Source organism: Carassius auratus, chromosome 21 (assembly GCF_003368295.1).
Source record: "Carassius auratus strain Wakin chromosome 21, ASM336829v1, whole genome shotgun sequence".
NCBI classification, from domain to species: Eukaryota; Metazoa; Chordata; class Actinopteri; order Cypriniformes; family Cyprinidae; genus Carassius; species Carassius auratus.
In genome coordinates this window covers 23512060-23565406 of record NC_039263.1, presented here as the reverse complement: position 1 = coordinate 23565406, position 53347 = coordinate 23512060, and the positions used below count along the sequence as shown (strand labels likewise).

The 53347-nt window shown below is 37.5% G+C and overlaps 3 protein-coding genes across 3 annotated transcripts; 2 read left to right on the top strand and 1 right to left on the bottom strand.

Moving 5' to 3' along the window:
- The first annotated feature begins 6984 nt into the window (after window positions 1–6984).
- LOC113039020 (myomegalin-like) lies at window positions 6985–33309 on the top strand. Its single transcript, XM_026196886.1, is given in 46 exon segments — window positions 6985–7078; window positions 7081–7558; window positions 7560–7830; window positions 7832–8032; window positions 8161–8295; window positions 8512–8631; window positions 9195–9287; window positions 9428–9646; window positions 9801–9971; window positions 10045–10155; window positions 10383–10520; window positions 10634–10813; window positions 10895–11089; window positions 11365–11556; window positions 11718–11850; window positions 12025–12164; window positions 12250–12366; window positions 12587–12733; window positions 12815–12927; window positions 13012–13151; window positions 14847–14978; window positions 15066–15175; window positions 15254–15385; window positions 15916–15981; window positions 16115–16296; window positions 16373–16802; window positions 17531–19103; window positions 19895–19999; window positions 20557–20953; window positions 21054–21274; window positions 21418–21478; window positions 21691–21831; window positions 22633–22823; window positions 25092–25367; window positions 25465–25590; window positions 25699–25812; window positions 25897–26023; window positions 27205–27326; window positions 27402–27590; window positions 28212–28271; window positions 28813–29003; window positions 29093–29224; window positions 31659–31797; window positions 31877–31923; window positions 32205–32250; window positions 32540–33309. Coding segments are annotated over 46 exon segments (8799 nt in total). The 5' UTR covers window positions 6985–6999; the 3' UTR covers window positions 32656–33309.
- Window positions 33310–35560: 2251 nt separating this feature from the next.
- Window positions 35561–40406, top strand: LOC113039019 (dolichol kinase-like). Its single transcript, XM_026196885.1, has 2 exons — window positions 35561–35946; window positions 37731–40406. The coding sequence occupies exon 2, from the start codon at window positions 37856–37858 to the stop codon at window positions 39413–39415; it is 1560 nt and encodes a 519-aa protein (XP_026052670.1). The 5' UTR covers window positions 35561–35946; window positions 37731–37855; the 3' UTR covers window positions 39416–40406.
- Window positions 40407–42145: 1739 nt separating this feature from the next.
- LOC113039018 (phytanoyl-CoA dioxygenase domain-containing protein 1-like) lies at window positions 42146–49602 on the bottom strand. The gene is given in 12 exon segments (XM_026196884.1): window positions 42146–42405; window positions 42478–42604; window positions 43807–43923; window positions 44033–44161; window positions 44238–44259; window positions 44368–44430; window positions 47060–47077; window positions 47079–47116; window positions 47231–47278; window positions 47357–47432; window positions 47679–47837; window positions 49492–49602. Coding segments are annotated over 12 exon segments (876 nt in total). The 5' UTR covers window positions 49525–49602; the 3' UTR covers window positions 42146–42359.
- Window positions 49603–53347: the final 3745 nt, after the last annotated feature.

Genomic DNA, 53347 nt, shown 5'->3' with positions numbered 1-53347 from the left:
GCGGCAACTTCAGCATGGACGACATGACAGTACAAACACCCTCATGTCTCATAATGTAATCTGATAACGGAAAACACAAATGAGAGGATGTAGATCTGTGTACTTTAGCACATTTAGGACTTAAGCCTCTGTTGAATCATCGAGAATAAGATGAAAAACATTATTTTGTTCTTCCTCCAGCCTTTTACTTTAACTCTGTAATGAAGACACACAGTCTGACACCCTTGTTTTATTTCTTTCTGATGTCTGTCCTTGCGTATTAAACCACATGGTCTTAATCAGATTTTCATCAAAGCCTCAAAGGTCATATGAAAAGAAGTGAGACATTTCTGGAGTGAACCAAAAAGTGTTCATTTGTTCATCTGTTGTCTTGTCGTCTGCAGCGCCTCTGTTTCCAGGGCAGAGGATGTCTCCAGCCAAAGCTCTGACTATGAAAGATTATGAGAACGTAAGTACTACAATATTACAATTTAGATTTCTTATAATGAGAGAAAAAGATGTCTAAATGCTGTTTCGGTAGACATCTCACTAGGCCATGATCTAGATCCCTCAGTTTTCCACTGGTCATCTGAAAGTTTTAGATCCACCATTTTTCCCAGTTTTCCTGACATTTTTGTGTTCTGCACACGATTCAAAATACTCTGCTCTCCACCCAAATTTAAAAGCTGCTGTCGGTTAATGAAGATTTGCTGAAAGAACTCGCAGCTCAATTGGATTTGATTTAGAGCTGAAACAACGAATCGATTTAATCGATTAAAATCGATTATTAAAATAGTTGTCAACTATATTTAGTAATCGATTCGTCGCTAAATAAACTTTATTTGCCATAAGCGGCTCATTTCGTGCATATTTCAAATCTGCGGTGACCAAAGTGTGGCAGTAATGAGCCACCGGAGGTTTTACTCAGCCAGTACAGCAGGTGAAGTAGCGAATAGCCAATAGCTGGCCTCGTTTTATGTCACGTGCTTCCCGAACAGCGTCTCTGCAGCATTCAGCGGGAAGTGGGAGTACTTTACTTTGAGCCTTCAAAATGAAGAGTAACCTGTAAACTCTGCACTACTGAACTGTTTAAGGGGCCGTTCACATATCGTGTCTTTTGCGTGCTCAAGTTCGTTATTTCCAATATAGGCGCGCAGTATGCACTCTCATAATGGAAGCGACGCGGTCGCGACACGCACGCGGTGCGATGCGCCCGTTTTTCCAGGCGCGTCCACACCGCATCCATTTATCCTTTGCTGAAATTTCCGGGTCTTCATGGAGAGGGCACGTCATGGAGAGAGCACGTCATGGTTGCTTAGCAAAGGCAGACGCCTCAGCGGCGCTTCTGCCCGAGCGCTTTGGAAAGAAGGAGAAAGCGCGCGACTAGCGTTTTCCACGCGTTTTTAGGTGCGATATGTGAACGGCCCCTAAGAATTTTATTTGTGCAGATTCTCCAGTACAAGGTTGTTTGCAAATGTTTAATCGTAAAAGCTGATAACATTGCTTTTTAACAGTTAACATTTAAAGCTTTAAAACATGTTATGTGATCAGTTTGTCGTTTACCAGTTCATAATTCAGATTTGCAGCCTAATTATGACTGAATGAGAGAGGTAAATGTTTGAGTATATTTAAAATGCACTTCTTTTCTAAGTATTCACTGCTCTTTTTCACACAGCAGGTTTTTTGTGTGTCCCAATTTTTTTTTTCTGGACAACCTTCTGATGGATTTTACTTTAAATTGTGAGTTCCATTCAGGTTTCATGCCATTGGCACTTTTTTTCGAAGGATTGTTTACAATTTCACAGCATAAGCTATAAAGCTTTTTCCCAGTAAATAATAAAATACAATGCACTGCAATTTTATTCTGTTTTATCCTTATACTTCTTGAAAATATGTTCTCAAAGATTCCTTAAGCTTTGTCTGGGATGTTAAACTACTTTAGGAGCTCTAAGGACTGCCATGGTGAAAACAATATTTGAAATCTCCTTGTGAATTTTGCTAGAGTATGGGTCAGTGTTTTGATTGCAGAAGAGTTCGACAAAGGATTACTAACATAATAAAAACAACTCCAGGTATATTTTTGATGAGGGATATGACAATGCAAAATGGTTAAAATTTCTTAAAAATCTATGCTGAATGATAAAGACCCTTTATTAATAATTTACTGGGGAAAAAATTGAAAAAACTAAAATATAAGTACATAAACCGATTAATCGATTAATCGTAAAAATAATCGACAGATTAATCGATTATCAAAATAATCGTTAGTTGCAGCCCTAATTTGATTTGATTTGGTCAATGGTAAAGAATACGCCTTGACTTCCCGTTGCATGTCATACAGACGTATTCTAAACAAAAACTGACAGTGTGAATGTAGCCAATGCGTTGAAATATTCTGAAATATGAACAATATATTAAACATGTTTTTTTTTCATAGCAGACAGGGCAGATATGCAAAGACAAAGCAACACATGTAGATTTCCTTTCAGCATTTCTGTTGATTTATCAAAATCAGAACCTTTCTAAATGCTTTTTTTTATGGTTTGGAACTAAACCCTTTTTGATTATGTGCTAATAAAGAACTAAGTTTGAGTAAACTTGCTTAATGCTAGATTAAAGGGATACCCCCCCCCCCCCCCCCCCCAAAAAAACAAAAAAAAAAAACAAGCAAACACTCATCTCCAGGCCATCATCCAAGACATGGATGAGTTTGTTTCTGCATTGAAAGAGATTTGGAGAAATGTAGCATTATGTCCCTTGCTCACCAATGGATCCTGTGCAGTGAATGGGTGCCGTCAGAATGGGAGTCTAAACGGCTGGTAATCCACACCACTCCAGTCCATCCATTAACACATTTTGAAATCAAAAGCTTTGTGTTTGTAGGAAAGAAATCCATCATTAAGCCATCACTTCTGGTCAAAATAATACTCTTTAATCCATAACACTTCATTCAGTAAAAATAAAAATCAATTCCCTGTTGTTCTCCAACATTACCAATAGAACTGTTTTGGAGCATTTTTGCTTGTAAATGGTTCTTGATCTGTTCATAATTCTCTACTGATTCAGACAAGACAATTGTCACCGGAGGAAGTGTGATGATAGACTCGGTTTGAAGTTAAAAACATCTTGATGGATTTGTTTCTTATAAACATGCATGCAGTATGTCATATTATTTTGTTTATCGGCTGTTTAAACTCATTCTGACAGCACCTGTTCACTGCAAAGGATTCTTTTTTTCCAAGTAAGTGATATAATGCTAAATTTCTTAACATCTGTTTTGATGAAGAAACCAACTAATCTGATTTTGAGTACATTTTCAGTACATTTTTTTTAACTTCATTTTTAACAGGTCGGTATGCAACTAATATGGTTTCTTTGGCAGAAACGATATTCTGGGATGGAATAAATCTGCCTGTCCATTTAAGGAAAAGTGCTTATTTCTTTGTACTAAGATAAAGATCTGTGTGCATTCCTGTGTGTGTCCGAATGAGAGAAAGTGTGTTTGTGCTGTAGAAACACAGAGATCTTTCAAAGCGGGGTACAGCTGCCCATCACTGTGGTACTTGTGCTTATTCCACACTCTCTCGTTCTATTTGTATATCTTTCTTCCCTTCCCCCTCTTTCTGCCCAGATGTTGACTTGAAAAACGCTCGGAGTACAATGACGCACAGTTCACTGCCCTGCCAGTCTGTCTCTCTCTCTCTCACACACACACACACTCTCTCATGTCAGCCCTCATTACTGACCCACACACAGCCTGTTATAGTCGCTCTGTTTCTCTTTTAGTTCTCGTCTCCTCCCTCCCCATCTCTCTTTTAGTTATAAGGAGAACAGCTTTCCTTATGTTTATTCATGAATGAGTTTGAATATTATAATAAAGAAGCCAAAATGAAGAAGGTTTTCTCCAGTTCGTTCTGGTTTTGTGAACTAGATCAGTTGTAAGATCTGACTCAAAAGAATCACGTTCATGAATGTCACAGGAAAACTACAATTCTTTTGTGAATAACAGAATAAATTCCAATTTGTTCTTTAAAATATTCCACACATATTGCTTACATAGAAGCTTTGTGTACATATTCTTCTTGTTTGTATTGTCTGTGTAAATAAGGAGTATTTTGGGAATAATTCCAATGGTTCCCCTGCAGCAAATCACCGCTCTGAAGAAGGAAAACTTCAACCTGAAGCTCAGGATCTATTTTCTGGAAGAACGTGTGCAGCAGAAATGTGACGACTCCACCGAGGACATTTACAAAACGGTGATTGACACGCACTGTCACATGCATACAAGTACACACATGGCACAGTTCACCTCTTTATATTAAAGCAAACAGTTGTTTTGTGCTTGTTGATCTCAGTTTTTCATTATTTTAAGTATCTTGTCTGTTTGTGTAGAACATTGAGCTGAAGGTGGAGGTGGAGTCAATGAAACGAGATCTGGCTGAGAAACAAGAACTGCTTGTGTCCGCATCGTAAGTGCTGCCCACTTGTTTACTTCCTATTTTTACTAATCATTGGTACAACATGATAGAGCATGAAGTGATAAATCCTGTTTCTTCCTCTGATTGTTTGCTGAAAAATTGCTACTTTTTGTTTTTATCTGTTTTTTTTTTTTGACAGTTTTAAAGTGTAGCTCCACCCTTTGTCAAATTCATTGATCCAGAATTTAATTCCACATAGCCATTAAACATCAAATTATTCTGATTGACTGTCAATTCATTTCCTAGTTGAAACCTTTTGCTTTAAGGTAAAAATTCACTATATACCAAAAAAAAAATCATTTGATTTCAGTCTATTTTACTGATATGGCGCATAATATAAAAAAAATAACTCCCATCTGGTTATTACTCTTTGTGCTTTCAGGTGAAATATTTACAATTGAACACATGTAGGAGGCAGTAGATATAAGACATGGATCTAAATGATGTGTGTTTGTGTGTGTAGGAAAGCTTTAGAGAGTTTAGCGAGTCGAGGTGTTGATGATGGCAGAGAGAAAATGCATAGAGAAATGGATCACTCCCGAGACAGCTTTCAGCCGCTCGGATTCAGACCTCGAGGAAGGTAAAACAAACCCTAGAACAGTTATAAAAAATGCTTTGGAAAGTGTCCTCCAATTTAGTCATTGGCTTTCTTAAGTCTCTTGCACAGCTGCCCCAAGAGGACTGGAAAGCATGGCCACCATTGCTGAAAAAGGAGAAGCTGAAAAATCTTGGATTGGAGAAAGAGCTGCAAGCTGCCAAACAGTCAGGACCCCAGCGGTTTCAGGCTCCGCCCCCGAAACGGGTCAGAGAGCTCCAGCAGGCCTCCAGGAGAAGGAGAGGTGATTCAGAAAGAAATTAAATTACTGAAACATCTCCTTACATTAAAAAAGAGTAACTATTAACATATCCCTGATACGATTTCCAAAGTGTTATTGAGCAGCTGCGGGTGTCACTCAAGAAATCAAGACGCCATGATTGGAGAGCTTCAGAACAATGACCCGAAACAGCCAATGACAGAGCAGATGGCACAGCTGAAATCTCTTATTGGCCAAAAAAGACAGTCAACTACAGGTAAGTCTTTTAAAACTGATTTATGGCCTGCTCAAAATTCCTAAGGCTGCATAAAAGCCAGATTAAATTATACCAGTTCTGAGTCACTTCAGGCTCTAGTATGAAAATATAAAGTTGACATTGCTGTGTAAATGCCATTTATTTAATCTCATTACACAGATGGACCGTAATGTCCAGTTCAGAAGTGCTTCTGTGCTACTTTTGCATTGTAAATTTGGTGTTTGTTTTGTAAATCGCAACAGCTTTCATACATCAAGGTAAATGCTATCTGTAACGCACATGAAAAAACTCAGAGTAATGTTTTGTTTATATTTACAGGCTCTTAGGGAAGAGCTAGACCGTGGGAGAGAAAATGCAGAAAGAGACAAAGAGGTAAGCAGACAGCTAGTCCCATTGTGTTGCCAGAGTATTCCTCTTTCTGAGTACTTTTATAGAGTAAAATTAGCATGTAGGCTAGCCAGCATGATGATATCGGCCTGTGTGATTCATTGGGCGGCTGTTTCATACATGACAGAAATTGTTGTAAAGTGAGAAAGGAGCTTGAAGCAATTGAAATTTGATTCATCCATTCCACCAGCATCACAATTTCAGGGTTTTCTTTATGCACTCGTAAGCATAATAGTTTAAATTAAATATTCATTTATCTGATGCACTCTAAAGTCCTATGTCATAATTAAAAATGACAGGACAGCCAAAGAGTGTGAGAACCCTGTCGAAGGGCATGTGCTAAGCTGGATTAGCAGATCAACAGCAGTCTGTGACTGTAGCAAATGCAAATCAAACATGAAAAGGTTGGACAGTTGTGTGCATTTGTTTGGTTTCAACTTTCAAACTTTTGACGGTAGGATATTTTGGGTGTTCGACATGCAATACTTTATGAGGTTTGTAAATGATTTTTAGTCATTGCTAAGTGGTGGTTATATGTTCTTGCCGATGTCAAGAGTCCAACTCTAAAATTTCAGATATTCTGCCTCTGTAGATATTGACTGAGGTCCCTCCTTCAGTGCTAATCTGTGAGATTTTCAAGTGAACAAAGATTTGCAATCTAAGATGTCATTCATGTCCATAAACACAATAACATTGTGGCACTAGCTATGCATCAAAGATTAATACTTGGTGTTTGGGGGTTTGTTTGGATTATCAGAAATATACTGTTTCATGCATAAGTGTGACCTGCAACATCCTCAATCACTGTAGGAACATCAACGGCCCAAATACAACTCTTCTCATCGGACTCCTGCTGAGCTGAGTGGATTACTGCGTGTATGTGTGTGTGTTACAGCCGTTGTGCACATCACCCAAAGGATTTCCTGTGTGTGTTAGAGGATTAAAGGGTTTAAATCTGCGTGTGGGCAGAGCATAGTCAGCTCCGATTCAGTGCAGAGCAAGACGGAAGGAAAAGCATTGAGGCAGATGCATAGCAAGATAGTATGCGTACAGATCAGAAATTTTTTGTGTTAGTCTGGTGAACATGCGTGACCCATGCCGTGTGTGTGGCGTGTGTGTGCAGGGAGGTCAGTGTCGCTGGTTGTTCAGCGCATGTGGCCGTCTGAGTTGGCAGTCATCCTTTCGCATGTGTTGGGCTTGGAGTTGCAACGAGACGGCCACAGCGAGTTTCTCTGCGGAAAATGCGTGTTTTTACTCGAGCGCATTGTGCAATGCGACGTCGCCATTGGACAGCTGCAGGAAACGCATGCCGCTCAGCTGCAGCGGATGCAGAACGACAGAGATGGACTGAAAGCGCAAATCACAAACAAGTACAGACAACATAACCAACACAAAATAAGTGGAAACGTACCTCTTAAACAGGAAGTTCAGACTGGAACAAGCTTAAATACTTCAAAGCAGCTGCAATGCATTCGACGAGCTCAACCTGTTCAACCAAAGCAGCAACAAACACGGATTGCCAGTGTCCAAGACAAACTAGGAAGAAGTCAAGGGCTTGTTTCTGTGAATTCAGATGGTGAAGGCCAACAGGAGAAGTTTAAAGGTCGATTGAGGAGGTGTGTGAGTCTTGAGCCGCTTAGTAAAAACAGATCGTTCTCAACGTTCAAAATTACATTCTTCTTCACATAAAAATTTAAAAACCACTGGCGTGCCAGTAACCCGACCTCGTTCTCTTAGTCGCGACTATTTGGACGTCGTAAATAAGAAGAGCGCTTTGATTTCACGCTCAACTTCCCTCCAATCAGTGGCCCTGGAGCAGTATGACCACGCCCACATCAGTGCATCACCCCTCAGACAGACACGCCCACTGAGAGGCTCCACCCCCACAACCGTAGAAACGACCTCGCTGGTGTGGTGATATACTGCAGCTCTTGAAGAGTGTGCAAGGAGTGCGGCCTGTCCCACGATGCAACAGTAGCAAGATTCCAGTATTAAAATATCCGAGTTATATACATGGAAACACCCACAGCGGTGTGTCTTGGAAATTGAAGCTGGAGAGAAGTCTGAGAGAGATGGAAGAGGATTTTAATGATGAATACATACCTGTTAAACAGGAGGTACATCACTTCTACACAGATTTTGATGACTCTCTGACTTCTCTAATTTTAGCTAGGATGTTAGGGCACTGCTTACCAGTTTTTAGCGGCAAATTAAATACATGTTTTTTTTTGTGTTTTTTTTGCAGATGTTTGTTGAAAGGCAGAATGAACTGAGCAGATTGGAGCAGAAAACCAGGCAGCTGACCGAAGAACTGAACACGGCCAAAAGCAGCAGCCAGACCCTCAAACACACGCTAGAAGAAACGGAGAGAGAAAATAAGGTAAATCCTCTGCAGACAAACCCTCTCTGCATATAAGCAGACTATGCCAGGGTTTGTATTGGCTAAAATAACAGAAATGATATAAGCCTCTTTAACAATGCCGGTAGTAATTTTAGAAATTGGTTCCGTGCATACATGAATTCTAAGCAGAAATTGTCATTGAATTAACAGCAAAGTATTGTGCTGAAGTCTCATTGGGTTCCTCTGTGTTTTTAGGCTCTTTCTGATGAGCTGCAGGAGAGAGAGATCGAACTGTCTGCAGAGAAGAAGAACTCTCTGAAACGAGACAAAACCATCCAGGGTCTCAGTCTGGTTCTCAAAGAGAAGGAGAAAGAGGTGTGACGCAGTCAAACATTAAAACTGTTTGATGTATTTTTTATTTTTATTCTATCAACAAAATTTCAGCATTATAGAAGAAAAAAAGTAGGGCAACTCAGAGCAAAATAAAACAAGTACTTGAATAAAAATGTATGGTAACACTTTAGAATAAGTGTCCCATTCTCACTTAAAACTAGTTGCTTATTAGAATGCCTATTATTAACATATTGGCTGTTTATTAGTGCTTATAAAGTACATATAATGCATGACATCTATAATCCTTCCCTATACCCTACCTTATAAACTAATAATAAGCGTCAAATTGGGAGTTAATTGAGTTATGTCATAATTAATGCTTAAAATAAAGTGTGACTAAATTTAAGTCTGCAGCAAATGTTATAAATTTGGGTTTGAATTTAAGCAATCTTTCTTTGTTAATGTCGTATTTACTTGACAATGGTTTTATAATGTATTTGAAAACAATCTCATATGAATTGAGTTTTCACTAAAAACTAGAATGCTTTTGACAACAAAAACTACTAAAATGTGGTTTTACCTATATATATCCTTCTTTATTTCAGATCGAGGGTCTATCTGGTGATCTTGAAGAGAAAGATCAGGCTCTTGCTAAGGCTCGAGAGGCCCTTCATAAAGCCAAACTACAGAAGTATCAGGTATGTGTGATTGTGCACTTTTCAGTGGTGAGTTAGAACAGATTGACAACTGTAGCTACTAAGTTGCTCCTCGTCACTAATATAGTAGATGGGTGAAGGATTTGTGTAATGAGTGTGTTATGTTCTTCCGTTTGTTCCAGGGGGCTGAAGACCAGCAGTCTTTACTCCTGGAGCAGCAGGCTGAATTATCACGGCTCCAGGCGGAGGCTCACTCCTCGCTGCTGGAAGCCCAGAGGCTGCAGCGTGTGCTGGGCAGCAGAGATTCAGAGCTGTGCCTTCTTCAGCAGGTCAAACTAGAACTAGAACAAGAGCTGGAGCAGCTACAGCAACAGAAGAAGAAGGGAGACAAGACAATTAATGTGAGGAGCACAGACATTGTATTGTAAAAACGAAATACTTATGTCATTACAAAGAAATACTACATATGATTTTAATTAAAATATTCAGATTAACCACAATTTTTAATGATATTACATTCTTTTTTATGTTTTTGCTTTCGTCTGTTTATTGCAGGATCTTCAGAACCAGTTGAAGAAGCTAAACGGAGCTCTTGCTGACAGAGAGAACGCTCTAGAACAACAGCGTCTAGAACAGCAAGAGCAAAACCGCGCAGCTGAACAAAAACTACAGAACACCATAGAACGACTCACAGCTAGTCTGAATCATAAAGACCAGCAGCTGCAGGTACACACACACACAACACACACAGAGCTTACACACAACACCTCTGCTTTTTTTACTCATTCCTGTTTTTCAGGACTATATGAACATGGTTAAAGATCTGGAGAAGAACAGAACTCAGGAGGAAGGTGATCCCATGGTGGATAAACTGAGAGCACGACTCAAGGAGAAAGAGAAAGCACTTGAGGTTTGTGGCTCTTCCTTTATTGTTTTCTGTATTTAAACACAAGTTTTGAAGGTACAGTACCATAAACCACCTGCTTAACTCAGATAATGATTCCAGGTGGATGGTTGTATGTTAATGATTTGTGTTTCTCTGTTTGTGTCAGCAGAATATTAAGCACAGTTGCCAGCCTTGATTATCATAAATATCGACCACTTGAGATTTTTGTGTGCTTTATTCTCTGTGAGCAGAAAGCCTTGGATGAGAAGTTTGCAGCCGTGGAGGAGAAAGAAAATGAGATCCATTTGCTGCAGCTGAGCTTGAGAGAGAAAGAAAGAGACGTGGAGCGTCTCAACAACCTGCTCTCACACAACGAGGAGACTATCAATGTAAGACTGTGTTTTTGTGTGATTAGAGAGAGATTTTAAATTGGTGAATGTTTAATTTCTTCACATAAAAGTGCTGATCTAGAATCAGATGCTAATGGTTTCTCTCTGTGTAGAGTTTTGATGCACTAATAAAGGAAAGAGATCTGGAGCTGCAGCAGCTGTTGAACTCGCTGAAGAATCTTCAGAGGTGTAAAGACGAGACTGAGCAGAACCTCCAGAGAGCTCTGAGAGAGAAAGACGCCATTATACAGCACTTACAGCAAGCGCTGGACAACAAAACGAGAGACATGGAGGTACAACACGCACACTCAAGTTTTGGTGCAGACACAGACAGAATTTGCTAAGTGTGAAGGCATTTTCTCCTCACTTTCCAGGAGATGGCTGGTAGGGTTCTGAGCCAATCAGAGTCCCAGGGTCGTGACCTCGCAGAGCAGATGAGTCAGAGGTTAAAGGTCACAGAGGCGATGCTGTCCGAGGCAGTGAAGGACAGAGAGAGGCTAGTGACCGAGAACCAAGCCGCTGTACAAAACCTGCTGGCCACAATCAGCAGCAAAGACCAGCTTCTGAAGGTACTAGATGACCGGGTTATTTCACTATCATTGAGATACTATCATAGTTTTGTTCAAAAATATTTTAAGTAATTTCAGATTTAATTGAATAACTTTTTTTTTTGTATTTCAATTTTCACATCAATTTTTATATTTTAATCATATTGCTATTTTTTTAATTTCAAGTAATTTTTTTTTTTTTTTATGGTTTTGATGCACTTGTACACTTGTGCTTGATATGTGTACTTATAAGCATCGTTTCCAATGCCTCAGAAATATCTGTTTTGTGTTTGCAGGAGAGTGCGGAGCGTCACGTACAGGCTCTGAATAATCGTGCAGGAGAACTGCAGGATCTTGTTAAGGAGTTGGCAGACACACAGCTGCAGCTCAGAAACGCACAGAGACTGAACGCTACAGCAACACAGGACGGCCATCTAGAGACCGCTGAACTCCGTGCAATGTTGGCGGAAAAGGATGCCCTCATTAATGTGAGACTTTGACCTGTAATCTTTTGATCACAAGGCTGTTTTCACACTCAAATCGATTGCTCAGTCCAGAAACGGAATTGCTTTAGTGTGCAAAAAACCTTCTTAAGACGTAATTTTGTGGTAATTAAATGCCAAGTGATGTTGTTCTGTTGCTTTTATAGAAACTGTTAGACCGTGGACAGGCGAAAGATCGCATCCTGTTGGAAATGAAGACGAGTGAAGCTCTTCCTCCTCAGGTGCTGGAGCTCAGACAGACCATTGAGGTGCTGCAGAAGAAACTTGAGGAAAGAGAAGGTGAGAGTGTGTTTGTCCTGTAAGAATATAACGGTTTTACAGTAAAGGTGCACATATAGGCAGATAATGGGGATATTTCTTGAAAAACATGGGTATTGTTAGAAATATGCCATGCTTCACTTAAATTCAACTTAAATGATATCTAGACATAACATTTGTTGTTTGTTTTTGAAGCTGAACTAAGCAGGCAAAACAGTGAGGACACTCTGGATATAACAACGGTCAGTAAGAAATCTGTGCTGATTTTGAAGAAAGAGCTCATAGAGAAAACAGAAGCTCTGAACGCCGCACTGAAGAGAGAAAACCAGCTCAAGGTCTTTAATTTGAGATCTTAATGGATTTGTTTTTTTGTGTGTTTCAACGTTTGAAGTTTTTAAAATAATTGTGTGTTTGTGACAGATTTCTCTAGCAGAGCTTCAGTCAAAGGTCTCAGACCTAGAGATGCAATTAGAGGGAAAGATAGCCAATATCGAGTCCCTGACATCAACACTCAACACTAAAGAAGAAATCATTACTGTGAGTAGAAATCACACTCACATATACCACCATTCAAACATTTTTTTTTTTTTAATCGAAAGTAATTAATACTTTTATTCAGCAAAGATGTATTAAATTTATCAAAAGTGACAATAAAACATTAAACGGTAAAAAATGAATCTTTCAAGGCACACCTAGCATGAGCCCATGAGGTTGGGTTACAGTATATGCTTCAGTCTGATTTTGTGGTCCATTGCAGGAGCTGCACCAGCGTTTGTCTCAAAGAGGGGACAGCCGACTTCCTCTGACCCGGGATCAAGCGTCCCAGCCGGGTGAGAGTGAATGCAGCATTACATCTCTCCCTCAGAGAGAAAGAACCATCATTGGGGGAGATCGCCAACAACAGGTAAATGTGAACACATGCATGCATTCTTTAAGCTGATCCATGCCAGCATCTGTAATGTTGAATGCCTTTCTTCTTTTGTAGGAGGTTGCATCTCTATCTGATCAGCTGACTGAGCAGACAGAGTTAAACCGAGCTCTGAGAGCTGAGCAACATCTCTATTCTGACCTCATCAGAGCCGTCAAAGATCGTGACAGGTGTGTGACAACTAAGAGTTTGTAATGTGCTGTTAAACACTTGATACCTATATTTAAATGATGTTTTTTTTTTGTTGGTTTCAGTGTTGAGAGGCTGCAGGCTCTGCAGCTGGAGCTCACAGCTATATCACTCCTCAGACAGCAGCTGGAAAGTGGAGTCCAGATGAACACAGAGCTGAGAGATCAGCTACAGAAAGAGATCCAGAGAGCCAAACAGAGAGAAGGTGCAGAAAACCAGTCAGATGTCATGCTCTAATCTCCCAATATACCAAAAGAACCTTTTAGTTTGTTCAGCCAACAGTGATGCAGGGCTATAGTCAGTTCAAGGTCAGAGCTAAGGGCTTAATATTTTGCCCATCAGGTTGTTGATTTTCTGGATGGATCTTATTAATATCAGGACACACAGTTAGAGCTCATCCAGCTTTTACATCATTATCCTTGTTCATCCGCACATAACCATGCTTTTTTATTTATATGAAAGCTTGCATTTATCTTTTTTCTGACTTGCATGTATGTTTGTTCTGTTTTGTTTTGTGTTGTTCTGGCATTCCTGTCTGTCTTGTTCAACTCATTTTTTCTGTTGTCTGTGATTATTTATTTATTTATTTATTTATTTATTTATAGATAATATATTCTTTGTAATAAAGTGTTTTAAATGTGTGTGTCTCATCAGCACTGAAACACTATTAATACACTAACCTCATCCCTCCCTGCCATGTACACGTCTTCACTTATTCAGCTTGTTTCTTTCTTTCTGTGCATACCAATGAAAACCTTTCCAGTCCATTAATCTTCACATTCCTCACAAGACTATACTCACTGTTTTTATTTATTTTTTAAGTTCAGTGCCTCAGATACACTGAATGATGAAAATAAAACTCATTCTGTCCATTTCTGCTCCATTTACCTTTAATCGTTTTGTGTCCATCTGCTTTGTGGGATTGTGGCTGTGGTGATGCCTTTTCCAGCCCAAACAAGATAAAATAAAAATCTGCAATAATAGTCTTATTTCTGTGCTATATGTGTATATACTATATATATATATATAGAGAGAGAGAGAGAGAGAGGTAGAGAGATTTTAAATTAGCTTCTAATTAGTTAATTATCTAATTAGTTCTAGTTTAACTAAGTACTTCAACCTAAACATTTGTCAACATTCATAATTTTATAAAATGTTAACATTTTATTACAATTTAAATAATAACATTTATTAATTATTTTAGTTTATATATATATATGTGTGTGTGTGTGTATATATATATATATGTGTGTGTATATATATATATATATATATATATATATATATATATATATATGTGTGTATATATATATATATGTGTGTGTGTGTGTGTGTGTGTGTGTGTGTATATATATAATATATATATATTTTTTTTATATATGTATATATTTTCATAGTTAGATTTTTTTCTTATTTTTACTTCTATATATTACACTGAAGCTGATCTAGAGAAACTTATTTATTTGATAATTGATCTATTTTTATTCCCCCTTCATAACTTTTGAATTTGATTCAAATTGAATGTGATGCTATTTGCAGATCATCTTTCTGTGCACACTCACAAAACACAAAACAAAAAAATGCACCTGATTAACTTTCCTATTAACTTTCTACCAATGTCTTGCTGTGGCTCTTGCTTTCACCACTCAGCTTACAATAAATATCGGCATAAAATAAATATGCCTGGAAATAGCATTGTGTATATTATTCTATGGTGCAACTTTGGTTTATGTCATATTGATTATGCACCCATCCATTTCTTATCATTATAATTTGTGTTTTCTAAGCTGTTCTTTAAAGACTAAAAAAGGAAATATGCAGAGAACAAAGTTAAAGTTGTGCATATTTATTGAATATGTTTGGAGTGTTACTAACTGCATGAGTATACATGTGTTTGCAGGTTCAAACCCTTCAGAGTTAGAGAGTCTGCGGGATGCACTAGAGGAAGCCCAACGCTGGAACGCCTCTCTGCAAGCCAGACTGGGTCAGATCCAGAACCGGGGAGGAGGGGTTGGACAAGCCAATGATACTAGTATGTTCACATGTCAAACCTATCATTTGTCCATTCTTAAATTAAATTATTTAAGTTCATTTGAATTAATTCACCTGATGATTTTAGTGGACACACTGAGTTGGATTGGCGATCAGACGTCCTATATGAGTATATGTGTTGGCGAAGGGCCAGAGGAGGAGCTCCAGCACTTGACCATTGAACAGCTCAGAAAAAAAGTGAGTGCCTAATCGCCAAATTTTATGTCATTTTTGTCAAACAAGATTGAAAGATTTACATTTTCCTCTTATTTTCAGGTTTTAGAGCTTCAGGCAGTCAATGCTGAACTGCAGAATAAGCTGCTTCAGATGGAGAAAGACATTGTGGGAAAAGATCCAGTAGACTATCAGAAAGAACCAGACCTAATCAACCTCTCAACTCCAATCAAGGTATTAAAGGTCACAGTGAAATATTTTCAAAAATAGGCTTAGAAATATTATTTTTATATCTTATGTAATGTTTTTAGAATACATTTTTGCAAAGCCAACATTTGGTTTGATGCCAATGTAAAATGGGGCCCAGTTTCTTACCTTCTTTTAACCTCTTGACCTTTAACCTCAGACCTTCTGGTTTTGTGCTTTTGTGTTCTGTTTATGATCGACCTCTTGTCTGTAGTTGAGTTTCTAGTCTACTAACATTAGTAAGCTGTAGATTGGACCTTCTGCTGAATGAGTGGTTATGTATGTGTCTGTGGTTATTTTATTTTTTCCTCCCTCTAGTTTTCTCTCTGTGTCTCTGTCTTCCATCCCTGCTAACCCCAGTTATCTCCTCTCTCTTGTCTTTCTGACATATCTTTTCTTACCCATGATCACCTGCAGCCGTCCCATCCAACCGTTACTTTGTGCTTTCTTTATATTCTGTTCCATTATGACATTTTATGTTGTTAAGTCATGTGTCACCAAACATGCCATTACTGTAGCAAACACAGATACAGCAGAAACCGACTTCTGAAGATGATGTGACACTTATGCATCCAATCACGGAGGTAAGAGAAATGGGAATATATGAGTCAGTTTTGTAAAAATATACTTTAATCTGGATCCTCAAATTTCAATCTGGAAAACACCGTACTCTTGTTTTGGTATTTACTGTTGTCCCATGTGTTGTATATCTCTAAGGAGAGATGTGATGAGGCAAATCGTTCTGCAGAGGATGTTAGTGAGAGTAATCATCCATCACAAACTCAAAGACAGCAAAGTGGAGTACAACTCGCATCTAGATTCTTTAGGGATGAATCAGAAAAAGCAGAATTCCGATCCCTTCTCTCAGATTGCGGAGCGGAGTCAGTCTCTCAACTACGGTATGTTTAAGATAACTAGGCATCCACATTGTAGCTCTGTATGTCAAACTAAACTTTTAACTGTTGCAATTTGTAGGGAGCAAGTGGCCAAACTCCGCTTGGAAGCGTCTGAACTCCGTGGACTTTTGAAGGAAGAAAACGCCACTGAGTCCAAAGAAAGCGCAGAGAGTTCTGGAGAAAGCGACAGCCATGGAGACTTGCACCAAACCGTGAAGGTGCTCCGCTCAGAAGCCAGAAGTCACAGAAAGATAATTCGACTGCTAAAAGAGCAGCTGCAGCAAAACTCTGTCTCTGATGCTAGAAGTCAACTTAACCTTAAGATGATGGACAGCAATATGGATCAACTGCAGACAAACCATGAAGATCTTCAGAGACAAACCAGCATGCTGGAGAAAGAGAACAAATCAAGAGAAAGGAAAGAAATGGAGGAGAGATATGAGAGAAGAAGGCAGGGCCAAAGCACCAAATCCAGCAAGAATCAGAAGCAGCACATGGCCAGACATGCAGTACGTATTAGTCACATTTTCTACCGGAAAAAGGTTGAAAGTCTAGCTTTGGTTGGTAAACGGTTGGAAACGGTTGTGGGTTCAAACCTACCAAGAAGCAATTATGCCTGAATTTTAAACTTCTGGAGCAACCTGGAGTAACCTGGCGTTAGGTGCCATGTTCATGGACTCAATAGTGGCTCATTGCATGTAGGGATTTAACAAGCAACCATAGAGTTGCCAACCCTATTATCCCAGGGTTTCTCAGTCCTTTTTCTGGAAATTTACCTTCCTAAAAAGTTCAGCTCCAACCCTGATTAAACATATCTGAACTGGCAAAATAGTGTTTTCAGAAGCACTTGATAATTACACATAGGTGTTTTGGGAGCAGGGTTGGAACTGAGTTGATCTTATGGAAAAGTATAAGGTAACCCTGCTTTATCCAGAAGGGCTAGGTTGACAATACTGAATTTTTTATCTTGATTTTAATTAACCGATAACTGTTCTTTTCTTTAAGAAGAATTGACATGATTGACCCGATATATATACCTAAATTAATCTATACCGAATAAAATGAAGAGCTTTTGAATCTAAATTGAATTTATTCATGAAATAATGTGACGCACCACCCCTTTTTCCCACTTCTTTTTGCCTTTAGTGTGGAGATGCATCCAAACCTGTCTTTACTGCTTCTTTGTCTTTTCCAAATTATATTATTTGTAAAATAATCCTAATGTCATTTGTTTTAGGCGTATGTAAAATCTCGGCTACCAGTACCTGTGAGGCCCAGTAAGGGCTCTGGGCAGAGTTCAGAAGATCTGAGTGAGCTGAATTTAGTTCATGTTCACTCCAGAAACAAAGACTACCTGATTGGGACGGAAGAGTCTGATTACAGCACGGACAGCAAGACGTCTTCGAGATCAGCTCAGCACGGACACCTCGAATTAGACCACGTTAAAGATTCTAGCCTGAGACCGACTGCAGAAACGAAACGAGACGCTAACATGAACGAGAATCTGGAATCTGAGCTAATGGGGCAATTAGATTTGTTGAATCAAGAATGCCAAGAGAAGGAGGAGCTAATCTTCCGCCTGAGGGAACAGGTCCAGGAATGGGACGAGCTACAGGCAGAGCTACAGGAGAAGGACAAGCTCAACCGAGAGTACCTGGAAGCTATACAAGCGGCAGAGTCTACTATTGCGTACCTCACCGCATGCAGCTTGGACTCGGAGTGTGGAATCGGTCAAACAGGAGATGTAACCTTGCAGCAACATTGTGCAGATCTTCAGAAGGCTGTTGAGGAGAAAGACCGATTGAATGCTCAGCTCTTGGACTGCTTGAACTCTGCAGAATCCGCTATTGCATTGCTCCAAAATGTTAACACTGCAAGCAGCCAAATGGATCTTGGACAAGAAGACCCAAAAGCACTTTGTGAGAGGTTTGAGGACTTGATTGAACAGATCAGAATTTCTCATCAAAGCGATGGAAGGTCAAAAGACTCTCACATCCCAGAGGTTGATCCAACACTAGGACCTAATTCTGAGTTACAGCGGCAGGTGGACTCACTGCAGGAGTCACTGTTGCAGCAGTGCAAGATGAATGCAGAGCTGCAGGAGAAGCTCTGGACTTCAGAAGCAGCTGTTAAAAAGTTAAGTGCAGCTGTCAGCGCCAAGCACAACAGCGCACCCTCTGCTCTGGAGGGGAATTGCACTCCTGGACCAGAAGGAAAGGTCTTGTCATTGCAACAACAACAGTTGATGGACTGTCTGTCTGAATGCTTAAGAGCAGCTGAAGGCGCGGTCAAGTCTCTTGCAGACATTTGCTCCAAACCAAACCAGTCTCACAAGGAGATCTTGTCCAGTCCAGAGTTAAAGAAATGGCTGGAGAGGCTGCAGCGTGCTCTGCTGGAGAGAGAGTCTCTTGAGGACCCAGTCTGCGCTGAGAGGCACCAACACAAGACAAGCACGCCCATTCAGAACCCTGAGAGTTCCAAACCAGAACGCCAACAGAATGTTCAGGACCCGGTGACCTCACACCAAAATCTTCATAAGAACCTCTTGATGCTTCTTCAGATTTATACTGAGCATGCTGAGAAAATGAGCAGACTTGAGGAAGCTGTTAGTGAGCGTGGCCAAAGTGGAGGAAGTGGAGATGCAACTGGAAATGAAACTCTGGAGAGGAACGCCCAGATCGAAAGTTTGCAGAAGGCCCTGAAGGAAAAGCAGAGGGCATGTCGAAAATTAGAGGAGAAACTGGCGATCGCTCAGTCGGTCATCTCTGTGCATGGCTCAAATAAGGATAAACAGTCTGATCCTCGCAAAGGTGAGAAGAACATGCATCCAATACACTCAGTTGAGGGTAAACTGCTCAAAGTAGCTCTTTTTAATGCACACATTTTTGTGTACGGTGCATGTGATTGTACATTATTTCACCTCAGTATTTATGACGGGGATTACATTTTAATTTGTATAGAATCAGCCACATATTGGCATAAGGGTCTGGTACATAGTTACTTATTCTGGTAAAGACTGAAATATAAAATAATGAAATATGTTGAGTATCATTTGATGCATCAGGCTTTTATGACTCATATAGTATTAAATAGTGAGAAAATGGAGTTAATACTTGCGACAGTTCGAAGCAGTTTATATTTAAATGGCCAAAAAGATGAATTTCTGGTAGCTTGTAAATAAGTGAGATCTTTATAACAGTTTAGCAGATACTTGCATAAAATTATACAAAATGTAACATGTGACTTTACCTCCCAGTAATATGTCATAGTAAGTGTTTAAATGCTTTTTTTTTTTCAAGATCAGAGCTCTGTAGTTTCAAAACGTTTAATGCAATGCAATAGAGTGAAAATTGAGAGATGCACAAAAAACATTCCTGATGTTTTTGAAACATTTGATACATTTGAACTTGATTTCCATCTCAAATTATTAATTCCAATATAAAAAGTTATTCTTATGTTTACTTTATAAAAGTACTTTATATCATGTTGCACAGTACTGACCTGCATTAAATGGCATTCAGATTTATTGCGGTACCACCACAGGCATGTTGCTTGTTTTTCTGTTGGGGCTACTGTTTTCAACCCTGCCTGTTTGCTCTAGCACCCCCTAGTGAACGGGATGATAAAGGGGTGCAAGTGGAAGCACAGGACCTCGGGTATGAAACGAGTGGAAGGAGTGAGACGGAGGTGGAGGGCAGTAGCACAGGTAGACAAGGGAAAGACACTTCTTTTTAATAAGTCTGCATGTGAGGGTTTCTGCATGGAAAGGCAGTTTCAGAATCTCCCATCTCCGTTGATGATCCATGCAAACTGCTACTGACTGCATGATCATAATAAACTGGTGTGATGCTTTGGGTAATTCAAGGAGATAGTTCACCCAGAATTGAAAATATTTCCATTAAATCACACTGTTGCAAACTTGTATAACTTTTCACGCCACTTAACACCAAAGTTTAACAGAATGATGGTGCTATTTTCTTTTCCTGTTGGTAAAAATCACAAGGGAGTGTAAACAAGTTTTGGGTGCACTTGTCCTTTAACATTGGTTATGTGTTTGTCAGCACGCTGAGTTTGTTTTAACATGGTTTGCATCACTTCCACTGCATGAACAATCCATCCTTGATTTAATAATTAACTAATTGGGCATCCTTGAAAACTGTAACCTCCTTCCTCCATTTCTGTAATTAACTTAAATCCAAATTTACTTGTCATTATATGCGTGTTTTCTCTGTCCTCTCTCTGTGTGTTTGATGTCACTATCAGATGTGGACGGTGTTTTGCGGTTGGTTCCCGCTCTGTCTCCTGTCCTCACGGGCAACCAGGACCGATTATCACCTGACACTACTGCATCCAGCCCCTCGTACCCCAGCTCTCCTGGCCTGAGCTCCCCTCGAACCTCTGACCCTCACACAGACCCTACCCTGCACATCCAGCAGCTCAGGTCACAGATCGAAGGACAACACAAAGTCATCCAGAACCTCCAGAGGCAGCTGCGGAAGAAGTCTTTGTCATCTGAGCTCCTGAGTGTGACCTCTGACCCCACAGTAGGTGAAGAGGAAGAGCAAACAAAGATACTGAAGGCTCAAATCGCCCAGCTGAGCACCGAGCTAGAAAAAGAGAGGACCCTAAACAGAAGCAGCCAAGCAGGCTCTCCCTCCAGGTGGCTTTCATCACCATCTTCATGATCATCATCAACAACGGTATCCTTCATCTTATGGCTTTTTTATTAGACGTCATCCTCTCGCTCTCTTTCTCCGCAGGATTGAGTCTCTGGTCCAGTCTCAGGCCCGGGAGTTGTGTGAGCTGCGGGAACAGATCCGTGTGTCTCGTGGTTTGGGTGTGGAACAGCGTAAACAGCTGCTGGAGCTCAGACGAGCTCTAGAGGAGTTACTTCAGCCTAATAACATGCACTCCGCTCAGGGAACCCAGCTCAGAGAGCATCTGGATCACAGCCTGAGTCTGCTGGAGAAACTGGAGCAGGGTAAATACACACCAGTACAGAGAAACCACTCATGAAGAATGCTAGAGATGGGAAACGCTGAAACAGAGGCAGTAGTATTCTACTGTGAACATAGCCATAACTAAACTACATTGTTGAAGGATGTGTTTTCTGTTATCATTTAGTTTCTACAGGAGGGTCTGGTATGGATAATGAAGAAGTAGCGGAGTCAGAGATGAAGCTCAGGTGAGAACAGCTTTCAGCTTCATATCTGCTAAGAACGATGCACCGTGATCTCTCAAATACTGAAATCTTCAAGTTTGTAATAGAGGAGAAATGGAATGGAACAGCGCATTAGTAATACATGGTGATGCTGGTGTACACTGTAGTCTGTAGCTACTATTAGTCATTAATCTAGCTGGTGTTTGATGGCGTAGTCTTTGGCTTCCTCCCAACAGCGATTGTGAGTGGGTGTGGGGTGAGCTGCAGTACCTGCGCTCTCAGCTAGAGAGCGACAGAGACCAGCAGCAGCTACAGATGCTTTATTTGTGCAGGCAGAACCAGAATCTTGCCATCAGCACACAGCATTACATTGACCTGTGAGTGCTGCCTGCAAGGGCCCACGTGCAGTGCAGTGTGTTTCTTACCTCTATAATGGAAGTCTTTCTTAGAGTCATTTAGGTTTTGTTATTGTGTTGAGTTTTCTCTTTGGGTGACAGTCTTTATGCCCAGATTCAGGCTCCATTCCAATTCTTATACTGTCTATATTATTTAGTACGAAAGATTAATGAGTCACAAATTACATTGCTACTTTTTGAAAGAAATGTATGTCAAAAAAAACAACATCAACTTGTATTTGAAATAAATGCTGTCTTTTTGATCTATATATTCAAAGAATCTTAAAAAATAAAATGTTTCCACAGAACTATAAAGCAACAGAACTGCTTTCAAATACAATAATAATAAATGTTTGTTGTGCAGAAATGATTTTAATGATTTCTGAAGATCATGTGACACTGAAGACTGGAGGAATGATGCTGAAAATACAGCTGTGCATCACAGAAATAAATAACATTTGACAGTATATTCAAATAGGAAAAACTTACTGTTAATTTACTGTTTTTGCCTTGGTGAGCAGAAGAGACTTCTTTAACAAACATGAAAAAAATTCTGTCTGTTAAAACTTTTAAGGGAGATAGTGTTTATTTTTTTGAGATTATTAAAGCATGCGTCCATGTCTGATTTTTAGACTAGTACAAGTATAGGATTTGGGATGTAGCCTTACTCTTTTACTTCCTAATTTCCCTGTTATTTTGTGTGTTGTTGTGGTATTGTTGATTGGATTTATCGTGTCGCTCTGATAGTTTTGTTCTCTCTGTAATTGTTTGTGTGTGTGACAGACTCTCTGCAGAACTACAGGAGAAAGACCGGCTCATTCATTCTCTGCAGCATCAACTGCGAATGCAAGTTCCCAGAATGCACCAGCACTCCGACTCTGAGATGAGTGACAGGCTGTCCAGCGATGGCACCACCTCCTTCCACGACAGCCCTCCTGCTGTCCGCAGGCAGACCCCCAACAGACCTCACACAGGTAACACTCACCTCATCAGGTGTTTGTGTCTAAATGTGTCTGATTGTATGTCAGCTAACATCAGAATGCCAAATTACAACTGAACGTTTGTAAACACCTTTCCAATAAAGTTCTTCAATGTTTTATCAGCCTGAAACAGATTCCTTGCTTATAGATTAATGTAATCTCAGTTCAAGGTGGGCCACCTTTTAAATCAAGCTGAATTATTCATCCAGTAAACCTTCAGATTGAGCTCATTTGAAAGTGACCTCTTGACCTGGAGAGATGAGTCTTGGCACTTAGTACCACAAAAGCCTTATGCCTCATTTAAGTTACTTTATTTAATAGTATTTTTAACTAGAAGTATTGTTTTTTTTTTTTTGTTTTTTTTTTTTGTCTTAGTAACTTTCGATTTGTTTTTTTAATTGTTTAAAATATGTATTTCGCATTTTTGTATGTTTTTTTCAGTGTTATTTTATATTTATTCATTTTTTTAATTACTTTTTATTTTTTTACTTTCTGTTTTCATGTTAGTAATTTATTTTGTGCTTTTGTCTCTACTTTTTTTTAATAAGCTTATATTTTTGTTTTAGTAATTATAGTGACTGTTATTTTATTAAAAACTCTTATAATATTTATTAATATTTAAAAAAGTATTTATTTTAGTAATACAGTTTTAGTAGTTTATTTTAGTATTTATTTATTTTAATAATGTTATGTGCTATTTAATCTTCTTAGTTTTTATTTATTTTCGTACTTTTTTACTACTTCTTTTAGTGTGTTGCCAAAGCAAGTTTAATTTACATTTCTAATTTAATTTATTTTTTTTGTTGTTGGTGTAATGCATAATTACAATATTACAGCAAAACTAAATTTATCCCTGATTGTGTGTTTTGATGTGTTTTAGTAAAACCATGTTTTCTGTCTGGATTAAATATGCATTTATCTATTCTTGCTAATCTGTGGTCCGGTTGGCTTGAGTATTTGAGTCGTGTAGTGAAACGTCAGGAGCTGAGGCTGGTGTCCCCTTACTAGCCCTTACAGATGCATTATTCAGTGTGCTCTGTTGTCTCCTGAGAGTCGTTAAAAGTCCTGAGCCGGCATGTTGATGATTTGAGTGTTTAGTATCATGGAAATGGATAGATTTTGCTCTCAACTAAAAGCATCGCCACAAGATGCTAGATTAACTCTAATAGCACTACACTAGCAAACAGAAGGAGTTTGTTACTCCTGATCTCTCTTCAGGTCGGCCTGGTTCAGGTTTCCCAGCATCTGGGACGCAATAGATCAAGAGATTGGAGATGTATTCAGTGAACACCTGATGGACTACAGCATATTTGCAGGTTATTTAGCCCGAACGCTCTTAGAGGCGATAGTGTCTGATGTTAAGTGATGCTGGATTGAATTATAGGTTTGGCTAAAGTAGCAGAAGTTGATGTTTGTATCAGTATTTTAGCAATATGTACTATTTAAATATTTAAAATATATATAATTTATTATATATATTTAAAATATATTAAAAAAATTGTCTGTGCTTTTCAGATTGTTTAAAATTCTATTTATTGTGTGCTTTTTTTCTTTTTGATATTTCTATTTAGCTTAGTTTTATTATTTCCATTTTAGTGCTAGGTGCATAGTACTTTATTTTATTTCATTTAGTTTTTGAAGCAACCTTTCTAATTTTTAGTTTGTTGTCAAAAGTTTATATTTTATTTCAATTTTAATTACCAAACAATTTTTAACCAAATGTAAATTTAAACAATATAATGAATAAATTGGTAGCAATATTTGAAACTGTGTTTTAAGACATTAAGCTCAACCTAAAGTCAAATGATCAGTTTACTTTATTAATAAGTGTCCCCTTATGGTGCTTAGTTCAACAGTGCTGGTTATTATAAATGCATAATGCATTTATCTTTCATAAATAGTATTTGTAAAGTAGATTCCTGAAGGATCATGTGACACTGAAGACTGGACTGATGATGCTGAATATTCAGCTTTGATCACACCAATAAGTTTACACTGTATTTAAATAAATGCAGCATTGGTGAGCAGAAGAGACCCCGAACTGTTGAATGCTGATGTGTCTAACATACCTCATACTTCATCTAATAAAATTAAATGACGGCAAAGGAGACATGCACAAAATTGCTGAAATACTATTAGCATGTTTTTGTGCTTAGAATTCACCAAAAATAATTAAGAACACAAGTTACATGCAAAATTAATTTACGGATCATGCTTTTTCTGTATGCATTGTAAACAAATCTTTCTTGTCGTTTCTTGCAGGGGTGAAGGCCGTCAATGGCGATGCATTTTCAGATTCACGGCTGGTTTCTGTCGAAGGGGGCGCGGATGATGATGATGGAGAGGGGAGTGTCCGAATGCTACAGAGGGAGAATAGCCGTCTGCAGGAGCAGCTGAGAAGCAGCGAGGAACTAAACGCTACACTTTCCAGTGAGCTGGACCTTACTCGATCTGTCCTGAAGCACAAACCACAGAACCAGACCGGAGACAAGCAGCCGGAGCAGCAGAACACGTCAGCCAGCACGACCATCAGCTCAGGTGGAGTCACAGAGATATAACATTATAACGTTACAGTATGCAGGTAGCTGCAGCATTGACTTCATCCACATACTTATTTTCTTTCTTCCTCTCTTAGATCTGTTAGCTGAGCACCTGCAGGAGATCCGAGCGTTGCGTCTTCGTCTTGAAGAGACGATAAGAACCAACGAGAGACTCCGAGAACAGTTAGAAAGAAAGTTACAGGAAGCTGAGAAAGACTCAGGTGAACGCGCACACTCGTATACATTAATTTCATGTTTTATGTGGTTTACACCGTTCCTCAGATCTTCAGATCATTTAATATGTGAGTGTTTGTTTTTGTGATCGACAGCCACCAACATCTTCATCACTGGTTCTGAGGATCAGACTCACATCAGCAGCGAACTGCACTTCCTCCTCACCCAAAACCACACACTCAAAGAGCAGCTCAACCAGGGAGCTCGAGGTAACATGGGCTCTGTACTGTTAAAACTACTTTCTAGATGTGATCTGCTAGCTGCTGTCACAGTTATGTGTGTGTTTTAAACAGATAAACAGAAGGAGAACGACCGCCTGAGGGAGACTTTGGCCAGACGAACCGCTAAACTAGAGCTGAGCAGAAAAGAGTGTGAAACACTGAAACAGGAGAAAGATCAACTACAGGACGACCTGTACAGGTAACATCCAGAAAATGTGTTTCTTATAAAAGAGATCAGCTGCAGATGCACACAGTGATCTGGTATCATGTAATGTGTGTGTTTGTGTATCATGTGTCATTCGCCTGTGTAATGAGTTGCTTTAATTATTGCAATTATTTGTAATCAAGGTGTTAAATGTTTAATTGGCTAAGGAGTTTCATTTTACAAAAACACACACTCATTATGTTGTCTCTGATTTTTTTTTAGTTGTTTCACATCAGTGTTTCCTACATCTCCATTTAGATTTACAAATGAGTATCTTAAACTAGGAACCAGTTCATATTTAAATGGTTTTAAAGCTTACAAACATTTGAGCTCACAACATTTCTCACCTGCTAAATGCTAGTTTTGAGTCTGATTTGATTTTCCGAGTGGTTCAGTTGTTAATACAGTGAGATTCGGAACTGAATCAGTAAGTGATTCAGTTGTTGATTCAGTAATTGATTCAGTTTCTAATGCATTAAGCATTCTGATTTAATCCAGTTAAGTTATTATTTTTTAGTGCAGTAGCCCTAGTTAGTGACTATAATTGTAAATTATTTTATGTAATGATTGTCGTAATCTTTCTGACTGATTCAGCTATTAATGCAGTAATTGCTCTGACTGGTTCAGTGAGAGATTCAGTTTTAAATGCAGTGATCTTTCTGACTGGTTCAGTGAGTCGTACAGTTTTTAATGCAGTAATTGATTCTGTGAGACAGTTGTTCAGTGAGTGAGCGAGTTAATCAATTAGCATTCTGACTGATTCAATCTGCATTTTATTTGTTGATGCAGTAGTCTTTTTGGTTAAGCAGTAAGCATTTTGGCCAATTCATTGTCAGTTAATGCAACAATTGTGGATGATTTAGTTAAGTAGAACTCAAATGTTAATGCAAGAATCATTTTGACTCATTGAGTAAGCAGTTAATTGTTTTAATGCAGTTATTGCTTGCACTCATTCAGTGAGTTGGTTGTCCGACAAATTCAATTCTATTTGATTCACACTAACTTGCAAATTGGTGTGACTGATTCAAATAAAAAGATTCCTCTAAAAACAACTATTTGTTTGACATCGAACATGGTTGCTGTTGCACTGTATGTTAGTTTTGCATGCAACCAGTGAGGACAACATAAGAAAGATATTTTGAGCATGCACTGATGAGTGTGTGTGTGTGTTTCAGGTTGCAGTGTGAGAACAGTCATCAGAGGCAGCAGTTGTGTGATACCCAGCAGCTCTTGCAGTCTGTGCGTCTGGAGCTGCAGGTGCATGAGCAGATGAAGAACTCCACACACACTCACACAGGTGCGTTCACACACACACACACACTGTCGAGGAAGGTCTGAGACACCACTGATATCTGTGTGTGTGTGTGTTCAGGTGAGGGCCGTGGCTCTGGATCAGCGGCGGATCTGAGCGAGCTGTTGGCTGAGATCAGACAGCTGCGTGTTCAGCTGGAGAGAAGCATCCAGATCAACAGCACACTGAGACAGAGACTAGAACAACAGCTGCTGACCCGCAGCGACCCCAGATCAACCATCAACATCAACTACCTGCTGCCCACAACAGGTACACACACACAGTAATAAACAATTATTAGTGAGCAATGTTGTTCGAGAGGTTACAGTGATAATTAAACCAATGTAACAAATAAAGTCTTCAGGAAATACTAGTAATAGATGGAGACAGGTTCAAGAAAACAATCATTAAAGCAATAGACAGTGTTTTTTTTTTTTTTGTCATTCTTTTTTTTCTTGTTTCGGTCTTTCTATTGTTCATTCTTTCAATCTATTTTTCGTTTGTTTTTTCTTTTCCATTTTCTGTCATTCTTTTAAATACTTTTTAAGTTTCGTTTTCTTTCTTTCTGTGTGGTTTTGTTCTTTCTTTCCTTTTTGTGGTTTTCTCTTTCTGTCATTCTTGTTTTTTTCGGTCTATCGTTTGTTCTTTTGGTTGTTCTTTTCTTCTGCTTATTCTTTCTTTCATTTTTCCTTCTGGTCTTTCTTTGTTCGTTCTTTTTGTTCCTTTTTCCTTTCTCTTTTTATCCTTTCTTTCCATATTTCCTTTCCCTTTTGTTCTTGTTTATTCTTTTATTATTTTTTGTTTTATTTTTTCAATTGATCTTTCTTTTGATCTTCCTTGTTCTTTTTGGTGAATCTTTTGACATTTCATTCTTTTCTTCTCTTTTCTCAGATGAAGCTGGTAAATCAGATGTTCTTCACACTCATAGAGACACATCCAGTGCTGCACATGGTACACATCTTTGACCTTTTCTGTTCTTTGTAAGATTATAAAGATATTGATCAGTTTCTGAACAGATTTACATTGCAGTGATCAATCTAAAGAGCATGAAAATGAATAAGAAATCATAGGGCAAATTATGAATTACGTTGTTTATACATTGTAGTACTATTTTGCATTTGTGGCATTTTGTGGGTTTGTGAATAAGATCATTATTAAATACTATGTATCGTTTTCATTGTCAGCCATTGTTATTAGATATTGTTCATATACATTATTATACATATTCTTTTAGTAAAATATAAATGCTATTACAGTAGAGAATCTAATTAGATAATCTTATATCGAAATAAAAGAGAATAAAACTGAAAACATTGAGATGCATTATAGTAATGAGATTTCTATTGGTGTTTAATTGAGAATAATATCACAAAATCTTTATGGTTTTAAAAATGGGCATGAGTTTTCTTTATGCACTTCTTTCACTTTTAAAGTGTTATTTTTGTGAAGTAAACCCTAAGAAAAGGTCATTTCCACTTGTGTGTGTGTTCAGACAGCGCTAGCTCGGTGGACTCTGGTTCTCACGCTCCGTCCCGGCTGGTCCCGGGTCACCGGCTGTGGGCGGACAGACGCGGGCGTCACGTTCTGGGTCTGATCGAGGACTATAACGCCCTGCGCAAGCAGATCACTGAAGCCAAGAGACTCACTGCAGATCTGGACACACAGATACACGACTGCGGCCGGGTGAGAACACACACACACACAGTCAGTCAGTCTGGTGTGTGTCAGGGTCATGTTTCAGCACTGAATGTGTTTCCTTTGGTGTGTGTCAGGCTGGGGAGCAGCTGAAGAGCGTCTCTGGGAGTGTGAACACCATGCAGCAGGTTCTGGAGGAAGCCGCTCGACTTCTCAAACTGCTCTGGAGAGTCTCGCTGCCCTCAGGAGACGCCACACACACTCGACAGGTAACTAGAGATGTTCCGATACCCTTTTTCTCTTCCCGATACCGATTCCGATACCTGGGCTCAGGGTATCGGCCGATACCGAGTACTGATCCGATACCTGGGTGTATATCTGTATATACAGCTGTATATACTACTAGCCCTGTGTAAATTGCTAGAATTTTTTTATGGTGTGCTTCAGACAGATCCCTCAATAAAACATGAACAAATACATGGTGAACTACTGTATTTATTACAGTATTTTTATTATCTAACATGAATTTGACAGTATTATTTATTTTCTTATGCAAAAAAGAACTTCAAATGCAGCCAAAAATCTAACACCGCAAACTAAAAAAGGTATTTAAGTTTTACAATATAACTGTATAAAAAAACTGCAACAAATAAGTCTAGGAATATAAAAAAAGATCTATTAATCAGATAATCTCTAACAAGTAAAAAACAAGTAAAAAACAAGCAACCATCTAGGCATAATTATTATTATTATAGAGATGTATTATTATTACTGTAGGCTACAACAGTAGCTTTATATATTGTCAATTTACTCATGTAAACCAAACATTTATTTTAATGGGCTGCCATGAAGATCTTTGAGTGTCTGTGTTTATGATATGACAGTATTCTCAAATGAAACGGTAAATTCTCATGAAGTGACGGTTTATGCGTTCGTGTCCTCATGACACACAGCAGAGACTACAAAACAGCGAGCTCTCGCGCATCTGTGCCAGTCACCCACAGAGATGTAGATTTTGCGGGAGTAATATTTAAATAGTATTTTGCAGTTTAATATTCACAGACACTAGTATATATTCGGCTACTGTCTGGAGCCCTGCGTTTTGACTTACACGGAAGCGACTGAACGCAGCTGCCGGTACTGAATATACTCGAGAGTCTGTAACTACCGGTACTACAGAGACATACTGCTAACCACTGATCTATAATATAGTAGCGGCTTCACTGTGTTTTGGCAGTTTAGAATGTGATGAGTGATCCAGTCATATATAGATAAGGGCTGCTAACGCGTTTTCATTTCTTCTTCGCTGCTCTAAACAGGGGTTGCTTGTGGCAACACAGCACAACTTCCTGTGTTTTCAATGCATTTTGAGCAGCGAAGAAGAACCGTGCAGCGGTTAGGCAAAGCTTGCGGTCATAACTAGGTCTTTTTTAAGAAAATGGTATCGGATCGGTATATGGGTTCATGTACTCGCCGATGCCGATGCCAGAATTTGTTGTGGTATCGGAGATATTTCCGATACTAGTATCGGAATCGGAACAACTCTACAGGTAACGTGACGTTTTATTTAGATAAAGCTTAAATATAGGCTGCATTCACACCAGGAAAGTCTGCTAGTTCAGAAATTGCAACCATAACCATGTGTGTGCTAAGGTCATCCATTATTTGGTTGTTTCATTTTGCATTATTGACACACTGTTTTCCTAATGAATGTTGTTCAGTTGCTTTGACGCAATGTATTTTGTTTAAAGCGCTATATAAATAAAGGGGACTTTGAATTTTGACTTTGTTTGGTGCGCACCTGAGTGCGATTGCTGTATTCACACACCTGCCCCAAGAGGGGAAATGAACTTGAGTTTGATTGAGTCGAACCACACAAGTCAGGTGTGAACACACCCATGACTTAAGACTAATGAAGGAAGCTAACTGACATTAAATGTATCATGAAATGTTCCTTTCATTTTGTGAAAAATATAATAAAATGTGACCATCAATAAGTGTGAAACTTGTTTATGTGAAATAAAATACTTTTCAGGAAAATAAAAACTTCACTTAACTGTTGGCATATAGGCAAAAAAAACTAAAAACCAAATACAATGTTGACTTTGTATAATCAAGTTCACTTTTATCAATTTGATTGTTTAATAAAATACATCTTGTAGTGTAGTATATAAATACTAAATTCTGTGTAAGATGAAATAATGAAACACATGAAGTGTTCCTATCATTAAATAAAAATACAATAGTGACCAGAAACATATAATAAAGAGTGACTAAATAAGTTGTGAAATAAATTACTTTTAATTAAAATGAAATTTGCATGTATTTATGTTAAACAAAATACACCTAATTAAATACAGGTGACTAAATTAAATATTTTGTAAAATAATTAAATACATTGGGGAGTGTTCTTACCATTAGATGAAAAGTACTTTAGGTGTGTGACTAAAGGTGTACAATTAATGTAATTGAATTAAAATAGAATTGAAAGTTTGTTGCAATGAATGCATTGTGAAGCGTTACGACTGATACATAAAGATGCAGTGGAATCAGAATCTTTCACTAAGAAATAAACCCTGATACAAATAATATATAATGCACTCACAATAACTTCTAATTTCAGTGAAACCTTGTTATTAAATCTAATTGTGTCCCGTGTGTGTGTGTGTGTGTGTGTGTGTGTGTGTGTGTGTGTGTCATCAGGAGGAGCTGCTGAAGAGTGAGATCAGTCGTCTGAAGACTCGTCTGTCTCAGCAGGAGCGGATGTTGAGCGGAGCTGTCAAACGTCTCCGATCCTCCAACCAGCTGAAAGAGGGCATGGAGCGCATCATCATCGACCAGCGTAAGAGCAGCACACACACACACACACGCGCGCTCATGCAGAGTCAACCAACACTGATGTGTGTGCCGTGTTTCTGCAGTGTCTCTGACTCACGGCGTGCTGAAGAGGGCCAGAGGAAACCTGGAGGTGCGTTTACCCTTGTGTTCGTTTACATGCATTCAGTCCAGTAGAGCAAGCCAGACTCTGTTTAACCTGGGACATGCATCGAGCCTATATATATATTGTTTTTTTTGTACATTTATTCATTTTTTGGGGGCTACAACATAAAGTACTTCAAAATTTATACTTGTAATGTTGTTGTCCTGAACGCTTCTTTGTAAAGGACATTTATCTGGACATATTTTCTCTCTTCCCTGTCTTGGTGATATTAATGCTCTGCCGCTGTGGTTTATTCACCTGTCTTTCAGTCTAACTCTCTGAATGTTTTTGGGCTGAAGGGTCTGCAGGTGGAAGGTTAGTTTAATGACAGCTTGTGCATTTGTGTGCTTTCAGAAGCAGATCTGTTTCTTTGTTTGACAATCACTGCATGTTCACTGCTCTCTTTCTTTTATTTTGTATTTGTATTTGTTTTTGCTTGCAGTTGTTTAAACCCCAGTGGCCCGTCTGCAGAGTTTTACTCCATGTCTCTGCTGTGTTTGTCTGAAGGGGTTTTAATTCAGGCTTGAGATGCATTGCATGGATTTGCTTGATCATTTGGCTCTCAACACATCTCTGATAGTTTTACCTGATTGTGTTCCTGCAGGACGTCCCACTGAATGGCCAGTGACCAATCAGAAGAGAGGGGGCGTGGCCTGTCCTCAGCAGGGTTCAGGCGGAGGCTCAGCCTGCAGTGAAAACTCCTCCCACTGCATCTGTTAGAAACTTCACACTGACTCCAGATCAGGACTGCTGATTCCTAACATGGTTTTCTCTTGTATTCTGCCTTCTTAATTTATTACTCTTTTTTGAGGTACGCTGATGTCATTCAGAAGTATTTGCACATATACAGTGAGCATTTAATCGTGTAAAAGGGAATGTTTTTTAATAGCGGAAGAGATTTTCTCCTGTAAATACTTTGAGCTTTAGTTTTATACTGGTTTTAGACAGTCTCATGTTCACTGCTGGTCTCCTGTGATTACGTATTATCCCGCTTAAGAAATCAAATATTTTGATGTAAACAAGTGGTACATGTACATTACATGAGCGCATGGTTTAATGTAGCAGACTGTGTTTAAAGTAAATGTATAAACCATCATAAAACAGTCTCTCTGCTTTCATGGTAAACCGGTTTGGATGATAATAACCTAATCTGCATTAGATTTATACAACTACTCAACATTTACAGCAAGACATCAGTTTGATTTTTCATTAGTAAGCCTGTTAAATTTGCCTATGAAAATATTTTTATTGGACATTTTAAACAAATCAAGGCTGAATGTGAATGAATGATCCTTTTCTATAATGACATCCATAATATCACAGCACTAAATTTACTGTATATTACTTTGTAATAAATTACACATTTAACCAAAACAAGTGTTCTCATGCATGAATGAAACCAGCAACATGTGAATGTAAAAGACATTAGCCTCAAGAATTATTTTTTTAAACATAATTAGGTTTGTATAGATTTATAAATACACTTTTGCTTAATGTTGCACATGTTTGTTTCGAAAGGTTTATACATTTCAAAACATTAAATGTACTTGTAGATGTTTATGTAGAATGTCAGAACATATTACTGTAAGTAAAACTTAGTTTTTAGCTATATTATTAAAGTCATGCATCAGCATTAAGCTCCTTAGCATTTAAAATATAACTAAGCACCTCAGCACATTTAAAATAATTTCAGTGACATTTTTATAATTATATAATCTTCAGAAATTAACACAAAAGAAGGTTTTTATGCATTAAAAAAATAGAAATTAGATAACAGACATTGTTTTTGTTTTCCAAACAGTTAATGTTAAAATGTCACACACAAAAAAATAATAAAAATATATTTTATAAATATATCAAAAAATATATATTACAAACATATGTAACATGTTTTAATTATATACATGTAACTACAAAAATGTGTAAATGTATTTTGACAGTTTTTATCAGCTGCTGTAGGACCATCTGTATTTTTATGAGGGAAAAAAAGGTAACTGCCTTTAAATAGAAAAGGCCCTTTGTGCAGTCCAGGTCCCGTGGTGAGCTTTGGCATCAAACAGGCTCGAATCACTGTGCTGGAGTTTCCCTTTGACTGCGATTCAGATCTCTGAATCAGTGTTTAATTAGGAGCTCTGATCAGAGCGGGATGTGTGCGTCTAGCGCTGGACGAGCCGAACGAAGGCTTGGACCAGCTGGACGAAGGGCTCCTGGCCCTCCGGCGTGACCTTGGATCCTGGTGTAGGTGAGTCGGAGAGTAATGACCACAACAACATACTCTGAGAGAAAACATGAAAATATTTGGGTGAATCATGCAAATGTGTCCGATTTCACCCCCAAATAAAAAGATATAATAATCTAATTTCATATTTTTCATTGTGGCTTACTACATATATACTTTAATTTATTGGCTTACTGCTCATAACCAGGAAAAATAAAAAGTCAATAAATACAAATAAAATATTAAAATACATTGAAGGAATCTGTGGGGGAAAAAAACACTTTGCAGACAGGATGATTTAAAACTTACTGTTCTGAGAATGTCACACAACTTAAAATCTGTTTTTTTTTATCTACATATTTTAAGTAAAAAAAATATATATATTTCATGATTGGCAATAAAGTTCATTTGATTAAATAATTGAATACCGTATTTTCCGGACTATAAGTCGCACTTTTTTTCATAGTTTGGCTGGTCCTGCGACTTATAGTAAGGTGCGACTTATCAAAATTAATTTGACATGAACCAAGAGACATTACCGTCTACAGCCGCGAGGGGGCGCTATAAGCTGCTCAGTGTGGACTACAGGAGCACTGAGCAGAAAAGAGCGCCCTCTCGCGGCATTACATGAACATATATTACATAAAAAGACACGATCAACGGACTGTGGGATGGATAAAATATATTTTATCAATCTCTGATAATCTCAGATTGCTCTGGCCACCCTGGTTTGTTTAGTCATTAAACTCGTGTTTTGGCCACGACAAAACTAAACCAAAAAGACTCGAGTTTAATTTTTTACTTGAATTATTTTTTTAATTAATTATTTATTATTAATTAAAGTCATTTATTAATTATTTATCATTTATTTACGTATGCCAGTAGTTATGTAAATGAAAAACGAATTTGAGATCGATAAGAAACCTCTTTAATGATGTAAGTTATAGTTTAGTTTATCATTTTTTTTTTTTTTTTTTTTGCGTATATATAAGGCGTTAAATTGACCATACATTTCTCTTGGTACAGCGATTGGAAGACTTAAGTGTCACATTCTTCAGAAATCATTCTAATATGCTGATTTGCTGATTATCAATATTTAAAACATGAGTATTTTTTCAGCATTCTTTGATGAATATAAGGATTCAAAGATCAGCATTTACGTGAAATAAAAAGCTTTTGCAACACTATATCATTCAAAAGAGTCAGTGTCATTTTTGTTTTTTGGAAAATAAATTATAGAAATTAACACTTTTTTTTTTTTTTTTAGCAAGGACTCTTTTGTGGGTTCGAGTCTCAGGCCGGCAACACCACGACTAAGGTGCTCTGGAGCACGGCACTGAACCCCCAACTGCTCCCCGGACGCCGTGGCATAAATGGCTGGCCACTGTGTTTTTTTTCTCTCTCACTGTCTATGGAATTGACTTTCTTTTACTGTCTATGATTGACTTGACACACATCTACGAGTCTGACATATTCACCCGGGTCACGTGACCAACACAAACGAGCTCTCTCATATCACGTGACTCCGTGAACGCTTATAATACACATATATTAATAAAACACCTATTTAAATAATTTTTTACATATAAATGCGCAATATTAACATGTTATAATTTAACAAAAATCGAGCTAAAATCGCTTTATTTTTACACTAGTCACGTGATTATTCTGACACAACGTGACCCGGTCAGTCAGCGAGCGCAGAGCAGCTGATCGCGCAAAGCACGAGTCACAGTAAAACATTGGGAACATTCTTTTGTTCGAGAACAAAGCATTAAATCGCAGGATAAAGGGTAAGATGAACCGTTATTTGCTGTAATTCGATATTTCTGCGTTTATTTACTCTGCAGGGTGTTTAATGAACAGCTGTTTCTGCAGTGAATGAGCTTTCATTTGTGCTGAAGAGCCCATCATCACACTCTCAATCAGTAACAAACCCCTATAAATAACATTAAACACCAGCATTGCGTTTAGATTTCTATTCTAATTTAATATTACGACTGACAATTCCTTCGAATATATGTATAACCATGTATCCATGTATTAATAAGCTAATGTGTTTGCAAATAAAGACATTTCCATTATAATATTATATGCCAAATAATACATTAATCGTTATTTACAAAAATGTAATTTGTATTAATATAAATACATTTTATGATTACGTAGAAATTGTATTGAATAGGGTTGTGTTAAAAAATAATATTCTCTAATATAATATTTTCTGGTTATTTATAAAATATTTATATTATATACACATATGTTATTGTTTTTGAAACCGGGTTTTCTGGGTCCGTATAAACCCCTAATATTTCATACACAAATATATTATATTAAAGTATAGTGATACAGGCCAGGTTTTCTCTATTATTTGTATATATTATTAATCACTATAATGCCAGAGCGTCCAAACATTAAAAGCAGATCATTTTACTTTCCCTGTCTTTTTATAATTTACCATGTTTAGAAACTGCTGGGGTTGAGCGTTCAACAGTGCTAAAGTTCACGGTGTCTAGAGTTCAAGCGCCATTGAGAAATTTGACATCCTTCTTTAGTTTCACAGTGAGAGAACAGAAGCTGTGGTCAGTACGGATGTGTCTCAAAACCTAGTTAGCTCCCTATCTAGTATTTTTAGGGACATCTATTGTGCTCAAAATGCTGCCTAGGTATGCGTTTCTTTTATATTTGTAATTTCCATGTATATGGTAAATGGTATACTATTTACATTGTAAATGACTTAAAATAATATTATAAAATTACAATGGTATAACGGCCCAAAAAAGAATGATATTGCTATAGGATGTATTCATGTTAATTAGCTTTAAATGTAAAAAAAAGTCTTTCTCTGAAAAAAAAAAAAACTAAATATGAAAATATTGTATTATTATATTTGGTTTATTTTAGTTTAATATGTGTCTTTGGAAAAAATAGCTGAAAATATCACATTCAATTATGTTTTAGTTGTGTTTTTTTGTGGAGGAAAAGAATTTAAAAAAAAAACATGAGAGAGCATTTTATTATTAAATGAAAGAATATAAAAAAAACCTTTACTGTCACTCACATTTTTGAACATAGACTTTATAGTACACGATCCAAACTAAAATTTTTATAATTTATGAATGAAAACATTTTGTAGCATGATATTGATGTAACGTTTACATGATAATTCAATGTATGATTTTAAAATGGGTTTTAAAAGGATGAATTTTGAGATTTTAAGTTTTCAGTTTGTGATAGAGAAAAAGGCAACGAAGAAGTCTTTTTTTTTAAACAAATGTCAAAACTCCTGTTATAATGTAGATTTTTAAGGGTGCACTCTTGTCTCATGTCAAATTACTTAATTTTCCTACATAATTTTTAACAAAAAAAATGGTAAAATATATATTCTGGAGTCTTAGACCTTTCCAACGATATATAGTTTGTCAAGATTAGATTAGATTTAATTGTAATATAGTGAAGTAAATGTAGGTGTCCCGTATACGGGATGGGGTGACAGTTAAAGGGTTAAATTATTATTATTGGAGCATTTGATTATTTTGCGGTTGGTTTAATGATATTTTTGTGTGTCTGTACCCAGGTCTAATCTGCCGTGTGTCCAGGAGAGTGAAAAGCGGACAATGTTTGTGTGTGCACCAGGAGCGTTCTGACAGACTGCCATATTCAAAGTCTCAAATTCCTGGAAACCTTTGTTGCTCTGCAGTCATGCAGCTGGATCCAGTGCTGGTTGAATCCGCCGTGGTGTTCTCTATGGTGATCTGCGTTCACTGTGCCGTGTGGAGCCAGCTCTCCTGGTGCTGCATCGCTCTGGCCATCCAGGCTTTTTACGTGCAGCACAAATGGGATCGGCTCATTCGGACCGGCGCCGCTGTCTTCCAGTTCCGGCCTTCGGCTAACAGCGGCGTGCTTCCGGCCAGCATGGTGCTGCCTCTGCTGGGCCTGGCTTTGAGGGGGCACTGCATCGCCGTGGGGAATGTTCACATGGAGCGATTCACAATGGTCGTAACAGTGATCGGTATGATGTTGGCGCTATTCCTATCACTCATCGCCCTGGGAATCACGCGGCCGGTGCCCACAAACACCTGCGTTATAGCCGGCATCGCCAGCAGTGCCATTCTGTACACAGTCAAGCAAACTCTAACAGTCTCTGAGGTGATCGAAGTCTTGGAGGTGCTGCTCATTTTTGTATACCTAAGCTTGATCCTCTTGTATCTCCTCCCACGCTGCTTCACTCCAGGAGAGGCGCTCCTCATCCTCGGCGGGATCAGTTTCATCATCAACCAGCTCATCAAACGCTCTCTGTCCTCCTCTGGAAACACAAACGCCGACCCACTCACGTATTTCCTCCCAGTCGTCGTGTTAGGGTTAGTGCTGCTGGGAATCTTCTTCGCCCTGCTTTTCGTATTCATGGAATCGGAAACCTGGTCGGCGTCGCTCTTCTTCCACACCATGACGGGCGTTTTGGGATTGGGGCTATTGGTTCCTTGGCTCTCCCTGCTCACGAAGCATCACCCCATCACCTGGTTGATGCATTTCATCACCGAAACCAACACTCGTCTTTGGCTGATCGGATACTGGGTGGCTTTGTCGCTTCTAGCGGTTGCCGTTGTGATGCATCAAAACAGTCATCGCTCGGCCGGAAGCAAGAAGCATCAAGCTTCGACGACCGTGCGGAAGTATTTCCACCTCCTCACCGTACTAACCTTTGCTCCTGGACTCGCACTAGATCGTGCTTTACTACATCTAGCCGCGGTCGGATGCCTCTCAGTGTTCATGTTCCTTGAATTCGTCCGCTGTTTCCGCATCCGACCTCTAGGGGCGCCTGTGCGCCGCCTTCTTACTTTATTCCTGGATGAGAGAGACTCAGGACCGCTTATTCTCACCCACATCTACCTTCTCCTTGGCGTCGCCCTTCCAGTCTGGCTCACGCCCGCGTCCTGCATCCCTAAAGGAGGAGGCCTGCTGCCGTACGCTGGTGTGTTGGCTGTTGGAGTCGGCGACACGGTTGCGTCTGTTTTCGGCAGCACGGTGGGTGAGATCCGCTGGCCCGGCACAAAGAAGACCTTCGAGGGCACAGCAACCTCCGTATTCGCTCAGATCATCGCCGTGGTGGTTTTCCTCATCGCCGACAGCAGTATTAACCTGAACGCCAGCTACTCGTGGGTCGTGGGTTCGATCACAATGGTGGCCATGTTGGAGGCGTATACGTCGCAGATAGACAACCTGCTACTCCCTTTATACCTTTACATCCTCCTGATGATTTGAGATCAGACCCGTTCAGACAAATCAGACCATTATGCCAATGCACAGATTTCAGCAGCATTACATTCATACGTTACAGCCCTAGTATTGAGAGTCTGGGAATCATATATATACACAGTGAATAGAAATGCACTGATATTTATTCAAGAACAAACGGTTTCTGATGGTATTATAGAGTGAAACAGACTAGAAAACTACTTGATATTGTAAACGACACACGAAATGGCACAGAAACAGATGTTTGAAAGTGAAATGTGTATTTTTTGCACCAGTCGCATTGCTTGTTTGAGACGCACACGACAAGCTTTGTCCGAAAACACAGTTTGGTGCTGCTTTAAAGGTACAGTCCACTCAACAAAAATGATTTACTCTGCCTCATGTTATTCCAAATCCGTATGCATTTCTTTTTTCTCTCGAACACGGAATTTGAAGAATACTGGTAGCCACATTTGTTCGCGTCCCATTGACTTCCATTGTATTTTTTCCCCTTTACAAGGAAGTCAAAGAGAGAAAAAAACTGTTTGGATCCCAACATTCTTCAAAATATATTCTTTTAATTTCCACGGACGAAATAAACTCATATGTTTGTGAGTATACTACATCATTTTCATTTTTGGGTGAAGTTTACCTTTAAGTATCCTTCATTTAAATTTTTCAAGGTGTACAGGTGATGATTATGTTGTTTTGTTGCATTTATTTTTTGCGTCCTCTCAGAAGCTCTAATGTCTTGAAGCTTTAATATTTCATCCGCTCAAATCCTGCGTCTGTCACTCCAGTATAAATGACAGGGATTGAGTTGCACATTATTAAAAAAAGAAATGGAAAATGTGATGCCCTTTAACGATGCCTACACTTGCTGAGAAACACACACAAAGACACGTGCTGGATGCAAACATTAATTATTTAAGGTTTTATTTTCTATATAATTGTATATATGTTTTTTGGGAAGCACATTTCTTCAATTTTGAAATGTAAAAAAAAAAATATATTGTTAATTATCCAATGCTATCTATCTATCTATCTATCTATCTATCTATGATAGATATATATGAAATGTAAAAAAAAAAAAAATCTAATGCTATATATATATATATATATATATATATATATATATATATATATATATATATATATATATATATTTTCTAATGCAAAAAACTCAATTTGACCTTTGACCTTTTTTCATCAGAATCCTATAAAAATAATCCCTGGATATTTAAAAATAAATAAAAATAATTGTGCTGTCAAACAAATAATCGCGATTAGTCGCATCCAAAATAAAAGTTTTTGGTTTAAATAATATATTGTGTGTGTACTTTGTATATTTACGATGAATATAGAAATACACAATCATACAGTATATATTTGAAAAATGTACATTTATATTATATATATTAAAATATACTAATATAACAATTTTCTTAAATATATACATGCATGTGTGTGTACTTATATATTCATAAAAAAATATACACAGTGCACACAAACTTATTTTGGATGCGATTATTCATTTAACAGAACTAATATATAGAAAAATAATATATATAGATAGATAGATGGTTATTTAGTTATTTTAATAATATATATTTATAATATTTAAACATTCAATAATATTTAAAACAGTACATTTTTTTTGCATTTAAAATTTGTTTTTTTACATTATAAAGTTGTGGAAATGTACATATGTCAAATTGCGAAATTCAGCAAAACATATATTATTCATTTATTTTGATTTTGTTATGAAATATGACCCTTGACATGTTTTATCAGATTCACCGGTTTTATGAAAATATAATTTATCCTTTCAGTGTATATGCATCACTTGAGCCATGGAAGAACACCATTATATAACAAAAATACTTAAATATAATTTTGATGCTATGAATAGGATCTGCCTTTTTGTCCAATGCAATACGAAGGACTGGTAGCATAGCTTGTCGCCTTAAAAAGTGTTTTGTATTCTGAATAGTTCGATGCGAACAGTGGTGTGTCTGCATGGGTCTGTATGTAGGAGGCACAGATCACTGTCCTGTAAACGCATGTATGCAGTTCAGCTGGTGTCTTTACTCTGATAAAGATTGCAGAATTATGTGTTTAAACTTGAATTTATTCATGATATTTGACTGAGGCCTTTTTTGTCGCTCTTAGCGTGTTGTGGTGAGTGTTTTACGTTGACGGTTGTCATCGATACTGTGGTTGAAGCGTCAATCACCTGTTCGGTTTGAAGTGCATTCTGGGACATCTGCATGGTTTAAGTGTAAACTTGCTTTTAAGCTACCTGACAATTGTGATAAAATGTGTTACTCTATGGTCCATATTTTGACATTGGGATATGACGGAGATCGTTGGATGTTTATTTTGTAAATCAGCATTTTTAATGGTTTGTGTATTCATTTTTTTTCAGCATGAAACAAGAAGTAACTTTCAGACTATTGTGACAAAATCTTTTTCTATGTTGAATTTCATGTCTTTTGTTTTTCTGTTTCAGCATTGTCTATAAATATTATTTTCCAGATATTCCTGACATGATAATTACAGCTTGGTCATTTATTGTCTTCATCAGGAAATCCAGATTATACTTATTATCAAATGTTCATACATTTTCTATATTGTATTGATTTTGTTGGGTACTTTTTTTGTTGAGTATGGTGCGTTAAAAGAAATAAAGTGGATTTCAAATCAAACTGAATGTTTCTTATTTTCTAAAATTCTGATTTTAAATAATAAACACTCTTTGGTTAACAAAAACTAGCCTTTTATTAATACTGTTGTGGTTGTAGGTGAAACATACAGATGATTCAAAATGATTAACGGTTTTGGGTCCCTTCACAAAACTTCATATTTAAAGAGGTGATCGTTTAAAAGGCTCATTATAGTCACGTGACCGATCTCTTCAGCATCGTGAGTGAAGCGTGTTATCAGGTCTGTTCTGGTGTTATTTCTGTCTTCAGGTGTAGAGGGAGGGGAAGGGCAGCTCTTCCGTTGGTTGTAGCCTGAGAGACAAAAACAGATTCCGTTTACAAACTAGGCTTTCTACGAAGCTTCCCAGCATGCACTGTTCTTACCAGTTCTCAGGACTCCAAACAGTGCTTTGAGACTCCATGATGTGAAAGGTGTAAACGTGGCGTGAGGCGTCAGATGTGTTTGCAGCGCTGCGGTGGACGACTTCACCGTGAATCAGAACCGCTCCACCTGCAGTAGCACAAGCATTCGACAAAAGTGGTGATTATAAATAAAAGTGGTAAAAAAATAAGAAATGATTATCGTATTTTACGGACTATAAGTCGCACATTTTTCATAGTTTTTTCAGGCTGGTCCTGCGACTTATAGTCAGGTGCGACTTATATATCAAAATTAATTTGACACGAACCAAGAGAAAATATTACCGTCTCCAGCCGCCAGATGGCGCTCTATGCTGCTCAGTTCTCCTGTAGTCTACACTGAGAACATAGAGCGCCCTCTGGCGGCTGTAGACGGTAATGTTTTCTCTTGGTTCTGATAAATGTGACTTATATATGTTTTTTTCCTCGTCATGACATATTTTTGGGCTGTTGCGACTTATAGTCCGAAAAATACGGGTACTTTTATTCAGCAAGGATGCATTAAAATTGATCAAAACGGACCTTTATGTTTACTGTTACAAAAGCCTTCTATTTCGTTGTTGTTAAAAAAAACGAAAAAAAACTGTCACATTTTCCACAAGCAGCATAACTGTTTTCAACATTGATAATAATCATGAATGTTTCTCGAGCAGCAAATCAGTATCTCAAGATCATGTGACACTGAAGACTGGGGGAAAAAATGCTGAAATTACAGCTTTGCTTCACAGGAATAAAGTATATTTTACAATATATATCAATAGAAAAGTTATTTTACATTTTAATAATATTTCACAATTTTATTGTTTTTACTACATTTTTCGATTAAATAAATGCAGCCTTGGTGAACAGAATTAAATAAAATATATAAAATAAAAAAATATATAAAACTTAATATGAAAGTTTCTGTAATCGTGTTGTGTTATAGTTCAAGTATTTACAATTTGAATTATATTTAAAAAGAAAAAAAAATATTTTGTATATAAACCCCTAAGACTTAAAAAAAAAAAAATTACCAATAACTCACCTTTTTTTATTTTATTTTATTTTTTAATGCAGAGAACAAAAACATACAAAAGCATAAGCATACATCACATAATATCAACCACAACAAAAATTACATTTAATTCACAAATGCAAATTCCCCAACTGTTAACCGGTCATCTCTGTTTTCCTAAAATAATTTGAATGTAATTTCAGTATCTACTAATAAGAAAGCTATAAGAACTGGCAGAATTTGCTCAGCCCTTGATCTCCTCGTGTAATTATGTTTAGATGATGGCCCTCTTGACTCACCTTTTTTAACAGGAACTGGAACGAAGAGCTTGTCGTCGTAACTCTTCTCTCGGCCAATGAAATCAGTCAGAGGAAACGTGCCTTTAGGTGTCCGCACCATTCGCCTGCTAATCCCATCTAACACACGCAGGAAAAGGTCCACACAAACACATTTTAAATGCAAAATACAGCTTCACTCAAACAGCACGCATGCACTAATGAATCTGCCGAACGCATGTGAGCTCACCGCGGTGTGATCCCGGTATGAACCACAGACAGCCGTTCTCCAGCGTAGCGTCTTCCAGAGCGATCCACACGCCCATCACTCTTCCCAGAGGCTGCGTGTACAGGAAGGTGGCGTCCTGGTGAGGGGTCACTGGAGTCAAAGATCAAAGGTCAACCAAGAGTTTCTGTACTGCATTCCTATTGGTTAAAGAAAGGGAGGGTCTTACCTTCTCCACCAATCCCTGGTTGCTGTTGACAGAACAGGCACAGAAGAGGAGAGTGATAAAATAATTACCTTTACAGTATGTGTGTAAGTAACAATATATAAGTACTGTATGCAGGACATATAAACTGTACCTTAAAGATGTACATACTCTGCAGAATCACAGGATTTATCAGGCCGAGTTTCTTAACCAGATTCTGCAGAAACGAAACAAACACACATTTCTCACACACACATTTTGACAAACTAAAGCATTGACATAGAGAAAAGAGTGAGGTATATTTCTTTTCTTTTTGGCATCAAGATGGTTAAACAGTGTTTTGCTAGTCTTAGCTATAAACCAGAGTGGTTTAGGTCAGGATTATTTTTGTATTAATATAATATCACATTACTAACAGTACTTCTTAATTTTTTTAGTTATACGTTTATATATATATATATATACACATATACATACATATATATATACATACATACATATATACATATACATATATACAGTATTGTTCAAAATAATAGCAGTACAATGTGACTAACCAGAATAATCAAGGTTTTTAGTATATTTTTTATTGCTACGTGGCAAACAAGTTACCAGTAGGTTCAGTAAATTGTCAGAAAACAAACAAGACCCAGCATTCATGATATGCACGCTCTTAAGGCTGTGCAATTGGGCAATTAGTTGAAAGGGGTGTGTTCAAAAAAATAGCAGTGTCTACCTTTGACTGTACAAACTCAAAACTATTTTGTACAAACATTTTTTTTTTCTGGGATTTAGCAATCCTGTGAATCACTAAACTAATATTTAGTTGTATGACCACAGTTTTTTAAAACTGCTTGACATCTGTGTGGCATGGAGTCAACCAACTTGTGGCACCTGTCAGCTGTTATTCCACTCCATGATTCTTTAACAACATTCCACAATTCATTCACATTTCTTGGTTTTGCTTCAGAAACAGCATTTTTGATATCACCCCACAAGTTCTCAATTGGATTAAGGTCTGGAGATTGGGCTGGCCACTCCATAACATTAATTTTGTTGGTTTGGAACCAAGACTTTGCCCGTTTACTAGTGTGTTTTGGGTCATTGTCTTGTTGAAACAACCATTTCAAGGGCATGTCCTCTTCAGCATAGGGCAACATGACCTCTTCAAGTATTTTAACATATGCAAACTGATCCATGATCCCTGGTATGCGATAAATAGGCCCAACACCATAGTAGGAGAAACATGCCCATATCATGATGCTTGCACCTCCATGCTTCACTGTCTTCACTGTGTACAGTGGCTTGAATTCAGAGTTTGGGGGTCGTCTCACAAACTGCCTGTGGCCCTTGGACCCAAAAAGAGCAATTTTACTCTCATCAGTCCACAAAATGTTCCTCCATTTCTCTTTAGGCCAGTTGATGTGTTCTTTGGCAAATTGTAACCTCTTCTGCACATGCCTTTTTTTTAACAGAGGGACTTTGCGGGGGATTCTTGAAAATAGATTAGCTTCACACAGACGTCTTCTAACTGTCACAGTACTTACAGGTAACTCCAGACTGTCTTTGATCATCCTGGAGGTGATCATTGGCTGAGCCTTTGCCATTCTGGTTATTCTTCTATCCATTTTGATGGTTGTCTTCCGTTTTCTTCCACGTCTCTCTGGTTTTGCTCTCCATTTTAAGGCATTGGAGATCATTTTAGCTGAACAGCCTATCATTTTTTGCACCTCTTTATAGGTTTTCCCCTCTCTAATCAACTTTTTAATCAAAGTACGCTGTTCTTCTGAACAATGTCTTGAACGACCCATTTTCCTCAGCTTTCAAATGCATGTTCAACAAGTGTTGGCTTCATCCTTAAATAGGGGCCACCTGATTCACACCTGTTTCTTCACAAAATTGATGACCTCAGTGATTGAATGCCACACTGCTATTTTTTTGAACACACCCCTTTCAACTAATTCAACTAATTGCCCAATTGCACAGCCTTAAGAGCGTGCATATCATGAATGCTGGGTCTCATTTGTTTTCTGAGAATCTACTGAACCTACTGGTAACTTGTTTGCCACGTAGCAATAAAAAAATATACGAAAAACCTTGATTATTCTGGTTAGTCACATTTGACAACAGCCGGTGCTCCACACGGAGATCTGATCTCACCATCATCGAATCTGTCTGTGATTACATGAAGAAACAGATGAAACTGAAACAAACTAAATCCAGAAGAACTGTGGACGGATCTCCAAGACGCTTGAAGAAACCTTTCTGCATATCTACCTGAAAAACATTTTTATTTTATATTTTCAGTTTTAGTCATTCTGTTATGTGCTTCTGTCATTTTATTAAATATTTCTATATAGCTTTAATTTTTATTTCAGATATAGTTTTAGTAATAATATATTTAATTGGTTTTTATTTTCATATTTTCAGTTTAATTGAATTTACATTTTAGAAATTGTTATTTGCTTTTGTATGTTTTTATATTTATATGTAGATTTAGTAATGTTAGTTTTAGTAATATTAATTTTTTTTGGTTTAAATAAGTAATTTTCTAATGTGCTTTTGTCTTTATTATTTTTTTTCATTTCTTTATAGCTTTAATTCATTAATATATTAGTTATACAGTACTTTAACTTATTTTCATCAATCTATTATCTAATATTTATTTCAGCTTTTTTCAAATACTGAAATGATTTATAATGCTTTTAGTTTTAGTTTACAACACTAGTCTCTGGGTTGTCTGGATTTAAAGAGGTCTCCCAAGAGCTTCCCATTTTGACATGAGTGTACTGTTTACATAAAAAGACCAGAGTTTACATTTGTTTACATGGAGGTTTGATCATTACTTGAATTTTGGGAGAGTGGGGTGACCGCTTTAAACAGCGGCTCATAAGCGTGGAGAGCTGTGGGAAAGATAAAACACAAACACTTATGAGCAAGTAATGATTTATGATTAATGACAGGTTATGTTTAATCATGACTGAATTATATGAAATGCTATTTTCGTAACTACCCACCGTGTCCGATTTTGTTCAAGGACCGTTCTCTTGGCACGATGAACTCTCCTGAAAACACATCATGAGATGAATGCGCTGTCTTTTTCTGTATCTCAACATGACAAACACAGCAACTAAATTACAAACCTTTATCATCAAACACTCCTTTCTCAAAGAAGAAACGGATCTGGTCTCCACTGGTGATGAAATAGTCTGCATTTCCCTGGACAAACACCAAATATGATCATGACTGGACTTTTTTTTCTTTTTATGCTTCTGAATGTACATGGATGTACAAGGGTCACTTTTCCAGTTATGACAGGGTTTGTTACTAACTACATTTACCTGCATCTTTACCCAGAAGCATTTGGTTGCATGTGGGAAGTAAAGCGTAGAAGAACGTTTATCGTGGCACTACTGTAAATGCTTGCTGATGATGCATTCTGGGTATTTATCTGGACAAGTTTACCTGTTTTTTAAGCTGCTCGTCGTGGTCAGTGGAGAACTGTGTCCTGCAGTGTTCAGGAACGTCCATCCGCTCAATGATCTCACTCATTCGGTCCCGTAAAGCGTCACACTCCTCTGGGGACAGAAGGCCGTCCAGCACCAGATGGCCCTCATCCCAGTACTGCACAGTAAAAACATACCACAGACCTATTCAATGCACATTCAAATGTGATTAGGACATCATTTGCTGTTCCCTGAGCATGAGGTACAGTAGTTGCTTAGGAGGACCAGCTTATGACCTGCACATGAATATATATATATAAGATATAGATATATATATATATATATATATATATAGATATATATATATATATTTGTGTATATGTAGGCTGCATTTTTATGGGTTACAAATACACACACACACATACACAGTGCTACTCTAAAAAAGTTAAGTTACTCTTAAAAAGTAATTAATAGAATCAAAAGAAGATCCTACAGGACAAAGTGAATTTCCATTTGAAAATCACAATGTCCAATACAAATCAATAGAAGATCACATGAAAAAATTAAATCCCATTAAATTAAACACAATATCCAATAAGATTCTAAACATCAAATAAAATCCTACAGGACAAAGTGAAATTCCATTAAAATGAATCAGAATGTCCAGTAGGATTCTAAGAATCCAGTAAGATCCAATAGGACAAAGTGAAATTCCAATAGGATTTTTTGACAAGGGAGCTTAAACCATTTTATGACCAACTAAGGACCAGCTTAAACCAGCTCAAACCACCTGCCATGCTTCAAAACATACCAAAACATTTTTTTTCAACAGTTAAATATTTCTGTATTTTACATGTACCATGGTAGCTGCATGGTATTCTTCGAAGTACTGTGTAAATAAATTACTATGTAATATTAGTATGATCATTCAGTGTCGCCATATGATTAAAAGTAATGTGGTATTTCCATCCTCGTACTATTTAAACAATAAAATAATAAATAAATAAAACGTAATGTGTTTTTGGGGAGAAAATACAGTTGATTTACGTTTCCTTTTTGCTTTCTTTATTTGAAACTGCGCAAAATGCAAATCCGCTAACTTTTGTTTTGCTGTTGTTTTACCGTCACATGATGATCGCTGATTCAGAAAAATAGATTTTTTTTTTTGTGAGGTAAAGATTTGCACGTTTATAAAATTTGTTAATTTGACATCATGTAGAAATTTAAATTTCGTTTTATTAATCTTTACAAACAGTAGAATAAAATACATTTTCCAGGAAATCAAAAGACTGTGATTGGTCCATCATCAATAGGGCTGAGAAAAGTAACGTTAATAATTTTCATAGGACACAGTCTACGAGTCGGGACATTAATAATCATATTAAAAAATAAACTGTATAATGCTACTACTACTACTACTACTACTAATAGGTGTTAAACTGAAAACTACATACTAAACAGTTAAAATATGCAAGCCCCACCCACTTTTACGCCCCTTACTTCATTCCACATTCCATTCAACCAGCTTTTCTATGCAGGAACATAGTCCTGTTTCTAGCGTATTACGCAACACACTTCAAATTAGGATAAAAATTATTCCATACGTGCATGCACCGATATATAATATTTTAATTTCGAGCATCTTTTACCCTCGTGCATGAGGCGCTGAACTATGAAAATATTTATTAAAAAAGCAAAACATCTAACAGCATTGAAAAGTCTTTTGTACCCGTGAATCTGCGTTTTCCAGCGTTTCTAATTAGCATGTGCATAAAAACACAACGGCTTTCGTATTTATGATTTGCGATTTCAATTTAGAAGTTGTTTATTACCTTTTGCACGTCTTGATCTGTCAAAACATCCATGCTGATGAAGACAGGCTGAGAAGAAGGCTAAAAGCGAGGCGGTCCCATCCAAATCTCTCTCTCTATCTCTCTCTCTCTCTTCATTGGCAAAGCAACCACGTGGTTGCCCCAGGTCAAATACGATTAAACTGTAACCCTGTTGATGCAATAATTGGATTTTGAACAGTAACTCTTTCAGTGTAGTGCAAGAAACTCAAATGTGCAATCATAACTGAGGGTTCAGGTGAACCTAAAAGGTAAACACGTGCCTGCAGTTGACTTAATTCTGAGTAAAGAGTGAACATAGGCCAGTGTGGAGGATGAAAAACTGACAGAGCACGTGCATGATTGACTAAATCCAGCTACATTTTTCAAAGCTTGAATCTGTTTTGGGAAGTATCTTCAACACTGTTCAGTGTCTTAATCATTTTTATAAAGTTGGTCAAAATGTATCATCCACATGAATGATTTAATCATTAATACTGCGTTTCAGTGTATTATAAAATATTAAGGAACTAATACAGTGTGCAAACCTCATTTCTGAATCAATCTGAATCTGTTTTGATCTTTACACAAAGGCATGAGAAAGATATCAGATGTTTTAAGTGGTATTTAAAAGAATAGCTCACACAAAAATAATACTATCATTATTCACACTCACCTTCTTCTGCAGAACACAAAAGATGAAATTAAAAACATAGCTTTCATTAAATGGTGTAAACATTGCACAATTATAAAAAAAAGATACTATACATAAAAAGTTAACTATATTTCTTATTTCTTGCATTATTTAAAGGACAATAGGCCTATATATATATATATATATATATATGTTTTTTTTTGTTTTTGTTTTTGTTAGTAATATTTTAAAAGCACTTAAATTTATGCTACTTTTTCTTGGAGCTATTATTGTTAATAATGCGACTGTAATAACTCTTGTCTTTGTGTCATTTGACAACAAAAATCAGTTGGATGGGTCAAATATAAAATTGTAAAATTAGATTTGTAAATAAGTCACTTATTTCCTTCATTATATCTTCTAAAGTCTATACAGGTTTGCAAGTTTTATTTTTGGGCTGAGATATCCCTTTAAGTCCATGCATATTTTGATTCAAAAGTAATATTCTCCTCAGTTATTAAATCTGCCACTTTCTAACCACTACACTTTTTGAATTGAAGTTCATAATGCAGCAACAGTTTATAGTGACCCCTGTATGTTAACTCTCTCTCACTAATCCAGTTCTCATGTTCAACTTCAAGATTTTTAATAAGTACTTTTTCAGAATGAGAGGCATCTACATCTGTAGAAATGAAGTACGTTTATGGTGGTTTTGTATGGTGCATGTTGTCTCTTTACCTGGAGAGGGCTCCTGCGTCACACAGCATGAAGGAAGCTTCTTCTGCTTGTTCTCAGTGCTCTTGTTTTTGTACCGTCGGCTTTGCCACAAAGATTGTGGAGGAAGCGAAAGCTAACAGAGATGATTACTTAAGTCACAGAAAAGATTCGACCTCTTTCACATAGTAGCAAAAAATGTATTTAACTGACGGTGTAAACAAGGTCTAGTCATCTGGGTGTTTTAATCATTTAACAAACACAATTCTGATCCCACATCAGTTAGACAGCCATACAGTAACAGTTTCAGCCCCTCATATTCGACGAATACGAAACAGTTCTCTAATCTAGGCCAGATTTATGGGATTTAAATCCTGCCATGATTCAAAACTGAAAATACAGTTCTGAAAGGTTGAAACTAAGTGTTCGAAAACTCAAAATCTTACAAAAAAAAGTTTTGCAAGTTCGAAAATAAGATTTGCAAGCTTGCAAAATGTAAAAAAAATAAAAATATATCTGCAAACATTATGCTGTTTTTGAGATTTCCTTCTTCAGAACTGCAACATTTTTTTACGATGTTGTGCAAAGAATTTTTCAGAGTTTCAAATTTGTCAGTGTTCTCCCACTGTATTAGATTGTTTTCCAGGTTAGAAACCTTGTAAATGGTGATCTGAAAACTGGTGTGCGAATGTGTGAAAAAAAGTTTTGAAACTCTGAAAACAGAGCTTTGCAGGCTTGCAAAGTGGTAAAAAAAATTAAATCTCTTCAAACATAATTTTGTTTTTGAGTTTTCCTTCTTCAGAAGTGCAACACTCTTTTTAATGGTGTTGTGCAATCATTTTTTCAGGGTTTCGAATTTGTCACTGTTCTCCCAGTGTATAGTTTGTTTTCAAGATTTGAAACTCTGTAAATAGTGATCTGAAAACTGGTGTGCAAATAGGTGAAAAAAAGTTTTGAAACTCTGAAAACAGAGGTTCGAAAGGGCGAAACTTATTACATTACATTACATTTGCACTCCTATGCAGACTATTTTTTCAGAGCCGAGTTTACAACACCCACTTTGCGGAGATACGCTCACACAGTTGTGAGTTTGCGACTCACGTGATTTGTGGCAGTGTTGTCACGCAGCTCTGCTCTGAAACTCTGAAACTCAGACTGAGCGAAAATGAAGCTTCGCAACCTCGTAACTAAAAAAAAAAGCCTGGAGGGAGGGCCTTCTGCTCTTGGCCAATGCTTTGCTGTCTGCTCACGTACAGTCCAATCACAAGTCGTATTTACCTGAAAGGTGGGATTGACCGACTGCTCCGCCAATGACAAAAGCGCACAGGATACGCAAAATAAACCGTCCTAAAATTTAAATAAAGGTTACCGGCTTGTCGCTGGAATTCACCATACAATTGCCAGCAGCCACTAAGTTTACCACTGATAGTCCGGCGGTGCATCAGTATACACACTTTCCTCACCTGGCGACTCACTTTCCTCAACTCAGTTTCTTTTTCGCCGTCACAAACAGCGTATGAGGACAATGGAAGCAATAAAAAACAACAAATATACAAGTTCTATAACAAGTAACAAAAGCTTTTAAATAATATAATAAAGAAATACAGATAACAGATAGAATATAAACATTACAGAGCAAGCTAGTGTTAGAGGTCTTTTTTTGCCTTTGTTAATACTAAAAGAAAACCAATAGAATACAAAAGATTAGAAAGCTTAATATTATTCTTTTTTTTTTTTTTTTAAGAATAGTGAGTGTTAGAGTTAGAGGGTCAAATACATTTGGAAAAGATCTGTTTTAAGCTGTATATTATATATATATATATATATATATATATATATATATATATATATATATATATATATATATATATATATATATATATATATATATATATATATATATATATATATATAGTCGCGGGCCGAAGAATCACACGGCAGGCTGTGGTGAAAGTTTAAAGCCCCGGAGGGTGTATTTATTGGTGGTTGTGTTTGTAAAGGTGCAAGGGGTGTCCGGTGCTCGTCCTCGGTGCTGCGTGATCCTGTTCGCCGGCCGGCTGAGTGCAAGGGGAATCGGTGTCCGGTGCTCGGGTGGCGGGCTGGTCGGTCACTCGCTTTCTGGAGAGATAAGATACACACCATTAGCTGGCTTTCTGCTGAAGAGCTTTCTCACCCGTGTCTTCTCGGATGCAGCTTTTGTAGTCGTCCTCTGAGCGGTTTCAGCTGGGACCGATCAGCCCACGGTGATTGTGTGCAGGTGGATCTCCTCTGCCAGGGTGACGCTGATCGGTGCCCGGGACACGGCTCACAATATATATATATATATATATATATATATATATATATATATATATATATATATATATATATATATATATATATATATATATATATATATATATATATAGACTATACTACTTATATAATATATGAAAATACAGATTATAATTCAGGTTTATTTTTTATTATTTTTACAAAATATAGATTTTAAAATGTCTCAATACATATAGC

Coding starts and splice junctions, on each gene's coding strand:
- LOC113039019 (XM_026196885.1), top strand. CDS start 37,856: ATGCAGCTGGATCCAGTGCTGGTTGAATCCGCCGTGGTGTTCTCTATG.